At 31.8% G+C, this 71,082-nt stretch overlaps 7 protein-coding genes and 1 long non-coding RNA gene across 13 annotated transcripts; 6 read left to right on the top strand and 2 right to left on the bottom strand.

The window, feature by feature from the left end:
• The first annotated feature begins 1,324 nt into the window (after positions 1-1,324).
• LOC108327534 (alpha-L-arabinofuranosidase 1-like) lies at positions 1,325-5,780 on the top strand. The gene is made up of 17 exons (XM_017561226.1): positions 1,325-1,501; positions 1,968-2,022; positions 2,147-2,343; positions 2,543-2,658; positions 2,998-3,148; positions 3,309-3,378; positions 3,495-3,640; positions 3,728-3,773; positions 3,874-3,926; positions 4,018-4,162; positions 4,291-4,409; positions 4,539-4,610; positions 4,698-4,801; positions 4,892-4,948; positions 5,043-5,241; positions 5,382-5,522; positions 5,685-5,780. The coding sequence occupies exons 1-17, from the start codon at positions 1,325-1,327 to the stop codon at positions 5,778-5,780; spliced, it is 1,944 nt and encodes a 647-aa protein (XP_017416715.1).
• A 6,220-nt stretch (positions 5,781-12,000) lies between these two features.
• LOC108329557 (uncharacterized) lies at positions 12,001-17,051 on the top strand. The gene is made up of 6 exons (XR_001832238.2): positions 12,001-12,719; positions 14,271-14,392; positions 14,774-14,849; positions 14,956-15,015; positions 15,334-15,403; positions 16,386-17,051. It is a non-coding gene; the product is annotated as an uncharacterized LOC108329557 (long non-coding RNA).
• Positions 17,052-24,210: 7,159 nt separating this feature from the next.
• On the top strand, positions 24,211-30,648 carry LOC108329783 (alpha-L-arabinofuranosidase 1-like). Of its 3 annotated transcripts, none has more exons than XM_017564162.2 (18): positions 24,211-24,238; positions 25,678-25,834; positions 26,316-26,370; positions 26,471-26,676; positions 26,851-26,990; positions 27,075-27,225; positions 27,464-27,533; positions 27,861-28,006; positions 28,093-28,138; positions 28,245-28,297; positions 28,391-28,535; positions 28,662-28,780; positions 28,907-28,978; positions 29,088-29,191; positions 29,295-29,351; positions 29,509-29,707; positions 29,907-30,050; positions 30,153-30,648. In XM_017564162.2, exons 2-18 carry the CDS (start codon positions 25,694-25,696, stop codon positions 30,246-30,248), a joined length of 1,944 nt encoding a protein of 647 aa, XP_017419651.1. In that variant the 5' UTR covers positions 24,211-24,238; positions 25,678-25,693; the 3' UTR covers positions 30,249-30,648. The 3 variants fall into 3 exon arrangements, with proteins under 3 accessions (XP_017419651.1, XP_017419647.1, XP_017419650.1); XM_017564158.2 differs by lacking the exon at positions 24,211-24,238 and adding an exon at positions 24,472-25,089 and having other exon boundaries at positions 25,176-25,834; XM_017564161.2 differs by lacking the exon at positions 24,211-24,238 and adding an exon at positions 24,473-25,089 and having other exon boundaries at positions 25,176-25,834; positions 26,851-26,966; positions 30,153-30,647.
• An 802-nt stretch (positions 30,649-31,450) lies between these two features.
• Positions 31,451-39,087, top strand: LOC108328404 (alpha-L-arabinofuranosidase 1). The gene is made up of 17 exons (XM_017562270.2): positions 31,451-31,694; positions 31,839-31,893; positions 32,056-32,246; positions 32,423-32,544; positions 32,643-32,796; positions 33,131-33,200; positions 34,222-34,367; positions 34,497-34,542; positions 34,639-34,691; positions 34,814-34,958; positions 36,940-37,058; positions 37,174-37,248; positions 37,752-37,855; positions 38,140-38,196; positions 38,282-38,480; positions 38,693-38,833; positions 38,924-39,087. Exons 1-17 carry the CDS (start codon positions 31,527-31,529, stop codon positions 39,026-39,028), a joined length of 1,950 nt encoding a protein of 649 aa, XP_017417759.1. The 5' UTR covers positions 31,451-31,526; the 3' UTR covers positions 39,029-39,087.
• A 3,452-nt stretch (positions 39,088-42,539) lies between these two features.
• On the top strand, positions 42,540-47,073 carry LOC108329698 (E3 ubiquitin-protein ligase At4g11680). Of its 2 annotated transcripts, none has more exons than XM_017564042.2 (4): positions 42,540-43,169; positions 43,991-44,110; positions 45,663-45,957; positions 46,588-46,727. In XM_017564042.2, the coding sequence occupies exons 1-4, from the start codon at positions 42,778-42,780 to the stop codon at positions 46,603-46,605; spliced, it is 825 nt and encodes a 274-aa protein (XP_017419531.1). In that variant the 5' UTR covers positions 42,540-42,777; the 3' UTR covers positions 46,606-46,727. The 2 variants fall into 2 exon arrangements, with proteins under 2 accessions (XP_017419531.1, XP_017419530.1); XM_017564041.2 differs by having other exon boundaries at positions 42,543-43,169; positions 46,606-47,073.
• Positions 47,074-47,775: 702 nt separating this feature from the next.
• LOC108328365 (50S ribosomal protein 5, chloroplastic) lies at positions 47,776-48,589 on the bottom strand. Its single transcript, XM_017562224.2, has 2 exons — positions 48,361-48,589; positions 47,776-48,260 (listed from the first exon to the last, which is right to left on the bottom strand). Exons 1-2 carry the CDS (start codon positions 48,452-48,454, stop codon positions 47,923-47,925), a joined length of 432 nt encoding a protein of 143 aa, XP_017417713.1. The 5' UTR covers positions 48,455-48,589; the 3' UTR covers positions 47,776-47,922.
• A 582-nt stretch (positions 48,590-49,171) lies between these two features.
• LOC108329337 (aladin) lies at positions 49,172-54,903 on the bottom strand. Its single transcript, XM_052872838.1, has 15 exons — positions 54,768-54,903; positions 54,327-54,455; positions 54,190-54,245; positions 53,940-54,113; positions 53,729-53,843; positions 53,308-53,407; positions 53,030-53,212; positions 52,848-52,903; positions 52,033-52,120; positions 51,874-51,949; positions 50,853-50,952; positions 50,283-50,334; positions 49,854-49,991; positions 49,649-49,736; positions 49,172-49,409 (listed from the first exon to the last, which is right to left on the bottom strand). The coding sequence occupies exons 2-15, from the start codon at positions 54,382-54,384 to the stop codon at positions 49,347-49,349; spliced, it is 1,347 nt and encodes a 448-aa protein (XP_052728798.1). The 5' UTR covers positions 54,385-54,455; positions 54,768-54,903; the 3' UTR covers positions 49,172-49,346.
• On the top strand, positions 54,781-59,695 carry LOC108329338 (protein ROOT PRIMORDIUM DEFECTIVE 1). 3 transcript variants are annotated; one of them, XR_008246879.1, is made up of 7 exons: positions 54,781-55,702; positions 56,944-57,038; positions 57,291-57,384; positions 57,585-57,655; positions 57,758-57,830; positions 58,584-58,663; positions 59,263-59,695. XR_008246879.1 is itself a non-coding variant. In XM_052872839.1 (1 exon), exon 1 carries the CDS (start codon positions 54,781-54,783, stop codon positions 56,023-56,025), a length of 1,245 nt encoding a protein of 414 aa, XP_052728799.1. In that variant the 3' UTR covers positions 56,026-56,098. The 3 variants fall into 3 exon arrangements, 1 of the variants encoding a protein (XP_052728799.1); XR_008246878.1 differs by having other exon boundaries at positions 57,291-57,655; XM_052872839.1 differs by lacking the exons at positions 56,944-57,038; positions 57,291-57,384; positions 57,585-57,655; ... (1 more) ...; positions 58,584-58,663; positions 59,263-59,695 and having other exon boundaries at positions 54,781-56,098.
• The last annotated feature ends 11,387 nt before the right edge of the window (positions 59,696-71,082 follow it).

Raw genomic sequence — 71,082 nt, forward strand, 5'->3', positions numbered from 1 at the left:
CATTTACCCATTTAAAATTTCGAACTGAGTGTTTCTAGATTATCATATAAATAAACCTTTTTATACTGGAATTAAAAATTTTCGTAATGACACGTAATTAGACTTAGTAGTACTGGTGCAATAAAGTTATTAGCTCGATATGATACTATGAACGTCAAAACGGTAATCTGCTTGATCCGACCCACCACGGATTAGTAATTTAGTGAGTCAACCCACTCCGATTCATTTATTAGAGTCTCGAAAAAATCCGAATCTGATTCGATCCATCACGGATTGATGGGTTAAACGGGTTGACTCATTGACTCACTTAATTAACTTTTCTTTCATCTTTTTTTTCCTGAGATTCTTATAATATGTTACTTTGATCGACCAAATTAAAACAATAATAATTGGATCAATTAATATAAAAGAAAATGAAACAAAAGAAATATATTATTATATATATTCTAAGCTATTAAGTATAAAATTTTGCCAATTTAGTTTAATGAGACATATACAACCGTTTGACCAAGAAACTACATATATAACCGTTAACAAAAATATATAGCACAAGATAAAACTGTCATGCTTGTAAATAGGGCTAAAAACAAGATAAAACAAATGATATATTCTTGAATTATCCAATCTATAATATTATCCATCTATTAAATTGGAGTCCTGAATGGATAAATCCACATTATTATGCTCTCTTCAAACATCTTCTTCTTTATCTCCATCTATAATATTATCCAATCTATAATCTTACGGTTTTATTTGCAGAGAGAAACTTTTGGAAAGACAGCAACGCGAAAGGCTCTATTGCTAAGTAAAGGTTGTGCGTTTTGAATAATTAATTTAATTAATTTGATTTCAATAAAAAAATAGAATTTGAATAATTAATTTGATTAATTTGATTTAATTAAAACAAATAGGTGGGTTGGTGAGCCAATCCGACCCACCACGGGTTCAACCCATGTGAGCCGGGTTCTTAGTGAACCGAGTCAAAATTGACTCGCATCAAAACTTTTTACATTTTTTTTCAACCTAACCTGACTCAAACTCGTGGTAGCTGGGTTGGCTCACAGATTTCAATCCATTTTGACGACACTATCAACAATAAGAAGGATTCAATAAAATTTAATAATTAATAACAAGAGATTTGTAGCTGATAAATATATATTTTATTAAATTGTTAAAATATTAATGTTCCTACTAAAGTGTTTAAAGGATTTAAAGTTTTTCCTTTCTCATAATAGATAAACACGACGATTTATTTTTCCTTCCATAGATTTTGCTTGCTTATAAATATGGTATATTAGTTAGCCAAGAATATATCATCACAGAAATGGCGTTTTGTTCTTCAAAAGCGTCATTACATGTCCTCTTCTATTTCTTATTCGCCATTTATTTTCTTAGTTTTGAGCATTGCTGTGTTGATGCAAACTCAAACCTAATTGTGCATGATGCTACCAATGTTTCCCGTAAAGCAATTCCTGACACTTTCCTTGGAGTATTCGTTGAGGTACTTTTAAATATATATATATATATATATATATATATATATATATATATATATATATATATATATATATATATATATATATATATATATATATATATATATATATATATATATATATATATATATATATTCATATTTTAGTGAAAAGATGGACATGATTACATTATGCACCCCTATGTTTATTTTGTGAATTATGTCTACTACCTCTATTTGATTTTTATTTATATAACTACTTATATAAATGCATACGCACATTAAATTCTGCATAATTTAATTATTATGTTTATTAATTATATATAAACATGTACAATTTTTAGTTTTAAATAGAATTTTTAACTATCAAGAAATTTTTATTAAATAAAAAATAGTTATAAAAAATTTAATGCATATTCATATATATACAAGAAAAACCAATTTCATTTCAATTTCCTAAAAGTAACCAATTTCTTTGAAATTATTTTTGCAGGAGATTAATCATGCTTGTGCGGGAGGACTGTGGGCAGAACTTGTTCGCAATAGAGGTTATTTCCTTAATTCTAAGTTTTTCTTCGTCTTGTTTTTTCATTCCATAGATTGAAGTCTAGATTTCAATATACTTTAACTGATTTTTGATTTTTTCTACTAATATTATGAATTTAATTATAGGGTTTGAAGCTGGAGGCCCGAACGATATTTATCATTGGTCAACTATAGGAAATGAATCATTAATTTCTGTATCAATTAATCATAGCTCATGCTTTGAGCGTAATAAAGCTGCGTTACAAATGAACGTGTATTGTAATGATCACAATCCTTGTCCAAGTGGTGGCGTTGGTATTTCCAACACTGGTTATTGGGGCATGGTAAGTAAAATTAATATATACTTCATATTCACACATCAACATATCATTTTTTTTTCTATTTTTCTCTATATAACAAAAATAAAAAGGATATATATTTACAAACTCACATAATGTTATGCTTTTATTTTCATAAGAAATTGAGAAAATGTTAATATTCTATTAACTTTTCACGTTCTAAAACTGCTCCTTTCATTATCAGAATATTGAGCAAGGGAAAAGATACAAGGTGGTGTATCATATCAAATCAGAAGGAGACTTTAATATTCTACTTTCATTGACTGGTGTTGATGTCATAGAGATGTTACCAAATATTACGTAAGTTCATATTTTTTCATAATTGTCTTTCGAGACCTACATTAACTCCAAAAAAAAATGAATATCAAATATATAAAATAATTCAAATTTTATCTTATAAAAGATTAAATTAAATTTAAAGTTCTTTTTAAATACAGTATTACATTTATCCAAAATTTATTTGAATAAAATTTATTATTTATTAGAATTATCGACTATCCAATCATTATCGAATTAATATTAGATAATTTTATATATAAAATTTATTATTTATTAGATTTACTTTATTATCTCGGATAAACATACGTGTAGTTTGATCGAATAAACGTCAACTTAAAAATATTTGTTGTTATGGTTCAGGCAAATTTCTGAAGATGGAAAATGGAGAAGGGTGGAGACACTGGTAGAAGCAAACGCTACCAATCACTTTTCAAGTCTTCAAATAACCACAACCAAGGAAGGGACTTACCTGTTTGACCAAATCTCAGTCATGCCATTGGACACTTACATGGTTAGTAAAACAAACACATTAAATTTTAAGAAAATGTTTGGATCAATAATGATAGAGTAATCACACTTGGCACATTCCTTAATGACCTTTTGTTGATAATGTAATCTATTTTGTTATGTTCTTGTTCTTCACATCAATTCAATATCTTCTCTTTAAGCAGGGTCATGGCTTCCGAAAGGATCTTTTTCAAATGGTGGCAGATTTGAAACCAAAGTTTATGAGATTTCCTGGTATATATTTTCAAATTCTCTGTAATTAGATATATTGAGGTAGAAATATATAACACTCACTTCAAAATTCTGAAATCTAATTAACTTAATTTATCCTTGTCAATTGCATTAATTAGGTGGCACCTATGTTGAAGGTTATCATATACAAAACAGATATCAGTGGAAATACACAATTGGACCATGGGAAGAGAGACCTGGTCACTACAATGATATCTGGAACTATTGGAGTGATGATGGAATTGGTTATTTTGAATATCTCCAAGTTAGTATATATTATTCTCTTACAACTATGATTAAATTAGCCCTACTTTAGTTGAATAAATATAATGATTTAATATTTCTTGAGCAGCTAGCAGAGGACCTTGGTGCATTGCCCATATGGGTGTTCAACGCTGGTATATTGATGTTCTTCTTGCCTTAGCTCAAATTCATCCTCAACAACATATATATTTTGATTCTATCTTTCTTTTCTAACTAATCGTGTGTATGATTTAGGTTTTAGCCGTAATGAACAAATTAATATATCAGATCTAGCACCTTACATACAAGTATAATTTTCTTCTGATACTCATTTCCTTTTGGTATTCATGAAAGTCTATATACAATTTACTCTTTGTTTTGAAATCTCTATATTAAAAGGATGCCCTTGACGGCATCGAGTTCGCAAGAGGCTCTCCTGGATCAAAGTGGGGTTCTGTTAGAGCTGGATTGGGACATCCTAAACCATTTGATTTGAGATATGTTGCCATTGGAAATGAAGATTGTGACTTTTCTAATTATCAAGGTAGACGCACTTTTATCATTCTTTCAGCACATTTATGTTTGAAACCTTCGTATGTATGTTATGTTTTCACGATTCTAAATTTATTGATTTAACGACTAAAATTTTTTATACCTTTTTTCTTTTTGCAGGAAATTACCTTATAATTCATGATGCTATAAGATCTGCCTACCCAGATATTAAAATAATCTCAAATTGTGATGCTTCTGGCGCACTATTAAACCATCAAGCTGATTTGTTTGATTTTCATGTAATAATGCGTTCTGATATATATTAATTCTTGAACTTTTGTTTGTTGCTTTTTATATTTGGCGAGCATGCTTAATCTGTCTTTTCCTCATTTGTCAACTTATCCTTCTTAATGTTTTATTTTTGTTAGACTTACACAAACTCTAAAGACTTATTTTCTAAGTCTACTCAGTTCGATCGCACGTCACGATCTGGTCCAAAGGTATGAACTCTATCCAATTCACTTTTTATAGATTGTTCATATATGCATAGTGTGATACGTGAATAGTCAATGTGTATGATTGTATAGGCTTTTGTGAGTGAGTATGCTGTATGGCGAGAAGATGCTGGAAATGGAAGTCTTCTAGCTGCAGTAGCTGAAGCTGCATTTCTTATTGGCCTTGAAAAGAATAGGTTTAGTTATTTTCTCTTTTAATGTAATTTATGATTTTTGAAGATCTTTTTTTACATTAACCATTTCTAACATTTTTTTTCCTGACGCAGTGATATTGTGGACATGGTTGCTTATGCACCACTTTTCTCAAATATAAACGACAGGAAGTAATTTTCTACCATTTATCACATATTTTATGTACCCAGAATGAACACTGAAGATTTTATAAGATGAGGTTGATCAAATTGTGTTATTTTTCAGATGGATTCCCGATGCAATTGTGTTCGACTCTTATCAGCTGTATGGAACACCCAGCTATTGGGTGCAAAAGCTTTTTGTTGAGTCTAGTGGAGCAACATTTCTTCCCTCAACACTCAACACAAATTCATCTAATCAACTAATTGCATCTGCAATTACTTGGAAAAATTCTACAAATAACAAAAATTACATAAGAATAAAGGTAACATTCTGAGTGTTGCTAATGTGCTACAACCTCAAACAACATACAAGCATGTCTTTAATTAGACTAGATCTAGTTGTTTCTTTTTTACCTTTGATCAACAAATCTATGTTTGAGTTGTTGATTTTGATTTTGCACAGGTAGTTAACTTCGGAACAGCCACAGAGACAATCGACATAGGCATAGATGGGTTCCCAGAGACACAACGATTTGGTTGTATAACGACAGTGCTTACATCAACCAATGTAATGGATGAGAATTCATTCGCACAGCCTACGAAGGTACCATTTGGTTTATTGGTACTTCTGTCCTGAAAAGTGTGTTGAATACAAAAACTAACATTAATTACTGACATTTGTTAATGAAAAAACTTGTAAAGTTGGCCAAACATGTAAAAAAAGTCGTGTGATTTATACTTTATGTTCTATTCATTTTAAATGCAGGTGGTGCCACTAAGAAGTTCAGAAGAGAATGTTGGAAGCAAGATAGAAGCAATTCTCTCACCCTATTCAGTGACATCATTCGATTTAAGTTATTAGAAGAGAATTCAACACAGGGACAGTAATGTAAAACATTAAGTCCCTTCCAAAGGATTTGTGCCCTTTTTATATTACCAATAAATTGTAATATATGGCCTATTCCTTTCGTTTAAATTTTTAAGATGTCTAGTTTTATTCCTGTTTCGGTTTGTGAGATCTAGGACAACTCCTTTTCTTGATGCGTTTTTCTAACTCCAAATCCAGATCAAAGTTTCTCTTTTTGGTACTTGTTACTATTCAATTGAATTGGCAAGTTACCTACAAGTGACACTTCGATATTAAAATCAATAAGGATTCGATAATACTAGCAATAAATATGTATTAAATGAAACTAACATATCATAATACCTCAAATTTGTTTTGATAGACTTCAGAATAGGCTTCGAATTAACATTGATCTAATTACGACCCAACTGGTAATGATCATACTTAAGTTTAACATAATTGTCCTTAACATTAACCATCGCTTAAGGTCCTTCGCTCGATTTTCTAAATGCTCTAAACCGATTGTTTTGAGGTGACCCAATCAGTCATACTATACAATTCTCTTTCCTCCTCTTTTTTCTAGTTTCAGAATTTTAAATAAGAAAAATATTAGTTATTAAAGTACAATTGCATATTAACATTGGATTAAGTTAACTCTGGATCCATAACTTATATTCAAATTAAAGTTATTTTTTGAGTAGTTTATGTTTCTTACATATGTTTCTTACGTCTGTATCTTACCTTAGTTTACAATAAGAAATGCGCTGATTACCGAAGGATTATTACCGAAGGCCTTTTGACCGTCGGTAAAATTGATATACCGAAGGATTTCCCGACGGTCAATTAAGATGGTCATTACCGAAGGCTTTTGCCCTTCGGTATTGGGTAGCACATTTACCGAAGGCTTTTGGCTATCGGTATAGGCATTCACTTAATGAAATCAGAATTTGGGATTTCCCTCTTCCATTTTCCCAAATACTCTCCTCGCGAAAGCTTCCCCCAAACTTTCACTCCCAATTTATCAGGTCCCCGCTTTCCACTCTCCCATGCCCTAATCTTTGTCTCCCTCTGTTGTTCACAATCCGAAACCATCATTGCCATTGTTTCTCACTTTGTCGAGCTCCTCTTTCTTTACGACGGTGGTTTGGCGGCGTCAGGAGGTGTTGTCGTTGCGTCAGAGTTTGTGTCGCGGCGTGGGCAGAGCTTTTAGTTGTCGAGGGAGGCTAATCTAGGGGCTGTGTGACGAAGTGGCTTTCGCTGCGAGAGAGGGTATCGGAGGTGCTAATACACCTAGGGTTATCGCTACCGTCGAGGGAGGCTAATCTAGGGGTTGTGTGACGAAGTGGCTTTCGCTGCGAGAGAGGGTATCGGAGGTGCTAATACACCTAGGGTTATCGCTACCGTAGAGGTAAGTTATTGCTTCAAATTATGTACCTTTTGGTGGCTGCCCTCTTTGTGATGCATGTATGAGTTAACCTGTATATGTGTATTGCTTTTGGTTCGCATTGGAGATTTTGTTAACACTAAATATCACCGGAAAATGATTGCAGTTGTAGTGGCGCGTTGAAGGTCGAGTGAAGCACACTCTAGGGCAAAGGTGTGGTGTTAGGAGGTTGTCTTCGCCTAGGGAGGTTGTAGCATGGAGGTAAGCTCTTTGTCTCTGAACAAAGTGAGCATTAATGTAGAATTATGGTTAAATGTTGAATAAAAATGTGGTTGCATTAGTAAAAGAATGAAATTGTATTATTAGAGTGCTTTGAGTAAGTATTTTTATCATTTGGCCAGCCAGATTGGCAAAGCCAATTTTAGTAAGTATTTTTATTCATATTTGCCTTAATTACTTATGTATTTTTTTGTATTTGGATGCATATAATATTGGACTTATTTTGTGGTCAAATGTAAGACGTTTCTAAGAAGACGAACATTGTTACACCTCCACAACCACAATTGTCTCCTCTCCAACAACTTGGTGCAGCGGTAGTCACAATGGGGAATAAAACTATTGAGATAGATATGCCTCCTGAACTCACATGCAAGACTGCTACTACCACTTTATTTGTATGTCATAGAGATATTTTTGAAATTATCATTGGTAATTATCTCCTCTCTACAACAGTTCTACAACTTTGGAATTTGTAAGTAAACCTTCACAAACCATGAAAATATTATCATATTGCATTTGTGTATTTATTTTAACATTATTTGTTCATATTGAAGGTATTTGCATCACCTCTGCATTGAGAGAAGGAATGCTACTATCTATGAATTTCTTGGTCCTGTTATAATTCAAAGTGTAGGAAATAAATCAAAGGAGTTGCAAAAGTACTTGATAGAAATGTTTGAAAAAGCTGGTAAAGAGGTCTATTTAGCACCTTACTTGCATAAGTAAGTACATATTTTTTGAATTCTTCATGACTAGTTTAAAGGTTTCTTTTAATTAATATTATTCTAACTTGTAGGGGTCATTGACAATTGCTAGTTATTGTTCCTCACCGTTCTCTTGTAGTTCTCTTATGTTCCTTGCATAAGAAAGCTAACACATTGTCCATCAAAAATATATTAGAGGCGTAAGTTTTCCTTTCTATTTTGATTCCTTCCTATACTATTATTATGATGTAATGGATGTCTACCTTTTGTATAGATCTTTGGAAGCTCATTCAAGGTTGCGGGGTGTTCCATCTGTTTCTAGGAAGAAGATGCAAATAATCACACCTAATGTAAGAGAAGTTGACCTTTGTTTTGTCATTGCTACTTTTATGAGGAATTGATTGTGTTGCTCGTTTTGTGAAATTTGGTTTTGCAAAATTGATCAAAGCTACATGGTGCAAAGGCTAGCTAGAGTATAATCTGATATTTTGTGTCCTTGGTTTGAACCAGTCTTGATTATTTGTATTTAATTTGCAGTGTCGACGTCAATTGGGCAACTATAAGTGTGGGTATTATGTAATGAAACACATGCATACCATTATTTGTACAAACATTACTGAATCATGGAATAAGATATTAAAAAACTAACTAAATACTTATCCAACTATTCATTACAATATTGTTTAACTTTATTAATTTATTTGTATATCATTCATATTAAAAGGAATTGGGCTTCTTTTATTTTAAGTGTTAGTAGAAACTTGGCTACAATTCAATAGTCTATGTACATTAATATAATATTTGGATTTAATAATATAGTTTCATGTATAATTGATGTATTAAATATTATTAGACAATTTAATGTTTGAAATGAATTATATTTTGTTAGTTCCATTGAATTTGTTCATTTGAAGCTATATTGATTATAAATTGATTGGATGAGATAATAATACAGGAATATGATTACAATTTCATTGGATGCCAATTGTAATAATATTTTTTTAAAAAAAACATATATTATGACGTATTAAACAATGTACGTCATAATACGTTGAATATGAAAACCACATATCTTTCGCCATATTATAACGTACCAACAAATCTATATTATAATATCTTTCGCCATATTATAATGTACCAAAAAATCTACGTTATAATATCTTTCGTCATATTATGACTGATTTCAGAAACTACGTAATAATATGTTGAAGCTATTATGACATAAATTTCTGCTACGTCATAAAATGCGCAGACTTACTATTACGCCCAGAACTATGTCCCCTGTAACACCCAAATATTTTAAAGGGTATTACTGATAGTAGAGACTAAATTAATTTGATATCTCATATAAACAATCAAACTTTATTTCAATTACTCCAAAGTACAATACCAAACTTACAAACTTTAAACAATATAGTCTTCATCATTGAAATTTCAACTTATAAGTTTTACACAACATAATCTTCCCAATACAAATTTATTCTTTTTACAAAAATCCCTGAAAGTTTTTCCCCGCATCTCTCTCATCTCTAAGCTTTTTCAACCGCATCTGCAACATTATCTAATCACATATAACATGAGTTATATGATCATAGAACAAACAAATAAGGGTAAGCCAACCATATCATATCAATCATTAAACTTGTAATAAGAATAGTTCAAACATGTATTTCTACAATTACTAAAATATCATTACCCCGATGTCATTAATTCATCATTATCAAAATCAACTTCCTCAATTTCATAAACCTTACAATTTTACCATGCTTACTCACGAAGCCTTATGGTCAGACCGCTCTCTGCCTGCTTCCTTAAGCCTCACCTGTATACTATGTATTACTCTCTGAAGCCTTATGGTCAGACCTCTCTCTGCCTGCTTCTATAAAATTTATGAACCACATATTTATGTCAAAGCCTTATGGTCAGACCACTTGCTGCCTGCTTTCATAAACCTCAGGTGTTACTTTGCTCATATCAAGCTCCCATGGTCTAAACCGAACATACTACTTCCCGTAGGAAACATCATTTCATAAGCAATGATTTCTTATATCTACTCCAACATTTCATCAAATCAACATTTCATACCCTCTTATCCACTCCAATATTTCATCAAATCAACAATTCATAACCTCTTCTTCGCATAACTCAATCATGTTCATTCTCTAATCATAATTTGACAATAACCTATTTTGGTGTCAATAAATTAACCATATTGCCAGATATCATACTTCATATTATAAACTCATTTTGACCATACCGAGTATAACTCAACATATTTTCACCAAACAAAGATCATGGATCAACCAAAATATATCAACATATCTTAGGAACCACATATTAAAGTCTGGGCTCAATGTAATGATAAATAAAATATATATGAAATTTTTACCATGATAATATTATGCATCTACCATCAACTTGTTTTATTTTATTTTCATCCTAGTAGAGATTTTTCTTTACCCCAATTGGTCACCGGAGAGGACCCAGATGTCTGAACGCATCAAACTCACCTTCGACGCCAGCACATATGACTAGTCACAACTGACTGGACCAGGCCAGGGCTGCTCTATGATCAGGGATGTGCCAACTCAGGTTTTTAAGGTTCCTCTATCCTACCAACAAAGGGAGACCTTCAATAATTAACAATTTATTTAATTTATCTGCCTTGTTTTCTTATGCTCTAAATCTTAAAATGCCTAATTTTACTTCCTCTCACAACAACCTTAAACACTGTATATATATTTAATACCCATATACAAGCTATTACAGAACCCTTATTCCAAACCTTCCAACAAGATTAATTTCAGCCAACAAACTCATTCAATAAATTCATCACAATAAACATCCATAATAGAATTCAAACAAGATAATTATAAACAATTAACAATAATAAAACATTACTATAAATGATCATAGAAGAATACAATATTTGACAATCATAAAAATAATCTTAATATAAAAATTCATGGGGAAACAAGAAGTTGAATCTGGCAGAGCCGGTTAGACAACTTCTAATCCATCCATCAATACAATATAATTAAATAACAAGAACAATACATGTTTGGGGAAATAAGAAGTTGAATCTGGCAGAGCCGGTTAGACAACTTCTAATCCTTCCAAAATGCAATAAAATAAATAAGTAAAGAAATAAATAGTTTGGGAAAACAAGAAGTTGAATCTGGCAGAGCCGGTTAGACAACTTCTAATCCTTCCAAAAATGTAATAAAATAAATACGGAAGGAAATAAAAAGTTTGGGGAATCAAGAAATTGAATCTGGCAGAGCCGGTTAGACAATTTCTAATCCTTCCAAAATACAATAAAAATAAATAAGGAAAACAATAAAATGTTTGGGGAAACAAGAAATTGAATCTGGCAGAGCCGGTTAGACAATTTCTAATCCTTCCAAAATACAAAAATAAACCACTAATAATATACAATTGGCATAACATAATCGACATCACATTTTACAACTATCACACTTGGATATTAACACAGAACATACTCTCATTTAAAATTCAAAATCATACACACTACAAGAAAAAGAAAAATTATGTACTGATATTTATATACGGATTTTGATCCGTATGTAACACAGATATTACATACGGATCATAAAAAATAAGTTACATACGGATTTTATATACGGATTTTATCTACTGATATTTCCGTATATAAAATTTATATATAATATTGGCGCGTTTAGACGGGAATTTTATCTAAGGATATTATCCGTATATAACCATTTAAAATCCATATGTAATTTGGAAATACATTATCTACCGATATTATATACGGAATGTTAAAATAAATTATTAAAAATTAATAAAAAGTAAAACTTAAAATGAAGGTTTTGGTTGTTTTGTGCTTGGACATTTTCATTTGCCTCCATGGTTAAAAAACCCTAGGGTTTTAGGAAGGAGAGCGAGGAGTGTGACGAAGACACCATCTACCTCTACGACCTCTCCGCTGCCTCTTCCCTCGGTTCCCTCAACCAACACTCTAACTCTATCACCGTCCTCTCCTTTTACGCCCTTCTCAATCTCCCTTTTTCCTGCAACCTCATCTTCGCCGATCTTACCACGCTCTTCGTCCATCGGAATGCCGCTATCAATGACCTCGCTCTGTACCCGTTCGGTGAGTGCGCCCTCATCGTTGCTCGTGACAACTGCCTCACCATCTTTAACCTCATTCGCGACAGTCGTAACTACTACTTGCGCCTCGACAAGGAATTGTGCTTCTTCAAATTCTTCAAATTGGAATGCTCCAAGCCCGTTTTCTACGCTGCTCCTATAAGGATATGTGCTTCTTCAAATTCTTTCTCTGTTTTCTCGAATTATCATGAATATCATGTTGGTTATTTTTATTTTCTGTTTCTTTTGGTGTTGCTGATTTGTCTTGTATGTTTAAAAACTCTAGGGTTTAGGTAGCATTTGATTTGATGAAGAAAGTTTGGTATATTGTCACTTGTTAAGTTTTTCGGGCGCATAATACTTGTTAAGTTTTATGGGATTCTTGTGGTGCATTTTTAGGAGATCTCCATTGTGCTACCGATGTTGCGTTTAGGGAAGATTCAGAGGGCTTTTAAGGTATGTATTGTTTTATGCGTTTGTGATTGAGAATATTATTGAATGAATCACAAATGCAAGAATGTTTCTTGTTTTGTTCTATTATAATTTTTAAATGCAAATGCTATGTATAGAGTGATGATGAGAATGTATAAGATGTGGATATGTAAACTAATCCAATCTATAACAATACCTAAAATGTGAAGAGAAACAAACTCTACGAACATGTTTGATGAAATTCGTAGGAGAAGCTTAAATGCACTCTAGGTTTTTGATGAAATGATTGTATGAATGTTCATGGAATTATGTAATGGGGAGAGATTGGTTTGTATTAATTCCTCCCAATTTCTGTTTTGAAGGCTGCTGCTTCACCATGGCAGCCACCCATTTCTACTTATTAAGCTGATTTAAACCATTTTATGTTCCTGACCCTTGTCACAAGTTGTGTTTTTTTACACTTTGATCTATTGTGGTTCTCATCCACATCAGGGTCAGTGTAACTTATAAGCAAGGAATCAAGTTATACATAATCAGTTCAAGATTGAATTAGAAGCAAAGGTTGTGTCGAGATGCAGAAGTGAATTGGAAACATGTTTCAATAGTGGAAGGGAGGATTTTAATTGTTTAGAGTGTGACTATAGCAGGGCGGGGCATTCTGTCATGTTGCCTTATGCACATTCTGTCATGTAGCCTTATACTTTTAGTTTAGAGTGTGACCATAGCAGGGAGAGGCACTTTTTAATTTTGAACTTTGATTCAACTTTTTTGCTCTTTTATGATAGAAGCGGAAGCGGATACATCACTCAGTTCCAATGCTTTTTGAGGTACTCAAATTCTAGACTTTCTTGGTTCTCTAAGAAACTTGAGATACCTTGATCTGTCTTCATCTCTTTTTGGTGGAAAAATTCCAAGTCAGTTAGGTTCTCTTTCTCGTTTGAAATACTTGAATCTTGCTTTCAATCATTATTTGAAAGGTTCAATCCCTCCGCAACTTGGAAATCTTCCTCGATTGCAGTATCTTGATCTCAAAGGCAATCTTTAAGAAGGAAGTTTACCATCTCAGCTTGGAAATCTCTCCCAGTTGCAGTATCTTGATCTTGAAGACCATTTTTTTGAAGGAAGTGTGCCATCTCAGCTTGGAAATCTCTTCCAGTTATAGTATCTTGATCTCAGTCTCAACTCTTTTGAAGGATACATACCATCCCAACTTGGAAACCTTTCAAATCTGCATGAACTTTATCTTGGTGGTCTCACTGTTGTCAGTGGTGATCACTGGCTATCTAATCTTATTTCTTTAACCCATCTTTCCTTGAATTCCATATTTAACTTTAACAGTTCTCCTGGATCTCTTCGAATGATTGCCAAGGTACCAAAAATAAGAGAACTAAGTTTAAAAGTATTTGATAAATCGAAAGAATTTACGTAGCATTCAATTCACTTCAATTATTTGAGCTTTCTATTCCTTTGCCTTTTAATATTTGAGTGTTCTTTGCGTTTCTTCTTTTTTTTCCTTATCTTTTCTATTGGTTCTATTTTTCGGCAAATTAATATTATTTGTTTAATTTTTGGCAGAGGTAATCTGGATTATAGGTGTGAAATAGTGTATGTGGAAAGGACATCAAGAAGAGATAAAAGAGCTGGTTCCGAAGATGAAAAGCCAATTGAATTTGTTGAAAGATATATAATTGAGAAAGGTTTCTATATGTTTATTTTCTTTAAAATTTTCTTTTTTTTTCTATTTTTATATTTTGTATTGGTTGTTGAACTCCTTTGTTGTGATGTTCATTTGTCTTTTTCCTAATACTTTGTTATGTCAGCTTCTGTTTCAGCTTCCTGTATATAGGAAACTTTTTTGTATGTCATGAGTTAGTGAAATATATGTACTAATCCCTCCTTTTCTTGTTTGGACCACAGCTAGCTCTAATTCTTTTAGAAATGTACTAATCCCTCCTTTTGATAACTCCCAGTTAGTGATCATGATTAATTCCAATTACACTGATAGATAAGACTTTTACCATTCTGCAAGTTATTTTTCTGCAAATAATTTTGGTGAGTAATTTGTTTTACTTTTATAGGTCCTTAAGCCCTCTCTCTGTAGTTCACCTGGTTGCTCTGTCAGGCTTTGGGCTTTATGAGTTGGGCTTTCCTGTGGTACTGATATTTGCAGCAAGAACTATTTCTTATTTCTTTCCTTCATCTATGAATTATATAACTGGTATGATTTACACTTTCTTGATTATTTCTTCTTCAATTGTAGCTTGCAAAATGTGTGGAGATTGGGCTCCCAGAAATTGTAATCTTACTAGTATTTTCAAAGGTGATCTATAATTGTCATGATGTTAAATTACCTTGCATCATTTGGAACATATTTAAAAATAACCCTAAGTACTTAACACACCAAAGATGAAATTATGTTACTTCTTGCTCTATTTTATTTTCTCTAATTTAAATGCTATATTCTAAAGTAGTGGTGTTCCTTTGTCCAGTACATTCCTCATGTGATGAAAGGACAAAATCATTCATTCTTATGCTACTTTATTTTCATCTTTTTTATTTTAAGGGTTTTATGTGAAGTATGTTTTAAACTTATCACTTTAATATATAAAGACAAAATGATGTTTCTAATTATTTGCAGAAATTGAAGATGGACCCTATATGCTCAACTTTTTGTGCCCGTAAATGCCAATATGCTCCCAAATAGTGAGGTAATTCCTTGCTTGGAACTCATGTCCTGGCTGAGAATATTAAAAGAAATCTAATCAAAGCATTTGGTGATAAAATTTTCCATTATAAATCCGTAATAATTAATCTCCTCTAACATCTTAACTCAAACATAATGCATGGAATAATTCCACATATCTTAAAAATTACCTTTTAACCAATTGACAATTGTCTGTCCTCCCAATCTTAAAATCCACCTTTTTCACTATATAGGTTATAATTGCCAGAGTTAGAATTAAATTGTGAGAGTGTTGGATTATAAATATAGAAGTCCAAAGGAAAAATACATGTTGAATTCAAATAGTAAAAAAGACAATCTGTATAGCTTGAAACTAATTCGATAAAATGGTGTCCCCCCCCCCCCCACCACATCTCATAACCCATAAACTTTAACATAGCATTTAATCATTGTAATTTACTTTTCTAAAAGTCACTAGTAAATCCAAGTAAGTCATGACATCTCACGTTAATGAAGAGACAAGATAAAATGAGCACTACCTCATTTCTAAACTAGAAGCTATTTCAAATTTAGGATTCCCATATAATGTATACTATTAAACCCATAAAATATTATCACATACAAGATAAGGATATTTTTATCCTATGGCAAGCAAGGATTTTAAAATTATTGTCTACCTACAATATTGTACATATCATAAAAGGCTTAGAATATCCTAAATACTTTATTATAATTATAAATTTTACTTTTTTAGATAAAAAAGAAATCTACCATGAATAATAAGAATAGAAGGAAATAGAGTTGCTTAAATATTAAAAGTGAGTCAGGATTACTATTATGTTCGATTCGTAACTTTTCAAAATTTTGATATTTTATATTGGTGGTTTTAGAATCAATATGGTGGACTAATAAAAGTGAGATAAAGTGGATAACTCGTAAACTCTTTATTTTTTATTAAATTAAAAATAAAAAATCAAATTAGTAACTTTTTAATTTTTTTACTACAGGCATGTCAACCAGCAAATGGTGACAAAGTGATCTTCTGCAAGCTAATATGGGTCCAAGCCGCAACATACCAAGCTAAGTTGAACTATAAAGGCAATGATTTTAGTTTATAATCATTATTTGTCAATGGAATTTGAGATCACGTTTATAATCATTATTCATAAATGATATTGGATTGGTTTTAGGCTTGTTAGTTATCTTGTAAGTTCATAATGAACTGTCATCATTATATTATGATGGATGCAAATCCTTACCTTAAATATTTTTATGATGAAAACATGTTGGTTGGCGTGAGACACTATGATAAGAGTTGGAGAATGAGCAACATACAACCAGCATAGCAGAATGAAGAATAATGCCTTTTCTGAAGAATACCAAGGTTCTTTCCTTCATGACAAGCAAACAAATCTAGAAGATGAGTTGACAAAATATTCATAGTACATGGAGTCTCTATAAGCAAAAGAGAAGCAAGTGAAACTTTTGTAGTCTTAACTGATCTAATAAATCTACTAGTGTCTAGTATGGTATTTATCATTGTAAATGATTTTAACATAGTACCAACTTAGATTGATAAGTTTGTTTATTATTAGTATATATTAAAATTGTGGCTATTGAATAGTAACACATTATAATAGATTCATTAATTGTTTGAGTTTCTTAAAGAAAAAGAGTTGTATTTATTTATTTGAATTCTATTTATAAAAGATAATCAATTCTTACTATTTGAAATTTTGGATAGTGTTTTACTTTTATTTGTTATATAAAACTTTTAATTATTTAGTGTAGATGTGGAATCACCAATTTTTTTTTTAAAAAATCACACGTTATATACGGATTTTTTCGTATATAATTACATACGAATTTTAGATACAGATTTTTCCATATATAATTACATACGGATATTATGTACGGATTTTTCCTTATATAATTACATACGAATTTTATATACGGATTTTTCCATATATAATTACATACAGATTTTACATACAGATTTTTCCGTATATAAATTATATACGGATATATCCGTATATAACTTAGCTACGCCTTTTTTATATATGGATTTTTGACTGTATATAATCTGTATGTAACATCATGTTATATACGGATTTTGGACATTATATACGGATTTTGGCCGTATGTAATTGCAATTTTTCTTGTAGTGACAAAAACAAAATACTCCATATTCAAGATTTAAAATCAGACAAAAGAAAAATTATAGCATATTCAAGACTCAAGATAATACAAAAAGAAATACTCAAAGTTAGCTTCCCTTACCTCTATTCCAGACTTAGTTTCCTCTTCTCAAACCGTTCTCCGGAAACTTCCAGAATTTCCCCTCTTTAACTATAATTTCCTCCAACCCTCTTCTCTCACAATTTCTCTAGAATTTTGGTGCAAATTTTCAGCCTCCCCCCCTTGGCTATTTATAACCAAAAAATTTTACTATTCATTTTTTACTATTCATTTTTACTATTCATTTTTACTATTCATTTTTACTATTCAAAAATTATTTTTTATTCATCATTCTTATCTCTGAATGATTAATTCTACGTGGATTGTTCTCTTCCACAATTTATTTTAATATATATATATATTTTTTTAACTATTCACTATTCACTATTCACTATTTACTATTTACTATTTACTATTCACTATTCACTTTTTTTAAAAAAAATCCTAAATAAGTTATCAAAAATTTGAAGCTCTCCCTCTAGAATTACTATAACTTTATATCCAAAAATTTATATTTTTCTATCCATTAAAATTATTATTACTAATAAAATGTTAAAATTTACAATTATAAATATTTTTTTTTTTTTGGATCTTACATTTTAACTTACAAATATTTTCAAGGATCTTACATCCCCAGTAACTACGTCATAATACATCATTTTCGTACGTCATAAAATGTCATTTCTCCACTAGTGTTATTAACTTTTATAAAGAGTTTTAACAACAACTTACATTGAATAAGCTAGTAAGATAGATATATGTTATTATTACATGAACTTTGTAATACATGTCTTGTGTGAGCTATAGCCTATCATATCGTTAGCTCTATTAACTATTATATATTGAGGTTAAATATCTTTTTTAACCAAAATTCGTAATCATAAAGATATTTTAGAGATAAAAAGAATAAGCTAATAAATTTGTGTTAGTATTTTGAAGCTGTGAAAGAAATAGTTGATGGGGTAGAGAAAATGTGGATATAGTAGAATGTGAAAGTAGAAGTTAGAATAAGTGTATTTTGTAATTGTCTTAGTTCTGGTAAATGTTGTCTTACATCAAATAGTAGAGTACATGGATATTTATAGACCCATAGATTATTCTAAAACATGCTAGCCACAACTTATGTGAAATGTTCTAGATTTTTACGTATGTAGAATGTTTTTGATTTTTTATTTCTATCTTAGGCATTTCTACAATATTTTAGAACTTTTATTACATTTTAATACTTCTATCTTAAGATTTTCTATATTCTTTTAGAATTTGCATTGCAATTTAATAAACCTTCTTAATGCAAATTCGGTAACTCCAAGTATAGCACGCAGTAGTTCAAATCTTGGTCTTGGTGACACCTTCGTAAAAATATATGAAATTTGGCTTTCTATTGGGCAGTACTCGAGTCGAATTTTTTTAGTTGTCTCTTCATCTCGATTGAAGTGATATTTAATGGCTATGTGTTATGCTCTTTGATGATGGACTGGATTTTTTGCTATTGTTATTGTTGATTTGTTGTCGCAATAAATAATAGTCAATTCATCTTGTGGTTCACCCATTTCTTCAAGTATTCTATGTAGCCATATTGCTTGACTCGTGGTTTCAACAGTTGCTACATACTCTACTTCTACTGTTGATTGTGCCATGATTGCGTTCTTCTTCTGATGCCCAAGATAAAATACCTTGTCCTAGTGAGAAAGCGTATTTTGACGTACTCTTCATGTGATCCCTTGATCCTGCTCAATCACTATCTATCTAACCAATCATTCTTGATTTAGTCATGGTTTTGTACCATATACCAAACTCCTCTGTGCCTTGTAGATATCTTAAAATTATTTTTCCTACTTCATAATGAACCTGACTTGGTTTTTGCATTAATCTTGATAGAAGACTTATAGCATTCATAATGTTTGGTTGTGTGCCTGTGAGATACAGAAGACTTCCAATCAAACTCGTGTATCGTGATGCATTTGCCTCTTATGCTCCATCATCTTTTTCTAACTTCTTGTTTACCACCAACGGAATAGCGACAAGTTTACAATCTTTCATCTTGAAGTTCTTTAGTAGAGCTTCAATATATTTCTTTTGAGAGATAAATATACCTTCTTTTTGTTGTTTCACTTTTATACCTAGGAAATAGTTCATCAAGCCAAGGTCGGTCATTTTAAATGTCTTCATCATGTCTTCTTTAAATTCTTTCATCATCTCTATATTATTTCCTATATAGATAAGATCATCGACATATAAAGAGACAATGAGATGATATTGACCTTCTGTCTTAATATATAGTGTTGGCTCACCCTTGTTCCTCCTGAATCCTTGATCGATGAAGTATTGATCAATCTTGCTATACCATGCTCGAGGACCTTGCTTCAGGCCGTATAATGAATTTTTAAGTCTTAGTACTTTACCTTCATTGCCTTTGTTGATGAAGCCTTATGGTTGTTCAACATAAATCTCTTCTTCGAGCACTCCATTTAGAAAGGCTTATTTGACATCCAATTGATAGATAATCCATCCTTTTTGTGTTGCACGAACTATTAAAACTCTAATTGTATTTAAGCGAGCAACTGGAGAAAATGTCTCATTGTAGTCGATTCCTGATTTTAATTAGTAGCCTTTGACAACTAATCTTGCTTTGTGCTTTTGTATAATTTCATTGGGATTGAGCTTTGTTTTATATATCCATTTCACTCCAATGATGTCTTTTCCATGAGTGCAATTTACGAGTTCTCAAGTGTTATTCTTCTCAATCATTTTAATCTCTTCTTCCATAGTCTTGACCCATACTTCTATTTTGATGCTTCTTCATAATAATTAGGCTCAATCATGGCCATATTACAAGATCCATATATGTCTACCAAAGATCTTAGTCTTCTTGGAGTGGAGAAAGTGTACTTGAATTTTTTGCCTCTTTTTTTTTCTTCTTAAGATTGTTGCACTAGAACTAAAATGTTGCTTTTAACAACTTTTTCTTCTTTCAATTCTAAGAAGAATTTTCATCAACTTCAACATCTTGACTAATGATGAGCTTTTTCTTTTGTACTTTGTAGACTCGATAGCCTTTTGACTGGGTGTTATATCCCAAGAATATTTCTCGTATAGTCTTATCTTTAAATTTGTGTCTCCTTTGATTAGGAACATGTATGTAGCAGATAGATCCAAATACTCGTAGGTGTTTAGCTTATGGCTTTCTTCCACTACAAGCTTCAATAGGAGTCTTGTCATGAACTACATTAGTTGGACATCTATTTAGAATGTAAATTGTACTGTAGGCTGCTTCAGCCCAAAAAAGTTAGGCATACTTTTCTCTTCTACCATTGATCTTTCCATCTCCAGAGTTGTGCGATTCTTTCTCTCTGACATTCCATTTTGTTGTGGAGTATATGCGATTGTAAGTTGTCACTATATTTTTTCATCTTCACAGAATTTGTCAAACTCACGAAATGTGTACTCCTTGCCACGATCACTTCTAAGTACTTTTATCTATTTTTCACTTTGCTTCTCTACAAGGGTCTTGAATTTCTTGAATACTTCGAAGACTTTTGACTTTGCCTTTAAGAAATAGACCCATGTCATTCTAGAGAATTCACCAATGAAGAGGATGAAATACCTATTGTTGTGATGTGAATGCGTCTTCATTGGTCCACAAACATCAGTATGAATCAACTCTAATAAGTCTTTTATTCTCTATGCTTTGTCTATTGAGAATGGTAATCAATGTTGTTTGTCGAGGAGACATCCTTCGCATGATTCATTATTCTCCTTCGAGCATGGAAGATCCATCATCATGTTTTTTTTATAAGCTTTATGGCATGTGTGTTGAAGTGGTCAAATCTCCTATGTCAAAGCCATGAGTCATCAACTTCTACCTTCATGGCAATATTAGTTCCAGGTTTAAGCTTATAGGAAAGTTTCTACTTCTCTTCTCCATTTTTACTTGGCCAATTTTTATCATTTTATTGTCATAAATTTTTCATGTATCTTTCTCAAAATGAAGAGAATATTCATTCTCCATCATTTGGCCAATACTTAAAGGATTTCCTTTAAGATTTGTAACTAGGAAAACATCCTTGATGAATTTTGTACCTTTCTTTGTCTCCACCATGAAAGTTCCTTTTTGCCTCGAGACTTCACTATGGTGTCATTTCTTAGCCCAACTTTAACATTGACATTGACAAATTTATCAATGTCTATGAAGACGCTTTAATCTTTCGCCATGTGGTTGTTGCATCCATTAATATTTCGCTTTAGAAGATGTTTCTTCATTTGAAAGCTCTTCTATTTATAAGTTTTTTGGATAAATTCTTGTTAGACTAAGATTTTGGCCTTGATTCTTTTGCTTTCTCTTTCTTCGTGTACAACAACCATTGGATAAAGTCAATTTGTCAAAGCAGACATGTTTTTTCAGTCATTTGCTTGAAGTAGGTTGTACGTTCTTTTAGACATGGCTTCAAGTAAAGAACATTCTGTGAATATCTCTTTTGTCTTTAACGTTCACTTCTTCTATTTTGATTTGAAGTTTGTGGATGCGTGTAGAATAGATCATCTGCAAAGAATAGAGTAGATTATGCATACAACAAATATGCTTTTTTCTTAACACTTTTGTTGCTTTTGAATGTTGAGCATTTAATGTCATTTAATGTTTGCTCAGAATAACAAAGTGCTTTTTGATTTCCTATTGTTAAGGTAACATTTGACAATTAAGTTTTTCTTCTACAGATACCAAGCATTGATTAAAGATTTCATCGTCTGGTGAAGTAATGTTTTGGCTCATGGTATCGTTTAGATAGAGTAAACACTTATTGTGATTTTACCTTTTCAGACATACATCGTTTAACTTACTTTAAGTTTTCTCTTGGTGTTTTAAGTTTTAGTCCTTTGGTGTGTTTTGTCAATGACATCGTCTTGACATGTTTTTTTTTTCGAGAGCTAAATTGAATACCATTTAGGTATGATAAGTTTTATGCATGTAACTTCAACTCTCTTAGATACTTTTGACTTGATATTCGTTTAACATTATGTCTAGATGTTTTGTCTTGGTTGTTTTTCTGTTTCCTAACATCCTAAGTGTTTTTCTAAGGTTTTCTGTGTTGGGGATTTTGGTTCTAAGTCTTGTGTTTTCATCCTATGTTGTTTTTATATTTTTCATTTAATATTATTTGATTAAACTTCAAAACATGAGAGCGTTTAAGCGTATAAATGGTTTTGTCTTAACATACAACGCATTTATTACAACATTAATTGTTAATCCGTTCAGATAAGGAACTAAATTAACCATCATAATATCTTTAGCAAGTACAATCGATCAGTTGAAGCATATGAATAGCAAGGAAAAGAGTTGAGACGTGAGAGAAATTACTTGAAGTGTCGACCCATAAACTCGAAACATAAAGTAAATAGTAGTATGAGGTAATTTTAGGTTTAGAATTTGTTAAGTAGAAAAACGATGCTAGAGAAAAATGTAAAGGGTGCAAAAGGTATCATCATCGTCCTATTATAAACCAATAGATGCATCCATCATGATTGGGATTAAAACTTAGAAAGGAAAATAGTCAAAATGAAAGTTACCGATTGGATGGATGTGATGAACAAATGATGATTGAAAAAACAATTTTGTAGTAAAAGAGTATAACAAAATTCCAAATCTTATTTGTTCCTTTAAATGTATCATTTTGTTTGGTAGATGTCAATTTTCATTTACATAAAACTTTTGCTCAATTGTGTATGTAAGGTGGGTTCTCCCAAATGGCCATGCCTACAGTGAATAGACCAACTCACATGCATACAAGACCAGAATTTGTGAAAACGATGTCTGAGATTAGACAAAAACTATTGTTATCTTCTTCACGCTGGTTCAGACATGGAACCCTACACTTGTTGGTATATATAAAATTGTTACTCACTCAGAATCATATCATTGATGCTTAATTGGCAAGATGTACAATTTGTAAGTTTGGTCACAAGAATGAGTAGTCACAAGCATTTATCAAACACTTGGAAGTATATGTTGTCCACGGACTTGTCAGTTTATCAGCATCTTATTATTTTCCTGAGTTCATAAGAAAACACTCTGTTCACCTTTCTTAAACTACATGACAGTTTTAATCATGAGTTTTAATCCAACTGTTAATCATTTTTAGATATCGATGTCAAGTATTTAGATGCATCTCATTGTCCACTCTTGTAGTGCTAAAAAGACGTTATTGAACTGAAAAATTAACATTTTGATCTTCATTTTGGAGTGATTAAGAAAAAGAATCATTTGAAAATAAATGTCAAGTTAGTCGGCATAATGGGTACCTTGAAACTTTGTTCAAACAGATCTTGAAAAATTAAACAATTATATATATATATATATATATATATATATATATATATATATATATATATATATATATATATATATATATATATATATATATATATATATATATATATATATATATATATATATATATATATATATATATATATAAAAGGTAACATGTAGCATGTGACCTGTATTTGTTTTATACACTTTTGAGATTACATACAAAAGAAGTCACTTCATAACAGATACAAAAATTGAAAGGTGACCTGAAAAATTAAGAGGACAGAAGACAGAGCAAGAGATCAGAAAATGAAAAAGGTGACTATGAACTAAACAAAGTTCTGTGTAACTATTTCTTTATATTAAATAGACTAACCATTTAGTGCGAGTTTCCATTTCATTGCATGTTCATTCTAATTTATTAATAAGGAATATTTTTTAGGTTGTCGGTGTTAAACATACCCCTGAAATTTAAGCTTAATTCTAATTTGGTTGCAATATTATATAAAATTTGTAATTGTGATTCTAAGTTTTTTTAAACAGTTTAAATCTCTTATCTAATCATCTGTAACTTTGGATTTTTATTTCTTTAGACAATTTTTATTATTTAAGTTTTAATTATTCATAACTTTGTGAAAATTTCCAGCTTCATCATCCATTTCTTTTGGGTCTATCATATGAGAATGGAGAGAAACTTGATACTCAGTAACCTTACAGTACTAAAAAAGACAGTAATTGCAGTGAGAGAGACACCAATACAAGTAAAAACTTAAAAAAGTTAAAGATCAAAATTACAATTTAGTCTAAATTTTATTAGAAAACAATAGACATGCAATTTGAACTTAACTTAAAATGTGTTCTTTTCGTTCATGTATTTTTAAAAATGTATTTGGCTTTATGTAAACGTCGGAATGATTTACATCAGAGATGAGAATAGATGCAATTTGGTAAGGAGATTCTTCAACCCAATACATTTCATCTAATGAAAAGGTTAGGGTTGGTAAGCTATGTGCTGCAGAATTGCAAATTAACTCTGTTTGAGAGTTTGCATGGATTGAGAGAAAGATGCCATTATCAGTGACAGCTCCTTTCTATCTTTTATTTTATCAAGTCATATCAAATGTGGGTACTCCAACCAAATAACAATTAAGTTGGGAGATGTTGACCAGGTATTTGTATACAGTCCTCATATTACCTACATAATTGTATTTTGTGTAGATGCATGTTGATTTTTGGACAAAAAATTTAAATGTAGGTTGTTCATATTCGATCTGCACAACCTACACTCTGAGCTGGTCTTGTGGATTCTGCAGACTACCTACAACTTATGTCACCAAGTCTAATAATACAATTTTCATTATTTTCATTGGTTATATTTTATTTATAAATTGAGCAAATTATTGTTATGCAAATAGATGCCAAATATCATAGCTGTATCCTGGCCTGTTCGTATAACCCACAAATAGAGATGTTTTACTTGTAAAACTCTGGTATAAGACAAACAGTATGTCTCATGAAAATGTGATAGAGATGAACCAGAGGGGGACTCAACAAAATCAATCAAGAACATTACTAAAAGAATGAATAAAAGTAGTATTTTCTATTACATTTCATACCTTTTCCTTTTAGGTAGTTTGGAGGAGCACATTTGTTAGGAATGCTCCTTCCGTATATAATATGACTTGTTAGACAAACATCTTCACCACCACAGAATTTGTCATCCAAACCTTTTCAAAAATGGTGTTTTGTTCTCTCAGGCCTTGGTTTGGTGTTATGCTCTATTCCCTCCTTATTCATTTTCTTTCGTTTCAACAATGTTTTGCTGATGGGAACTCAACACTGGTTGTAAATGCTTCCTTTGATAAGGAGAATGCAAGGCGAATTCCTCAAAGTTTTCATGGAGTGTTCTTTGAGGTATGCAACCTTCCTTCTCCTCATAAGCCAATTATTCTTACTCCTAATAAAATGGATAGTGGTGTTTCTTTCTTCATAGTGTAGTTTAAGTAAGCTTCAACTATTTTCCAAGCATAAACACATGATATTTCCCTTCCTACCAAGATCTGGCAACGACCCTCTTAAAATTTGACAGAAATTTTATCTGAAAGACTTGTTTATGGCAAGACCTTTAATGCTAAATAGGTTTTTAAATAATGTGCAATAAACTGTATGATTTCAAGATATTGTATGATAAAGGCTACACGTTTACCTTCATTGCAGACATGCATGACAATTTTTGGCCCTCATCATGAAAAGCCGACTTTAAAATTGTTTGTGGATTGCAACAGACTAATCTCATTTATCATCCAAACAGAAGAATAAAAAAGTATCACAAAAAATAAACTAATCTCATTTCAATTTTTATAAATTCACCAGTTTCTTTGAATTAAATTTTCAGGAGATAAATCATGCTGGTGCTGGGGGACTATGGGCAGAACTTGTAAGCAATAGAGGTTATTTCCAAATCCATAAACTTTTCTTCATCTTGTCTTTTCAATCCACAGACTCTATTAGATTTCAGTATATATTTTAAGTATTTTATTATTTTATTAGGCTTTGAAGCTGGAGGACCAGACAACACCTTAAATATTTATCCTTGGTCAGTTATTGGAAATGAGTCATCCATTTCTGTATCAATAAACCAGACCTCTTGCTTTGAGCGTAATAAAGCTGCATTACAAATGAAGGTGTATTGTGGGGGTCTCAAACCTTGCCCATATGGTGGCGTTGGTATCTCTAATCCGGGCTATTGGGGCATGGTAAGAGAAATCATATGTACTTCCCATTCACACACACATTACAACTTTCTCTTCATATTTTTCTTGTATTTGTGTTATGTAAGTTTAAATCTTCAACATAAATAATAATGACAATAAAAAAGGCTCATTTAAATCACACTTTGTGTTTACATGGAGTAACTTTTTCATGTTCAGAATTTTGAGCAAGGAAAGAGGTACAAGGTGGTCTACCATGTTAAGTCAGAAACAAAGTTTGATTTTCAACTTTCATTCACAGGTATTGATGTTATAAAAGTGGCATCAAATACCAGGCAAGATCCTTCTTATTTAGAATTGTAGAGATTCTATAGCCTATACTCAATAAGCCATAAATCTACATTTTGTATTGATTAAAATGACTAATACATAGTCCTTAACAGGCATGTTTTTGGAGATAAAAAATGGAAGAGGGTGGAGACAGTAGTGGAAGCAAAACATACTAATCACTATTCAAGTCTTCAAATAACAACTACCAGTGAAGGGACATTCTTGTTAGACCAGGTGTCAGCTGTGCCATTGGACACTCATATGGTTAGTAGAATAAACAATCACAACTTATAAATCAATAAATGTAGCTATTTATTACTTTAAGTTTATAGATTTAATTTGATGTTTATGTCATCATTTTAGTGCTTTTTATTCAATAGAAGTTCACCCTAAATTCTGGTATTTCGTGTAGTAATGTATGAGTCACTAAGCATGGTACCTGACCATTTTGTTGCTAATGTATTCTATTTCTTTACCTTTAAATCATTATCTCTCGAAACAGGGCCATGGCTTCAGAAATGACCTTTTTCAAATGGTGGCAGATTTGAAACCAAAATTTCTCAGATTCCCTGGTATGTCCAATTTCCATGTTCAAAGAAAGGTCTGCTATTCAACTTCATATTGTTGGGTACCAAAAGCTGAATTCTTACCTCAGTAACTCAATTGAGAAAACTAATAAAACAATTTATTAATAACTATAAATAATAAAAAAAGTTGTAAATGGTGAAAGATCTACACAAGGTGAAGTTATTCCCTCCCAATATGGTTTATTTCATATTCAAAGTGATATCATTAGGATTCAAATCTTGAAACAACTAGTGTAAGACACATGTCGTTAAACTTTGTGTAAAATAAAATTTATTAAGACCTAACAATATTTGTCAATATTACTGCATTAGGTGGTACTTATGTTGAAGGTGATCATCTGCAAAACAGATATCAGTGGAAAGATACAATAGGACCATGGGAAGAGAGACCTGGACATTTCGATGATATTTGGAACTATTGGAGCGATGATGGAATTGGTTATTTTGAATATCTCCAAGTGAGTATATATTATTCTTTTACAACTATGTTAAATTTTCCCTACTTTAGCTGAATAAATGTAATGATTCAATATTTCTTTAACAGCTAGCAGAGGACCTTGGTGCATTGCCCATATGGGTGTTCAACGCTGGTATATTGATGTTCTTCTTGCCTTAGCTCAAATTCATTCCCAACAACCACAACTATTTGAATTAATTTGTCTTTGTTTTCTACTTATTTGAATGTCTTATTTATAGGTATCAGCGTTCATGAAGAAGTTAATGCATCAGCCCTAGCTCCTTATGTGCAAGTACAGCTTTTTCTCCCTGCCCTTTTCTTCTTAGCATTTATGAATTTATATACACACATATTTATTACTATGATGAAATTTTTTAATCAAAAGGATGCCCTGGATGGCATTGAATTTGCAAGAGGCTCTCCTGAATCAAAATGGGGTTCTGTTAGAGCTGCAATGGGACATCCTAAACCATTTGACTTGAGATATGTTGCTGTTGGAAATGAAGATTGTTGGCATTTTAATTATCAAGGTATGCAATTTAATTGTTTTTTATTATTCTTTGAGCACACACTTGTAAGCCATTAATGATAATATTTGTAGCAATCTAAAGATTGATGTATTAAACTATTAACACTTTTTTCTTGTTTCATTCTAGGAAACTACCTTAAGTTTTATGAGGCTATAAGATCTGCCAACCCAGATATTCAAATTATCTCAAATTGTGATGCTTCTAGTGCACCATTAAAGCATCCAGCTGACTTATTTGAGTTTCATGTAAAGATAACATTCTTACATAGTTTCTTGAACTTTCATTTTGTTGATTTTGCTTTAGCAAGTGTATTTATTTTCTTTTATTTGGTTTTCAACTTATCATCCTTCTTACGTTTTACTTTTTATTAGATTTATACAGACTCCAATGACATGTTTTCTAAGTCCACTCGGTTCGATCACACATCACGAGCTGGTCCAAAGGTTTGATTAATCTTGAGTTTCAATGAACACCATTCATAATTCATTCTTTATGTATTGTTAAGTTATGCATAGTCTGTTATGTGAGTGCTCAATCTATATGGTTTTACAGGCTTTTGTGAGTGAGTATGCTGTGTGGAAAGAAGATGCAGCAAATGGAAGTCTTTTGGCTGCCATAGCTGAAGCCGCATTTCTTATTGGACTAGAGAAGAACAGGTTTTCTATAGCCTTTATTTTATTGTATACTGTTTCCGTTTTATGAAGCTTTTTTAGCCTTAATCATACAAAGTTTTTCATTTATATTGTTTTTCTGATGCAGTGATATTGTCCAGATGGTTTCTTATGCGCCACTTTTCTCGAACATAAATGACAGGAGGTAATTTTCTCGTACTTTGTTGCTATGAAATCTTCTAAACTTTATCTTATTATTGCAACATAGAATTGGCACTTCGAAAATTTCTTGTGATAAACTATCTGTACACTCCAACATGATTCTCATAGTAACATGAGACTGTCTAAATGTGTCATTACAGATGGATTCCAGATTCAATTGTGTTTGACTCTTATAAGCTCTATGGAACTCCTAGCTATTGGGTGCAGAAACTTTTTATTGAGTCCAATGGAGCAACATTTCTTGACTCAACACTCTTTACAACTTCATCTAATAAACTTATTGCATCTGCAATTATTTGGGAAAATTCTACAGAGAAGAAAAATTACCTAAGAATAAAGGTAAGAGGTACCCTTTTCGACCAAATTGAAACTGATATTGCTATATCTAAATGTCCTTAGACGTGAAAGACTACAAGCATGTCTTTAACTAGATTAACACCAATTGATACTTTTATCTTTGATCAGAATTTCTATTTGCTGAAGCTGCTTTTCACTAGCACTGTATTCACTAGGAGTTACTGATTTTGATTTTGCACAGGTAGTAAACTTTGGAACAGCCACAGAGAGTCTTAAAATTCATATAAATGGGTTGAATTCAAATGTGCAACAATTTGGTTCTACCAAAACAGTTCTTGCATCAACTAACTTATTGGATGAGAATTCCTTCTTGGACCCCAAGAAGGTACTATTTGGCTTATTTGTACTTGCTATATTCATTACATACAGTTGGCCATGTAAACTAATCCATGCCATTTCTCATTCGTTACCTTCATCTTAAACACAGGTGGTGCCACAAACAAGTTCACTAGAGAATGCTGACAAGTACATGAATGTTATACTCTCTTCCTATTCAGTGACGTCACTAGATTTGCTAATATGATCAGAAGCTAGTCACAGCATAGGAATAGTTTCACTGAAACAAAATCAAGACAACATTTTTGTTAATGTTATCAAGAAATGTAATATATGTCAAAGAGTGGCAAATGTTATGTGTCCTTTCCTTGTCCCAAGTTGTGCTGCCTGAATTGGACCTGATCAACCCACATGCATAAAAGAACTGAACTAGTGGAAATTTATCTTGAATGTTAGACATAAACTAAACCTGGAAGGCTAAACTTGTTGGTATGAACTAAATATATACAGATAGCGATTGAAAGTTGAACTTCATCCTAAATTATGCTTAACTGCCAAATGATGTACTATATATAGTTCAAATCAATGTTCTGAGGTATTTGTTTAGTCATGAGAATTTATCAAATCTATGATATAGCATATTGGCTACTTGTTAGTATCTGCAACTTTTTATTTTTCTGTTGTGATAAAAAAATATTTCGTTCACCACCTTTAAACTACATGATAACCCTATGGCATTAAGTGAATTTTTTTTTTTGTTAATTTACATGTTCACCATAGTTTGAGGAAAAATTATTTGAACAAAAGAAAAGGAAATCCTTAAAAAGATGTTAGGCATGAAGATTTTTCCATAAATACTTTTAAGATAGAGAAATTAAAAAAAAAAGCATAATATGAACTTTATAATAAAGAAAAATTAATTTGTGTGTGTGTGTGTTTGAACAAAAGAAAAGGAAATCCTTAAAAAGATGTTGGGCATGAAGATTTTTTCATAAATACTTTTAAGATAGAGAAATTAAAAAAAAAAAATATAATATGAACTTTATAATAAAGAAAAATTAATGTGCGTGTGTGTGACTATTATGTTTAATTTTCGTTGTTCTTTAAATATATATATATATATGTATATATATATATATATATCATTCTTAAAATAAAATAATTCTGATTACGCATCAGCATAAAAGAATTTTAAGCTCTTATGTGAGCAAATGGAAACATGGATTCGTCACAACTATAAAGAAAAACATAGACCTAGTAAAAAGTCCACTGTCTGAATCAGTGTGCACAAAATAACTAATAAAGTAACATCTTCCACAACTTGTCCTACAATAACTCAATTTCACTCAAATACTCATGAGATTCGGATCTCCGGTGTGTTGATAAGAATAATATATTAGAATGTTCTTTATTTGATTTTCTGATAAATTAGGCAAAAAGAAAAAAATCAAGGAATCAGATTGTGTTGGCCTATATATATGTGTTATTATGATACTGAACATGTAAAAGACCAGAAGAAGAAGCTATGATTTTTCCAAAGGCTTGCTGCAGTTTTCTTTGGATATACCTTGTTACAGAGGCATGTTTTTCTGTTCTGACATGTTATGCTAACCAGGCTTCAACTCTGGTTGTAGATGCTTCTGAGTCATCTGGAAGGCCAATTCCCGACACTCTTTTCGGAATATTTTTTGAGGTTGGGGTGCTAATGACACAAACTAAAGGGCTATTCAAATTTCTAAATATTGAGTTTCCTTTCACAGTGCCTGTTATATAATACTGAAATGGGTATCTTTTTATGGTGAAATAGTTCTAAAGTATTTAAATTTTGATTCTGCAGGAAATCAATCATGCTGGTGCTGGCGGATTGTGGGCAGAGCTCGTGAACAACAGAGGTCATTACTTTCAATATCCTCCAAAATATGTTTTTATATGATTTCTCCAAAAATTCTAATGAAAAGTATACAGTTCTCTAACAAAATTACTAAGTTCAGCAGTACTTTTAACAGATAGTTGTGGTGATTGAATATATACATTCACATTAATTTGTGATTCAGGTTTTGAAGCTGGCGGCACAAAAGATTCATCAAATATTGCTCCCTGGACTAGAGTCGGGAAAGAACAAGCCATTTTCCTACAAACTGAACTTAGCTCTTGCTTTGAACAAAACAAGGTTGCATTGAAAATGGATGTGCTGTGTGACAATTGTGATGGTGTTGGTGTCTCTAACCCTGGTTTTTGGGGCATGGTGAGAATAATACATGATGTGTCTCATATGAACTTCTACTTCCATGTTCCTTTCCCTTCTTTATAAGATGGTTACTTCTGTTTCCAATAAACAAACAATTTTGTTATGTAGTTAACTTATCGTTTTAGCCAGAATTGAAAAAGATATGCATGTTTAACCATGAAGTCTTGTTTCAGAATATTGTGGAAGGGAAGAAATACAAAGTTGTGTTCTTTGTTAAATCAAATGGACCACTACAGATGACAGTATCATTCAGAGAAACTAAAGGTGGAAGGATATTGGCTTCTAGCAATATCATGTGAGAACTTTGTTTCATTATTCTAGGGAGTTCAATGCTCAAAATCCTATTAAAGTAGCTTTTGAATATGAACATGATACTGATACATTGATCTTTAGTGCTTCTGCATCAGAAGTTTCAAAATGGAAAAGAATGGAGACTATATTACAAGCTGATGCATCAAGTTCCTACTCAAGTTTGTATTTAACAACAACCAAAAAAGGGGTTATATGGTTGGATCAAGTGTCTGCTATGCCTGTCGACACATATAAGGTCTGTTTCCTTTCATGTATTTAATGTAACAACTTAAAGAAAGAGTTCAAATTTTCTACTAGTTTTTTTTTTTGTGTTTCTTCTGCTTAACATTAAAAATACATTGATGTTGGTATTTTAAAAGTATTTTCAATATATTTTAAAATATCAAAATCAATGTGGAAGGTACAACGTAGGAACAATATAGAAAAACTTAGCAGAGGATCCAAATTCACTTTTGTAACTACTTTATTTTAAGCTCTTCACTTGAATTCCAAACTCTCATTGCTGGCAATACTAATTTCATTGCTTTAACTTTTTAAAATAGTAAATGTTCAAACTTGTGTTGGCACAGGGACACGGTTTCCGAAGTGACTTGGTTAACATGCTATTAGACTTGAAACCAGCCTTTTTAAGATTTCCAGGTATGCACTGAAGTTAAGGACTCTCCAATATATTATTTTAGGTTAAATCATTTTATTTGTATCTATTTTCGTAACAAAATCACAAATCAATCTCTTTATTTATTTTTTTTTTCAATTTATTTTTTAGAAAATCTGATGCACTCAGGTCATTTCCATTAATAATATATTAACATAGTTAAAGAGAATGTCATCTCTCTCGGTTCATATTTTTTTTTTCAATTAGTATTATTTTTTCTTTTATTTTTTTAAATTGTTTTTAAAAAATAATAATTTTTTACTTGTCAAACTAACTTATGTGAGGTGACCATGAAAGTATGATCTGACTGTAGTGCCATTCATTGATTTAAACTATTATAAATTTGTTTAAATTTTTAAAAAAATTTACATTTAAATTTGTAAAATTGTTATTTTTAAACCAACTCAAACATATCTATAAAGTATTGAATTTTAAAATCGATAAATAAGTTTATTTTGAAATTAATTTTAATTTCTTTTTTATTAATATTGACAACTTTACAATGATTTTAAATAAAATGTAATGTAAAATATAAATATAAATAAATTTAATTTTGTGAAAAATATTTAATAAAAATATAATTTTAATCAAAATATTGTATAATAATTATATAAAAATTAAATTTCGTTTTAATTTAGAAAAAGATGAAGTTGTTTAATTTTTAGAAAAATTAGAATTGAATTAAAATAAAATAAAAGTACAATAATTAAATAGACTAAGACAGTGATATCACAGTCACACGTAATAATGTCACATCAAACTTTTAAACTTTTTAAAAAATAATTAAAAAAAATCACACACTTAACACATGATTACATCAAATTTCTGAAATAGGAATCAAGATTTACTATTTCACTACGAAAATAGAACCATTGCAATTATTTAACCTTTATTTATCATTTTGATTTACATTATATATGTCTTTTTTCCAAATTCTCCCTCTGACTTGTCTTCAACATTTTGACACAAATTCCCAAATTAATGCAAATTTTTGTCTTGCAAGAGGTGGCTGTTTTGTTGAAGGAGAAACATTAAAAAATGCATTTCGGTGGAAAGCTAGTGTTGGACCCTTGGAACAGAGACCTGGCCATTTTAACGATGTTTGGGGTTATTGGACAGACGATGGATTTGGTTATTTTGAGGGTCTTCAAGTAAGTCAATTTATTGGACAAACAAGAGAAGAATTCCTTTTAAGAGTGTTTTTTATAAGAAAGTTATTTTGACAATTTGTTGTTATTGTCAAATTAAATCACAATAAGCATTTTTTTTTTCTTGTGTAGCTAGCAGAGGACATTGGTGCAAAACCACTGTGGGTATTTAACAATGGTACTTTAACATGATAGCTATATACTATATTTTGATTTTTGGTTACTATGTAGCATTCTGAATGTCTTTTTGTGTATGTTCAATTCAATAATACAGGTATCAGCCATACTGATGAAATTGATACAAAGGACATCGCACCTTTTGTGCAAGTATATTTCCTATTCTTGTTTCTTCCCCATTCCATATTTTCTTTGTTGATTTTTTTTTCTTTTTGATACAATGGAATAAAATATTTTTACCAATGTTTTGTTTGCATAACCCTTGATTGTAGGAAGCCCTAGATGGTATTGAGTTTGCAATAGGTGCAGCTACTTCAAAATGGGGTTCCCTTAGGGCATCTATGGGGCACCGTGAGCCATTTGACCTAAACTATGTTGGTGTTGGAAATGAAGATTGTGCCAAGAAAAACTACCAAGGCATGCTCTCACTTCTCTTTTATTTTTATTTAGTCTTTTCGGTAAACATTTATACTTTGTTCACTTGAATGGAGGGGAGAGTGATTGAGAGAATTTTAGAGAATTTGAAGGTAAATTTTTTTGTTGTTAAGTAAATTCAGAGGTAAATGAAAGTGAATTTGGAAGTAAATTGTTTTAATCTGTCACGTCAATCAAATCCTACATTAATTCTCACAAACTTTACTTCCAAATCCACTCTCACTTACCTCCAAATCTACTTAAATAAACAACAAAAAAATTTACCTTCAAATCCCCTCAATCACTCTCTCCCAAATTCATTCAAGCTTAATCTCTATTTCTACTCAATACTTTTACAAAAAAAAATTTCTCTAATTGATTGGGGTTAATTATTTTTCCTTAAAAAAAATAATTGATTCTAAAATATTAAATGTTGGAAACTAGTGAGATAAATATATTTTTCTCTTTTTATATGATTGGGGAAACTGGGTAATTATTATATTTTTTTTTTCTCTAAAGTATTAATTAATCAAGTGAAAGTAATCAACTGAAAATAGAAAAATTATTGATTTAAAATATATTATTGATAGATGACCTTTTGTGTTTTACAAGTTTCATTAAATAAAACGAAGTTTTTCCATTAACTAATATAGTATATAGGTTAATCTAGGTCAATCAAAGAAATAAATATTGTTATGTGGGTTCATTGATTAAATGTGAAATATCATGTTTTGGGACGTTTTATTGAAAAAAAAAATACTAATAGATTAAACTACACTAAAATTGAGAAAATGAAAATATAATATTGGAATGTAAAGTGTAATACAAATTAAATGAAATGCATGATAAAATTAAAGAGTAAAATTATATATTAAAAGGAAAAAATCAACAAAACAGCAAGTGTTATATAATATGAAAATATGAAAAAGACAACTAATATCATAGCAAAATAGTGTATAAACGAGTTGCTAGAATAGTAGTTCTGAAAATCAGAGATTATCACTGAAATGTTTATTATTTTAAATATTATTAAATGTTTTCATTGATTTTCTTTATCAATATCATACATATGAAAGTGTAAATATAAATTTTATTTTGTGATATTCTTTAGTTTTTTTTTTCTCATCATGTTTGTTTATGTATTTCTAATAAATAATAAAATATTAGTCTTAAATTTTTTTATTGGTTATATTACATTAAAAACTTGCTTTTATAAAATATTCAAATTGAAATTAAAAAAGTTACAAAAGACTGTTTATATTTTTTTTTTAAATTTTCTTTTAATTTATGTGAACTAGCCCACAAATTCATAAACTAATATATTCTATAAAACTAAATATTCGAAGTTTCTATATATTGAATATAATGAATACGTATTCAGTAAACTTTTTAAAAATTATTTTTTGTGATTTCTAATTAATTAATGATGCTCTCTAAAAGTTATGTTAATTTAGTAAAAAATAAAAAAAATTTACTTACATAGTTTTCCCGTTACTAATAGTCCTCTCTACCACATAAAATATATGCCATTTTCCCGTTACATAGGTTTTTCTAGTTGCAGCCCAATTTAAGATTACCATCATGCAAAACATTGTGCGAACGATATAATCTTAATTTTTCAGCTTACCCTCATCACCTTTGTTATCCGAGTTATATCTTGCTTTCTCATGTATACATACCCAAAATTCCATTGTTGAAATAGGTATTAATGTAGAAAATATTCAATTTTTAAATTGATACTAAAATGATATCATTATATACACATTTGCCATCTTAATTTAAATTACTAAAACATATTTAATTTATTTAGTACTCATTTTAAAGTTAATATAATTATAATTATTTTTATATTATTTAAAAAGAAGAAAAATGATATCTTCTAACATTAAATTTTGTTATAATATTATATTATTTTTATTTTGCAATTATATATATATATATATATAAAGGGTTTGTGTAATTTCTTTTCTTTGTTTTTTTTTAGGAAACTACCTAGCTTTCTACAAGGCAATAAAAGCTGCTTATCCAAAGATGCAAATAATTTCAAATTGTGATGCTTCGTCCATACCGTTAAACCACCCAGCCGATATGTATGATTATCACGTAATGTTCTCTCTCTTGCAAATAACATATTCATTATTCCATAGTTCCATATATATATATACATTGAAAAATAATATCAATATTCTGGTTTTGTTTTCATCCTTTCTCATTCCAGACTTATCCTAAAGAATCTCAAACCATGTTTAGCAACGCAGGTGTGTTTGATAAGACACCACGAAATGGTCCAAAGGTTTTTGTAATTCTCACTTCACTCTTCTTTTCTATCGTACTATTTGTTTAATTAATATTAGGTTTAATATTTGATGGATTTATATTTTCTATCTGAAAGGATTATTAGGGTGATATTATAAATATGTGATACATAAAATATTTTATATTAATTTTAATCTAAAATCTTAAAATAATAAGTTTATGAGTTTTTATCTTATATAGTGTTTAATTTTATATTTTTTTACTCAATGTAAAATTTTGATTCATATTTAAATTATTTCCAATAAATATATGTTTTCATCCTAGTATTTATACTAATTTTTTAATATTTTTATTTCAATATTCAACATGGATTTAATATTTATTAAAAGAAATCAATATTATATTTTATATTAGAATAATGTTAAGGTTGTATGAGTGACAACATGAAAGAGTGATACATTTGTGTTTCTGGAAAAAAAAAATATTCATATTATGTATGCATTTGAAGCTTTGATGAATGATTTTGAATATACCATTCAGGCTTTTGTGAGTGAGTATGCTCTAACTGGAGAACAAGCTAAGTATGGAACCCTTTTGGGAGCTGTATCTGAAGCTGGATTCCTTATTGGATTAGAAAGAAACAGGTTAATGAACTCTAGCTTAATTTATTGTTAAGAAATTTTAATTATTTTTATGAAAAAGAAAGAAGAAGTTTGTACTGACAAGTTTCTGCCTAAGTTTTTCTAAAAGACAAAAAGTATTTTTACTTTTAGAAAAAAAAAAAAAACTTCTTCTCCTGTAAATTTTTATGATAAAGTTTGTTAAAACATATTCTTATTTTAATTATTTTGAATGATGGTTATATTTTTTATGATCCAATTACTTGGTTAAGTGTCACTAATTTCATTCATACCCTAATTTTATGCAGTGATCATGTGATGATGGCCAGCTATGCACCACTTTTTGTAAATGCAAATGACAGGCAGTATGTCCATAACCCCTTTTTTTCTGATAAATTTCCAATGCAAAATATATAAATCAAGTGAAATATGGCTTTATTTTTCATATAGGTGGAACCCAGATGCAATTGTTTTTAATTCCCATGAGGTTTATGGAACTCCCAGCTATTGGGTGCAGTTTATGTTTAGAGAGTCAAATGGAGCAACGCTTCTCAAATCACAATTTCAAACACCTCATCCTGATTCAGTTGCTGCATCTGCAATGCTTTGGAAAAATTCACAAGACCAAAAAACTTACTTCAAAATAAAGGTACTCTCCTACTTCTTCCCTTTAATAATTTATTTGTTTTCTTATATACACCATCATGATTTCTTTATGTAATTATTACAATGGTTAAACTGTAAAAAAATATAAAAGTACACGAGTTGTATAAAAGTAATTATTACGATAGAATATGAATGAAATTGAAATTCTATCTTATAAAATAATTTTCATGACCTTAATGGAATTGGCTTATTTAGGTTGCAAACGTGGGTAAGAGTCCAATAAATGTTAAGATTTCTCTGAAAGGAATTGAGAGTTCAAATGTAGCGAAGGCAACAAAGACAGTGCTCACATCTGCAAATGCATTTGATGAGAACAGCTTTGCATACCCAAAAAAGGTTCATTTTTATTTTTTATTTTTCTTTCTTTTGTTCCATATTATATTCTCACCTCTAATATCTATTATTTTGTTTTTGTTTTATACACAGATAGTACCAAAAAGAAATCCACTCAAGAGTGCTAGCACAGAGATAAATGACATACTTGCTCCAGTTTCATTGACAGTATTTGATTTATTGAAAATTAATGTTTAGAATGACACAACCATAGCTCTTAATTTTAGTAATTTTAGTATACACGTCCAATTATAGCATGCTACGTCTATCGCTAAAATTTACTATTTATATTCCTTTCACTTAAACTAGTCATTATTAGAATAGTATACTGACCCAACCATCAAATTACACTCAACTTATACTTTCTAAAAGATGGTATACTCAACTATTAACAAACATTTTCTATGAAGGTTAGAAAAACTCTTCTATAATAATTAGATCAGTTATACACATATAGGTTATATAAAAAGTTTTAATTTATATATATATGCCTTTCATGGTGTGATTTCTTGTAGGTGTGTTATTTTCTATGAGTGTGTGAAGGATATATGATATTATTTGGATCCAAAGGGTGAGATATTAAGCATAAAAGTGAAGAAAATGAGTTATTTTATCTTTCTCTAACTATTTAATCACGTAAATTAAGACATGTGGTAAGAAATTAAAAGGAGTTTATGCATCTAACTTGGATTGATAGATGTGTCAATTATCTTGTTGTAAGGTACCAAGGTAATTTGTTTCTTTTTTCAATGTGTTATGATAGGTTAGGTATTAGTTTCCAATTTCCAATAGGATATGATTAATACAAGTGTTTCAAAAGACATTAAATGACAGATTACTCTTTTTATGTGATTGAAGATTCTAATATCTTGATAACCATGCTTCAATTTATATTATTAAAATTATGGATGTTGTTAAGGATTTATATATCTTAATGACAATGTTTTTTATAACTTGTAATGTATGAGTTGTCGAGAATTCCATAAAATTGATGTATGTGTATAATACAATGTTTAAATTTAAATTAATTTACCTATACATATTTGTGATAAATTACTATAATTATAAATTAGGCCTTACAAATAGTATTGATAAAATTATATTTTCCACACTCTTGATTAAACATTTTAAATGTTTTTTTCCCTAGTTTTATTTGTATTAAATATTTTATTTTCATTGCCATACTAAAACTAGCTTAATATTTCAAAATTATTTTCTGTTTGTAATTAATTTACTATTTTGTCCTTTTTAATTTATTTCTATCTCTGAGCTATGTTTAAATTTTTTTAAATTATTAATAGTTAAAATTAATATTAGATTGTAATTCAACTTGTTAATTATAAATCCGAGGTACATTTATATATATTTAAATATATTTATTTAATATAAATTTTAATCGTTGAAAAATATTTATCCGGTGCTAGCTATCATGATACTAACATTTAATTTAATAAAAAACAAATTTAATTAAAGTTGGTTATCTGTCAATTGTTAATTTTTTTACCATTATTTCGATATAAGATAGAATTAAAGTGTCATTCCGATAATTTAACTTTCATTATATTAATTATCAAACAAAATTTAAATTTAATTAAAAAAGTATGACATACTATTCATGTTATATTTAGGTTATCAATCTTTCATGGTTGGAAATAGAACCAAATTGTATTTTAATAGAAAAAAAAATTCAGAAAGTTGTGGTGAAATAAATTAACAATGTAAAAGTATCACTAAAAACAATTTATAACGTCATGCGTTTAACGTCCAATCATGAATATTCAGCTTTAAAAATAACCAGTAACATTTTTGTAAATAAATATAATTATAAAACGTCGTTTAGAATTGTAAAATGTTGAAGCCCCATACAAATTGACGTTTTATGATGGTGATTATTTAAACCAGCGGGTCATTCTTTTTCTTTCTTTTAAACCACCAATAGTACGTCGAATCGATGTAATATTTGTCAGAAGCCAAAGAGTCACCCTTTTTTTTCTTTTTTCTTTTAAATCACTAATAGTACGTCGAATTCTGAAGGGCTTCGACGTATTATTTTTCAGCCAGAAGCCAAAGAGTTACCTTTTTTTAATTTTTTTTTCTTTTAAACAACAAATAATACGTCGAATTCCGTAGGGGCTTCGACGTATTATTTGTCAGCCATTTTCTTTTTTTTTTTAAACCACATATAATAATTTTGTAGGGCTTCGACGTACTATTTTTCAGCTAGAAGCCAAAGAGTTACTCTTTTCAATTCTTTTTTCTTTTAAACCACCAATAATACGTCGATTTTTGTAGGGGCTTCGACGTATTATTTGTCAGCCAAAAGTTTCCCCTTTTTATTTTTTTTTTCTTTTTTTCTTTTACAACATCAATAGAACGTCTAATCTGCATGGGGCTTCGACATGATGGGCATTGGAGTGGTTGGATGCATTAATTGAGTGTTGTTATCAAAATCCTAAGACATATATTACAAAATGATGAAATGCTCCAGTATTAGACGTCAAAAGGTTAGTGAATTCAATAAAAATTTGAGCGAAAGATTGAAAATTCATTCATTTTATCTTAGCGCGTCAGACCCTCTTCTCTTCTTAAACTTTTCTCGAACGAAGTTTGACGACCATTACATGTAATCTTTCTTTCATTTGATACAAATGCATGTTAATTAACTATTTTATGTATGATTTTCGTTTGTTTTGACCGATTATTTTCGTGTTATTGTCCTTCATAGGCGCATTTTGCTTTCTCTCTCACTGGTGACGACACTTTATTCCGACGAACCCACCTTTTGAAGGTTAGTTTTCGTTTTCATTTTGAAGAGCTTATTTGTTGAACTTGTTTGTTGTTTTTTTTGTTAAGCTTGTTTGTTGTTGTTGTTTGGTTGAACTTGTTTGTTGTTTGATTGAACTTGTTTGTTTTTTGTTATTCTTGTTTGTTGTTGATACTACACTACATGTTCATAGTTCATGCTTTATAAAATACCAAAAACTGAAGTTTGTTGTTTTTGTGCTTTCTAAGTCTGGTGGAATTGTAAAAGAGGATCACAATTAATTAAAAAAAAAAAATTATTAACATCGTATATTGACAAAATTAGACGTTAATTTAACGTTTTATATTGACAAAATGTCGTATATTGACAAAATGTCAAATTTTTTAAATTTGACGTCAATTTAACGTCTTCCAATATGACGTGGATCTCAAATTCGACATAAAATGCCCAAAATATTCGATGTTGTATGTTGTTTTTGTATTAGTGTATATTTAGTCTATCAAATTGAATTTTAAATCTAAAATTCTTTTTTTAGTGAATACAATTAGAAATAAAAAAAACTTATTTCAGTGTGTTTACACAAAACATTGTGCGTGAACATAGTTAGGACAAATATTTTAAAAGGGAAACAAATATTTGATGTGATAGAATCCATAAAATAAGAGCAGATTATTATACAAATAGTTGTAATTAAAATATGTTTTTTAATTTCAAGGACCAAAAAGAATGAATTTTAATTTTAGGATATTAAAAATTAGAACTAAAAGTGAATGAGTTTATTATTAAGATATGGAAAATACATTCTTCTACAAATTTTTAATAAATTGGTTCCTTTTTTTAAATTATTTAACTAACATTCTTAATTAAAAAATAAAATAAAAGTTGAATGATGATAGAAGGAGCTGTTAAGGTAAAAGTCAACAAGAGTGGCTAAGTAGCTGCTAATGCAGCACCACCACCACTCTCTTTCATTCAATTCTCTAACCCAATTATTAACATTAACTAGCCACGTTCCACTTTAAACAAACCAAACGCACCCCGTCCAAGTCCTCTTCTCGATGTGACGTCGTTTCACCTTCCCCAGAACCACCACCACCACTACCACCCCCACTCACTCACCCACACTATTTCTAATCCAACAAACCCGACCCAAAACCTCACTTTCTCTCTTTCTCTCTCTAACATGGACCAAGGCCAGCGCCATGTCAGCGCCACCAGCGCAACTAACAGTCCCGTGCTCCGCTGCACAACCGTCTGCACTCTCCCCTTCGCGCGCCTCGTCGCCGCCTCCCGCCGCCGCCTCTTCCTCTCTGACTGTGCAGACGGTCGATCCGACGACGACGACGGCGCTGAGTGCGGGTACTCACGAGCGGTGTTGGTCCTCGACATGGTCTGGAACCTCGCCTTTGTCGTCGTTGCCGCCGGCGTCCTCCTCTCCACGCTTAGCGAGCGGCCGTCCACGCCGCTCAGACTCTGGCTCTGCGGCTACGCGTTCGAGTGCGTTCTTCATATGACTTTCGTCTTCTTTGAGTTCCGCGTCGGAGTTCGCGATTCCTTTGCTCACACTACCTATTGGTAAATACTCTCTTCACTTCACTGCCACTAGTTTTTTCTTCAATTCCTGCCTCGACAAATGATTATTTTAATTTTAATTTTTTTTTAAATTATGAATATTTTTCTGTTGAATTATAATCTTTTTAATTGACATGTTCGTGTGTGTGTGTGTGTGTGTGTGTGTGTGTGTGTGTGTGTGTGTGTGAGAGAGAGAGAGAGAGAGAGAGAGAGAGAGAGAGAGAGAGAGAGAGAGAGAGAGAGAGAGAGAGAGAGAGAGGGAGAGAGGGAGGGAGCTATGACTAGTAGCTAACTGATGTTCGAAATTAGATATGTGATGATGTTGATTTGGCGTGCTGCGATGATGATTCCTTTCTAATGGTGAATGAAATTGAAGTTAGGGAGAGTTTTTCTGAGGGTACAATTGTTCTAAAACGTATTTCTTACTGTTATAAATTATTTGTGATTGGGAAATTATTGCTTTCTAAGATTGGTCATGGATTGTTATTGTGCATTGGAGAAGCTGACTGGCGATGGAGCTGACTTGATTTTCAATTATTGTTGAGAAATTGTGATGAATGCGTGGAAGGGGACGTTGCTTGCTTTTAGTCGAGGCTGTTTTTGTTTCAGATATTGAGACTTGATACCTCGTTGTGATGAACTAAATGTTGTAAGAAGAAGAGTTTGTCGATAGCTATTGCAGAGTGTCTGTTATTAGAATATTCTTTCTCCTTCACTGTCTTTAGAAGAATAATGGTCCTTAGTTGTTATGTGTGTTTTCCTTTCAATTTTATGCATTGGAAGATAGTTGAACTCTCATTTCACTCTATTCTTTTTGTTTTTAGCATTGTGAAGAAGCTAGAGCCCATAAACACTCTGGCATCTTCTGTTTGGTGGGTGTTTGGATTTTATTGGATTGTTGTTGGTGGCCAAGCACTTTTGGAAGATTCTCCGAGGCTCTACTGGTAAGTAAGAACCTTAATTTGGATTATGTTTTGCTTTTCTTGTTTTTTAGGGGGGACCAAGGGGTGTTTGATAACCAAAGTTATTATGTATACCAAGAAAGAATAAAAGAAGTGGTTACAATTTGTACAGCTGGGTAAACTTTGTATTTACTTTTCTTTGATGTAAAACAAAAGTTTAAAAAAAATCAGGAATTCTACTTCTCAAAAGTTCTTCCTTAAGTGAGTCCTGGAGAGAATTAGATGGAATCGAAGTTTATACTTAGAAATTTTGCTAAATGGATTATTGTAGAAAGTTCAACCTTGAATTGAATGTCATACAATTATATAAGCAAGGGGAATAAAATTAAGAGAATATTAATTCTTACATGTCTTCCCGCAATTAATTTGTCTTGATCTCACATATTTCAATTAGGATAAATTTGTAATTCAATATGTGATGGGCCTATGGCTCATGTATTGGAGAAGAAAGGGAGGGACAGATTAAACAATGACGATGCCCTGCAGGCATATGGCAGGTTGAAAAAGGATTGTGCACGGGCAGTGGAGATAGGAAAGTGATTAGTGAAAGGAGCAATGGAGTGGAGGAATTAATAGGAATATATAGGGAAGAAAATAATAGTATGAACTGGTGGCTATGATAAATGGGGCAGTAGGCTGTGGGATATCATAGAATTTGGCATAGGCTGTGGGAGACTGGGTAGCTTTTGAAGTTCTGCTCAATTCTGCTTCTTAGTGCTCTGTTCTTTTCTATAGTTCTTGTTTGTTGTTTCTACCCTATAGAGGACTTTCTTCCGATGTAAGGATCCTGAGTAGCCTTTGTTAGATAAATAATACCTGAATTTCTGTTTCTATTAGTATAATGTATGGTTTTGTTCAAAATTTCTTTGTTTCTTTCAAATATTGGGAGAATTGAAATGAAGTCAAGCACGATCCTCCTTCTCTTCTTTAAGAAATCTTTATTATTTCTCAATTCTATTGGCAAGATAATTTACATTTATCATGCTTTTCCAACCCTGAAATATGTTGATGAAATTTAATATTTAATAACTGTGAAATGATATGACCCATAGTTAGGACTGGAGACCAGCAAGCTTCATTATCTTGATATTTTACATATAATCCTTACACTTAAATTTGGAGTTACCTTTTCCATGACACGGCGGTATTGTTGCATAAGGAAGTCTTTTTTGATAAAGGTTCCCAATTTCTTGTTTATGATCATATATGCTCTTGAGGAGTTGTAGTTGCTGACTATTTCAAACTAGAACCGTATGTGTCGAGCATGTATGCTTGACTCTGTATTACTGGGAATAGACACCTCGATGAGCTTATTACTTCAGACTCTAAAAAAGGTCATCCCCGCCGGAAAAGTAATATAGTTAAATACAAGTATATGTAACTATTTTTTAAGCATATATATATATATATAACTATATATATAACTAATTCACGAACTGTTTACTTCATCATCTAATTTAGTTTAGTGTTATGTTTTCCGGTGGTGTATTGAGTGTTTGGGATGCTCAATAATATATTTATCACATTTGTGCAGGTTAACAGTGGTCTTTCTAGCCTTTGACATATTTTTTATTATCTTTTGCATTGGGATGGCATGTGTAGTTTTCTTTGCTCTCTTCTGTATCATCCCAATAATAGCACTAGCTTATGCTATGAAAATCAGAGAAGGCGCATCAGAAGAAGATATCAGGTCACTTCCTATGTATATGTTTAGTCAGTCAAATTCATTGGTGATGGTTGATGACAACAAGAAACAGCTTGTTAACACAAAAGTAGATTCATGCAATGGAAGCCATATGAGTGAACTTTCTCTCAATCCAGATGATTCTGTGAGTTCTGACTCTGTGTTCTCGTATCTTTCATCCAGTAATTATTTGGTGCTAATCTAATTTTGTTGTTTGTACTTAGTAACTGGTGCCTTTCTTGCATGTTAAATTTTATTCCCTTAAACTGCCTTGTCATTTTTTGATACTATTCTGATATTTGATCTGATTTATCTTTCTTTGATTACTTAATTGCATTACATTTTTATTTATTTCTGATGTACTAATGTCTAAACTTTTAGTGGAAACTGGAATTTTTCCTCTTGTTAATATATCAGCATGCCTGCATTCTTTAGTTTTACATTTTATATATAAATCAATACCGATGATAGATTTTTCAAATTACGGGACTTTCCAACCCTTCTCCCGATGTCTGATTTGGAGCAATTGTAATATATTTTTTCCAGTGAGAGAAAAGGCATTAGGGGTGTAACTGACGTCTGATCCCTTTCCCGTTGTCTCCACTAAAAAGCACCCAAATTGCAAACAAAGGCTCTGAATTGTGTAAAATGGATGTAGAAATTAAAGTTTCCTTTTTTGGGTGGTGAATATTGAAATAAAATTGTGACAACCTAAAATTGATTTGTATACAGTTGAAGTGCATCTTGAAACTACTTAACGATAATTAAGCTGCAGCTGCTGATTATATTGTAGGAATGCTGTATCTGCCTATGTCCATATGCTGATGGAGCAGAAGTGTACCGCCTTCCTTGTACCCACCATTTTCACTGTGAATGCATTGGCCGTTGGCTTCGATCAAAAGCAACCTGCCCGCTCTGCAAATTTAATATCCTTAGAGGTGATACGTTGGTTTGACCTTTCAGAGACAAAGATTGGACAATGGTAATCATCCCTCAAAACCAACATGACACTGGAGAGCCAACACACCCGAGACATTCTGCTGACCACTGTTGGTAAATAAAAAGTAGGAAAGGAAATGACCCCTTCTGCTTTTACTGGGTTCTAGTCTTAGGATTAGTTTCCATAAAGCACTTGCATCTTCAAGTGCAAAATGTTCTTAATTTTATGACGGAGTATGTAAATATTGTCCGACCATGGAGAACGTCTCCCCATAAGTTGTACTTACATTACAAGGGATGTTATAAAAACAATTTTTCTGTACAGAATTCATTTTTTGTTTGAGCACTTTAACCACCTCCTCCACCTTAAACCTATAAAATAGTAGGATGGGAATGGGAAAAGGGAGGCGAAGAATCGTAATGGATCTTGAATAAAGGGTGTTAGGATTGGCATTTGAATTCTCAATTCTCACCCTTTCTGATGGAGTAAACTTTCCCATCTCTGAAAATATTGTATCATCGAATTTAATGTCAGTTTCCACCGAAAAGAACTGTACTAAATACTCCATACAGGCCTTAGAACTTCTTCCTTTCCTCGACCTCCGAATGTATGAAGAGTTTGTACACTCATATTTTCATCACAAATCATCATGTATATATATATATATATATATATATATATATATATATATATATATATATATATATATATATATTAAGTTTTTAAAGTTTACAATAAGTACTTAAAAACTCGTATTTTAATTAGTTTGCATTGTAAATTGAACTCTTTTTTGTTTGCTTAACCTGCCAATATAGTAGAGAACAAATTCCCGAACAATCTAAACTGCATAATGGAATTCATAAAGGCAGCATATGTTCATCTAGCGTGTTCATATTGGGTTGAAAATATACCAAATATCAAATAGCAGAAAGACTCGTTAAGATTCATCCATTTTAATGGCATGACCAGTTATGTTAACATGGATTTCAAATAAAAACCCTAATTCACCAAATCATGGAAAGCTAAACAGACAAAACACGATTCATTGAAATTAATAAATTTGTCAAAATACACGGTGGATGGCAAAACAATTACAGTGAAAATAAAATGAGAACAAGCTTAAACCTGCATAAAGCAAATTGAAATTAAAGTAATAGTTTTCATAGATTATCATACATTCTTCAATTTCTTCATCTTAGAAGGTGGCCATCTACCCTTCTTCCTCAACTTGCGCTTCCGAAGAAGCCTTTTCCTTCGCAACCTTATCTTCTTCGCCAGCTTCATCCTCAGCTTCTGCTCCTCTCTCTCCTTTACCTTTGACTCCAAAGGAAGCTTCTCCACACTCACGCCACTTTCTTTCTCGCTCTCCGCCGGAGGAAGCGCTTCCGCCGGCAAACTAGAGCCGTCTGCGGCGGCAGAGACAATCAGCGCGCCTTTCTTCCCTCTGGGTGTCGTGATTCGAACTCCGTTCAAGGGCTTCGAGGGCTGAGCCACGTGTACTCTCAAAGCTGTCACAGTGGGAGGAAATTAAGAATGGAAAAAGATGAAAAAGTATTAGGAAGAAATTGAGGTAAGAAAGAGAGAGAATTGGGAGTGAGGAGTAGTTACCAGTGGGAATGGGAAGTGCGAGAAGGGAGGAAGAAGAGGGGAATGAAGTGTGGAGAGGGGAGAGTGTGAAGGAATTGAAAGAGAGGAGTGCCATGGTTTTTTACGTTTTGTTTGCAAAGTTATTTCGGGGAAACGAAGAAAAAGATAATTGGAAATGGGATTTTAGGATAAGCTACGCCATGGTGTGAGTCCTCTCCACCCACTGACGCTGCCTCTCTCTCTCTCTCTCTCTCTATATATATATATATATATATATATATCAGCAAATACCTGTAATAATAAATTAACCCATTAAGTTTTGTTTGGGAGGGCTTTAGAGTGGCTGAAAAGGAAGGATTTGATTTCGTGGTTATTTGAACAAGGAAAATGATTACATATTCCATATGTTATATCCTGAACAATGTTTACATGTTAAGTATAAAAAAAATCGTGATTAATTTTTTATGTATATTCAAATTTTTTGAAGTTAAAAAAAATTTAGTAATATATCCCACGAAATTGGTTGAGGACACGGATGGGAAAGTATTTGATATTATGAAATAATTTTTCGTGACTGATTCTAAGTAGTGGCCAATAAATGGAAAAGGATAAAATATACTTTTATTCATACGAAGCGTATATAACTTTATTAAAAAAAATTAATTCATAAAATTGTAATGCTATTGTCATTATTCTTCGTTATGGAATGGAAAAAAGAAAAAGGTTTTAATTATGAAAGATAATATATTTGCAAATATAGATGGAGTTTGATGGTAATAATCATCTATCAAAATTTGTAGATACACTAACTATACTCAGACCCAAAGCCATATGAAGAATAAATATCACGTCTAATATGGATAATTTTTATAGATGTTAGAATTCAATTAGCATCCCTGTAATTTGAAGGTAAAACAGTTCAAGTAATCCAAAAAATTGAATTAATGACATTAACTTGGAATTTCTCCAAATCGTGTACAAACAACAAAATTTCACAGAAATCCTCGTCATGGAAGCATATGGGGACGAAACAAGAGGGGGTAAGTGCAACAAAACCCACTGCTCCAACACTGCAGGAAAACAAATACAGAACTTATTAGATGTGTGCAGTAAAACCCCAATATGAAGACTCCAAATGATCATATTTTCTTTATTATTTTCTTTATTTTTTTCTTCTATTTTTAAGGGCAATGGAAAAATGTGATAGAGCATCTACAATAAATAATGATATCAGCTTATCTTATTACTATAGAAAAGTTACTTGAAAAGAAAATAGAAATAATAACAGTTAAATTCAACGTAAACTCACCACAGAAAGCAATGGTCCCTGCTTAAATTTTCCGTGAAATGAAAACGTGATTGGCTTTGGACTGTCTCCAGGCCCTCTTATAAATCCACTAGAACACATAATTGGAAGGGAAAACAATGTCAAATGACATATAATCCAGCATTAAAATAATCAATAATAACAGAGATCAGTAATTGAACCATTTTCAATTCAACCATGAACTCACATTAAAGATGTAGATATAAGAGGTGTCCTTCTTGTATCATATATGGCGATCAGTCCCCTGTACATGTCATCTCCACCTTTAAAAGAAATAGCCAATCGCTCCCCCGAATTATCCCATGCTATCTTTTCAATTCCCTGACTGAATGAAATTATATAAGATAACCAACGGCCACAGTTTCTAACAAACCAAACATGATAACCAAACATCACATAACATAACATAATTCACATCCTGTCAAATATGGTTTGGGAAGGGTAGATGTATGCCACCCTGCTTTAGTAAGCAAAGACTGTCACTAGAATTTGAGCCATGACATCCAGGTGACAGACACAGTCTTAAGAGTTTGTTCAGAAGGAATTTAATATAATGACGAGAGTTTAGGAGCACATAAAAGAATTATTCAACATAAAAACATGAATTCATCTTTACCTTCCTGTCAATGATAATATTTCCGGCAAATCAACAGGTAACAGATGAGCATCTGGAAAGTCACGGATGAGAAATTATCAATATATGACATTTCATAAAGAAAAAACAAAAACCAAAATAATTTGAAAAATTGCACATCATGAATGCTACAACAATCACATACATTAATATTAAAAATGAATTGAGGTTAAGACTACGACTTCAAAACAGAGGGCCGTAAGTCCTCAAAATTTGATAGCATGCTTCTATTGCTGCTATCAATCACTTCCCTTTTCCATCCAACTCACAAATTTTATTACGGGAAAAGATTGGTACTGTTTGTCATGGTCTTTGTTGTCAGCCTTTTTGTGGCAGTGTCTCACTATAAATAGACTTTATAGGTCAGAGACTGTATCACATTTATCCCATATATCTTTAATATATCCCATTTCCCTCTCTAACTTTTCCCTTTTCAATTTAGTTCCTATATTTCAATGCCACACTTTCATTTGTCCAGTATTAATATAGCAAAGATACAAAAAGTCAAAAACAACAAACTTAACATATCTTTAAACAAAAAAGGTCAGATACCTAGTGAGGGAGGCTTTGATGCAAAGTGAACAGATCCCAAAGTTGACGATTCAGAAAATGCAAGAAGTATCATGCGCCCATCTGGATCCCATGTTGCTCCCTGATAACATGTCATTGAAAGTAGAAACTAAATAAATGAGCATTAGCTATGAAAGAATAAAACTGTGCTGATCACTTCAATAGTACATAAATGCTAAGTTCTACCACTGAATCTTTTTTTCATAGATATTGTTGCACTCAAGATATAAGAACAGTAATAACTCCTAGTCTCAACCGAAGGTAAAGTATGAGTGATAATAGTACGTATTAGGTAAAATACAAAGCTTTTCTTCTACAAGAATATGAATGATGGAACATGTCTATTATATGTTCATCTCACTTGTAATTAAGGAGCTGTTTTAATGGCTCATTATAGACGTTTTGATAGAACAGAGGGAAAAATCGAGGTGCAAGTAAAATTTTCCCAAGTTTATGGGTGTGACTATGGCCCTAAACTTTCTTTTGGCATACAATTAGGTTTAAGGCTTCTTTTCAGTGTTCTACTGATGGTTTATTGAAGGGAGTCACTGGTATTTCTGATTTGTGGAGTTATCAAAAACAGTGAAAAATATGTTAATTCTTTTTTTGCTCCAAAGAAGGGTTAGATTGCAATTAGCAATTAAAGATTTTCTTTTTTGCCTCTATATTAATTCAGCTCCTTAAACACTTAATTAATCCTTGATCTCTTCTATGGTTTCTTCAAGATATTCCATCATCCTAGCATGGACATTCTTTCTTGATAATAAATTCATCTTTTATTACGAAAGCAACATTGCCCATCACCCTAAAATAAAAAGGTATGTTATAGCTCTTACATTTAAGCATAACTCAAATTTTACACTGAATACTATTGAAGATAATTCTATTTATACTATCAACATATTGTCAAACATATCAACACACTGGAGACGGTTAAGGACTAGATGCCACTTGCTATAAATAGGACTTTGAGCACCAAAACATGAATGTAAATTTCATATACCTTGACAAAACCACTTGCTGATGACCATTGTTCTGATGTCCACGTGTTTGTCTCCCAAAGATAAAATGTTCCATCACTGAACGAGAAAAATAATGATGAGGGTGTGAATCATAAACAGTGCATGTTCAATAAATAATCATGTTTCACATTTTGCATTACAATTTTGAAGCAAAGAAGTAATCTCCAGTAGGTGACCACTTCAGCATTGATATGCCTCCCAATCCCCGCCGAATGGGTGTCCCTACAGCTATATATAATATCAAAGTAACCAGAGATTCAGAAATTAGAGACAACCATTAGAGCTTAAGATATTTTATATGACAATATAAATTTTTGTGGTCTCATAGACAATCCAAAATTCAAGTAAAGGGTTGTTTTACGCCTTTGACAGCCAATGTAAAACATTTTGATATCCTGGACATAAATTACTCATGACAGATAGGAAATTGTTAAAAGAGATTTAATGGTAACTAATATATCTTAGATTTTGATTTCTAACTGAGCCCAACAACATCATTTGACATAAGTAATGGACCTCAACTAGTGAGATAAGAAAGTCATCGTCACTGTTGCTGATGAACAACAAAATGCCAATCTAGATATAAACACAGTCCTCACCCGCCATGCTCGAAACTATCAATCTAAGAATTCAGAATCAACATAGCATACATAAGTAGGGACACAGAACTTTGATTGATTCTTCTTTAGCACAAAAAAGTTGGGAAGGGAGTACATTCCAGGGTCAGTCACACCACAAGCCTCAATAGGGCTTACAGGGCCACTTAAACTTCCGTATGTTAATGTGTTTGTTCAGTTCATCAGTCTAGGCTGTAAACATATGCAATTTAGGGTACTTTTAGGGAGAACAACTCAAGCAGAAAAATCCAGAATGATTTTTAAACGTATTGGCATATCGCACGGATGTTTAAAAGTAAAGTGCAAAAGACTTAAGGAAGCAAAGATCTTGATCATACCTTGAGCAAAATCCCACACTGTGAATGAGGAGCTTTCATATGAACCAGATGCTAAGTATGTAAAAATAGGTTAAGAAAAGTATGGTTGAGTACATACAATTTTAAAAAAAAAATACATATCTTCTTGCACTGGGAAACACATAAAAGAGCCCAAAAATAAGGACTTTTAAAATTTATAAGGATATCTTCCATCCGGGCTCCAAGTGAGAGCACTGACATGCTCATCGTATGGACTACGAAGAAAATCAACCAGGATATACCGATTTCCCGAGCTTCTAGACAAACTTCCTAAAAAGGAAGCAGCACCAGATCTAACAGATGCAGCATTTCCAGGATAAGAAGCAGCCCAGATGCAAATTCCACCCCTGCAAAAGTAAACCCAATTCCAGTAAACAAGAAAGCATACTCCAGACTAATTGACGTTGCATTCACCATAACAACCACAGAGACAAAACCTCACTTGCAACCCACAGCAAGCATTTTCCCACCATTGGGCCTCCACTCCAGCACCCTAACGTCTCTCTGTGACTCATTCGCCAAAATGCTCGGATCCTTCCCCTCTATTCACAATGTCAGAGTATCAATCAGCAGTTACTAAACAAAAATTACAATAACTAAGACCTTGTTTGGATAAACTTTTCAATTAAACACTTATAGAAGAAAAAAAGAAGATAAAATGAAATAAGCTTCTCCCACATGTCAAATTACTAAAGATCCACGGTATAGATTATCAAAGCTTATTTTAATTTGTGAATAAGCTAATTTTAACTTGGAGGAATAACCTGTGCTTATTTTATCTTCTTATTTTCTTCTACTGATAATTTTATCCAAAAATACCTAAACAAGCAACCAATAACACGTCTCATGATCATAACAAGTACCAGATTCTTGGTAATCACGAACCAAAACTTGTGTAGGGGCAGAAATGAAAGCAATTATATGCTTATTAGGGTGCCAGCTTACTCCTTGGAGATCAACCTCCGGCAACAAATGCACCTGGCCCAACAATTAACATTCATATAGCACCACACTATCAACCCACGTTAAATCATTCCGTAATGCAAAGAGTGAGACGAATCAAGCACAGCATACATCGTTAGGGTAAAATAGGCGTCCGAGATAAGTGTTCACGAGCCCTTGCAAGAGTGCCACCGGACCTTTCCTCTGAACGTTTTCTCCAGCGGCGTTCGCCGTCGTCGTTGCTCCTTCGTGATCGGAAGCCTCGCTCTCCAGAGAGTGAAAGGGAACGGGACTGAAGACCGATCCCTAATATAGAAAAAGGAAATGGTGATAATGAAGAAAATCGAGGGAATTGGGAAACGTCTATGATGCGATTAGTTACCAGGATTTTTCCGTAGGTTTGGTTGGCTTGATCGTCGGACAGAGCGTTCACTGTGACTGCAGAAAAAAAATTCAGTTAGAGAAGCAAAGCAATAGGAAGTGAGAGAGTAAAAGTGAGTAAGAGAGAGAGAGAGTTACTCAGGTCACGATTGAGTTCGCAGAGAGTGAGTGAACCCGGAGGAGGAAAGGAAGCCATTTTTGGTTCCCGTCAGAGAGAAAGTAGGGTTTTAGCTTTGATTCACCCTTGTTTTCCCGCTTTCTTCTTCCCTTAAGATGATATACAATAGATTATTGTATTAATTTTCAATTAAGTATTAAAAACTTCATTTTTATTATTAATGATATTGTTAGCCTTTTTCCTCTATTAGGTAACATGATCTTCCATGACTGAAAGGAACGAAGGAAAATAACCAGCGTGAAGATGATGAGAAGCAGAAGGTTACAAAACATAAAAACCAGAAAGGTGTTGCCTCCGTGTGATTCTACCAAGAAAGAGTTCTAAGATCCTCTTTAGGAATAACAGTGATTTTTCTTTCAACTGTTCAAAAATACTGTAATTGGTTCTATCAGAATCGAAACCTGAGTTCAAGCAATGAATTTCTTGCATAGTCCTAAACACAGGTTCCTCTCACCCTTTACCCTCTTCATCCAACGCCGATGGAAGAAACCCACCGTTTCCGCCCAAACCCGTTTGGAGGACAGAGTACGAGACCCCCACTTCGACAAACTCATGGCTCACCTCAAAAGACTCTACCTTGTCCTCGAAATCCACCACCTCATGTCCACACGCAAGCGCGCTCCCTTCGTCTCCCTCACCCTCATGTCCCGCTGGAGAAACATCCTCGAACTCAATGTCCCTGTGGGCTCCTTCCTCCACAAATACCCTCATGTGTTCCACGTGTTCGTCCATCCTTTCAGGAGGAACACGTGCTGCAGGGTCACGAAAAAGATGAAAGAGTTGATCTTGCTTGAAGGGGTGGTGGTGAGGCTGCAGGAGATGGAGGCTGTGAAGAGGGTGAAGAAGCTGCTGATGATGTCTGTGAATGGCACTCTTCGTTTGCACGCTTTGAGGATGATCAGGAGGGAACTGGGTCTCCCTGAGGATTTCAGAGACTCCATCCTTGGGAAATTCAGTGGGGATTTTAAATTGGTTGGTTTGGAGGTTGTGGAATTGGTTGACTGGGATGCAGAATTGGGATTGGCTGAGGTTGAGAAATGGAGGGAGAGAGAGTACACAGAGAAGTGGTTGAGTGAGTTTGAGACCAAGTTTGCATTTCCCATTGGTTTCCCAACTGGGTTTAAGATTGAGAGAGGGTTTAGAGAGAGGTTGAAGAATTGGCAGAGGCTTTCATACACTAAGCCTTATGAACGGAAGGAGGTTGTTAGGGTGAGGACATGTGGTGGGATTGAACGGTATGAGAAGAGGGTTGTGGCTGTTCTTCATGAGCTATTGAGCTTGACTGTGGAGAAAATGGTTGAGGTTGATCAACTGGTTCATTTTCGTAGAGACTTAGGTATTGAAGTTAATGTGCGTGAATTGCTGCTAAGGCACCCTGGTATATTTTACATATCAACTAAAGGGAAGACTCTAATTGTTTTTCTTAGGGAAGCATATCGTAAAGGGGTTTTGATTGAACCGAATCCCGTGTATGAGGCACGTAGGAATATGTTGGATCTTGTTCTGTTAGGTTGTAGGAAAACCAGAAAATTGTTGGTTGGTGATGAGGCTAAGGAAGAGAGTAATGTTGTAGTATGTGAAAGGAATGAGGAAGGTGAAAGACAAGGAGATTGGGTGATTCCTTTCTTGGAGAACTGTGAGGAGAGTAGATCCCCTTGATGCTGTGTGTAAAGGTAGCAGATGTAGGATATTTGAAGAGATTATGAAAATGGTTTCAGGATTTTGGAGTTCATTGCCTTCGGCTTCTATTTCCTTGAGCAGTGTTTCATTTGCATTCTACTGATCTCGATCGATTTTTCATGTGGTAGCTAGATGAAACATACTACAATGGTTGACAAATAAGCACCTTTATGTTAAATACGTGCAATATCTTTACTCCATGTGTTGTCTTTGGTTGCTATACTAACTCAAACTTGTAGAATTAAAGGATTATAAATTAATGTTCAGTTGTCTTTCCTGTTGTATTTGTTATAGGAAATTACTTCTATTTACTTAATATTTATTAAGTCATTGCTTTCGACTCCAAATGGAAAATGAAGACTGAGAAGATTATTAGGAGGTGGGGTGGAAGAGATGTAGGCATCGAGAAATCTGAAGTCTAAGTAGTGCAATGTTACTGCTATTTACCTTCAAATTAAAAGCAAACATGGTTAGACCGGCTATGTCATTTGCTCAAGACTGGTATAAATTTATTAACAGAGCCGACAGACTGCTACACTACTGTCACACAGACTGATAGAGTCCTTAAGATGATATATGCTTGCAAGTTGCAATATGTTATGCTCTGAAATCAACAAGAACTGGTCTGGTTGACGCCATACTTTCTGCCCCTGTCTTAGAAGTAAATTGATTTTTTTTTTTTAATTTTGTTTCTGAAATTTATCTCTTGCCTTTGGCATTTTGGGTCTATCCTCATTGCTAATGTTATCAAGCTTTATTTGTCATTACTTTTTATATGGATTCTAAAAGGATTACTTTTTTGGTCAATCCTTAATTTACTTCTTGTAGCATTGCGTGCCTATGCTTTTCATTCATATATGTTAATTTTGTTAATAAATTTAATCTTATTTTCTACAGCATGCAATAGATCAAGTGCAGTCACTGGACTTGAAGAGGACATTAGTCTTTACTTTTCTCGGTTTTGCTTTAATGGGTCCAACATTATATTTTTGGTAATTCCCTAAAACCTATGTTGGTATCTCTGAAAGTAAACTCTTTGTATAGCCTAATAAGTATGAATTTGTGACCGTATTTTACATAATATAATGACACAACCCAACAACAGTAGCAATAAGAGCAATATGTTGTTAGGTCCTTGGTTTAGGTTTTTTTAATAATGTTGATAATATTTATTCATTACCTAATGAATATTATTAGAAGAATCATGAAGATTGATTTCTAATATTTGTGGGCTCTATCTTTAGGAAATTTTCTGCCATGGTCACATGAGTTTGGATGAAGGCTGAACGATTTGTCAAGTCTGTCTCATTCCATTGCTCTTCCTGACATTTTTTTTAGGTATTTGTATCTTGAGTAAATTGGTGAGCATCAGGTACATTTTTCCGGCTTGTACTAGGATATTTCTATTGGTCCTCCAATACACTCCCTGTCGCCACATTGTGTCATTATTAATTAATTTTGTGCTTCTGTGTGATAGTTTAGTTTTGAATGTTATGAAATATTTTCATAGTTCTTATTTTCTCCCATATTCATTGGAGATTTTTTTACCTACATTGGTGACACTTGAGGGAAATCCATCACAAGCTGTAATGTACCCAAGCTAAAACAGGTGTGTTTAAGTTACTCGCTTTTTTTAAAACGTATTCAAAGAGTGGTTATCAATGTTGTCATGTTTATTAGTGTATATTCATCTACCAATTTCATTTTGTAGGAGTGGTTCTCTACAGTTCAAGCAAACTGGAAGTTGTGGATACCTTTTCAATTTCTCAACACAACAATTTCAGGTTAGACTGGTAGACTCATGCACACACTGGGGATTTTACTTCAACATAAATCTATTCACCACTCTGATACATGTTGGCATTTTAATATTGAAGATCAATGTCTAATTTGACTTCACCAATGCTTAATTTTCTTTCTTGAAATTCATTTAAACGAACTAGGATTTTATTCAGTCGATTGCTCCTCGTGGAAATTCATAGTTCTTGAAAAAAGAATTTTCTATTGATCTTTCAATAGATACTCTCTCATACTACCTTTTAATCCTTTTTTAGCTGAACAGCAACGGAAAAATGAACATAGTAAAGGAACTTTTTATTAACATTTCCATCTTCATCTTGCAACATGTTTGGATCTCTGGGATGCATCTTTTTGGTCCCTTGTTTTCAAGTATTATATCATACGAAAATCGGGTGCCGTTTGGCTTTCTTAGTCGGTTGACAAGGCTACCCAGTTGTTTGCAGTTCATTGTTCCATCTTTTTTATGTAAAGCAAACATTTACATTCACACGCATATACTCTTTACTCACAGTTGATCTTTAATTACATTGAGAAGTTCTCAAATGCCTAAAATCAGTAGAATGGAACTATCTTTGGTTATGCTTGCTGACATTTCAGATGGATATTTTTCAACTTACCCTACCAGATTGTATTTGATGTTGATAGTACTCCTAATGTTTTCTTCAATGTTCTTATATTTGTTTCTCCATTTTATTTAATGTTATTGTTGAGTTTAAAGTAAATGGACATAATTTCAGGTCCTTGCTGCTAATGTTATTGCTTTGGCTTGGATGTCATTCTCTCATTTAAGGCACACAAAGAGGTTCTTCCAAAATAGGTAAGCTTTATGTTCCTTGAATGCACAAGACCTCATTTTTAGTAACTAGCCTTTTGACCTTAGGAATTGAAATATACACCAACCTGAGGCAAGAAGAAATTCCTAGGATCTTTCCTATGAATAGCTTCATCATTAAGTACTTGTAAAGGTGGTCTTTCTGTGATTAAAAGTGAAAATACAATATTCTTCAAATGACCATTGGCAATTATAAAGTTACTCGTTACTATAATATCTAACAGTTCACCTTCAACAAAGAATTATTAGGACACTTGGAAGAAAAATAGAATAGTTATGCTGAGTGATTCAATATGTATTGCCTAACAAAAACCATCTTGTAATAGGGTGATGTACAAAATCCTATTATTATAGATTAGAGCTGGAAAAAAAACTAATCTGTACTAAACTATAGTTAATTGTACTGTATGATACTAAAAAAAACTAATCCATTTTTATTAGAAAGTTAAATATACTGTTTTTTAGTTTAGTTTTTAAAACTGAACTTATCACATTTTAGTTCAGTTAACTATAGGAGAACTGTACTGTGCTTTTCTATCCCCTCTCTCATTTTCAATTATTTCTGAAACGTGATCCTCCCCTAGCTGATGCGGCGTTGCCCACCATGATCTTGTTGGCGAAGGAGAGCTCCAACGAAAACTCACTCACAGTGATCCTGCCGTGATGCAATCGCTGCCCACCGTTGTCGTCGAAAGAGCTCCAACGAAAACCCACGGTGACTCTGCCCTAGCCCTACCGTGACGCGCGACTGCTGCCACCGTGACTCTGTTGACAAAGGAGAGTTCCAACGACCCTTGTCGTTGTTGCTGTATACTGTCGAGGGGCTTGTCTTGTTCACTGTCATACCGACCGTCGAGGTAAGTAGTGATTCGATTATTATGTTCGAGCTTTCTCTCTTTGCCTCTCCCTCTCTGTGTTGTCTCTACCTCTCTGTCATGTCTCTGCCTCTATGTGCTGCTGCCTTACTCTGTACTTTCCTTAAACTTATGTTTTATGAAATTTTAATGTTGTGGGGTTTCTTCTTTTTGCCATTTTTATTGTCCCTTTTCATCCTTTGTGCTTATTTTTCTGTTGATTGATGAATTTAAGGTGTTTATGGTGCAATCTAATGTTTGTACTTCTTACTTCATGGATTGTGTCTTGTAATCCTAAGAAAAATAGTAAGAGTTCTTTGAATTCTGAACTAGTTATGTGAGACCCTTTTGTGCAAATGTTGTCATCAATTCGACTATGATCCTATTAGTTAATATTTTTCTTTTTCGTAATTCAACAAACTGGATCAACATCATTAACTATGATCCTATTAGTTAATATTCTTTTTTTGTAATTCAACAAACTGGATCAACATCGTTAAAAGCTAACACGATAATATTCTTGGACATATTCCAGTTTCTTTTAAATTATAAAAGTTAATAATAACAGGATTATCATTATGTAATCAAACAAAACCAGATACACATGGACCACAACCATTACATGTATATGGTTTTGTTTGATCTCTGCATAATCATAATCCTGTGATTATTAACTTTTATAATTTAAAAAAAAACTGGAATATGTTCAAGAATATTATCATGTTAGCTCTTAATGACGTTGATCCAAAGTTTTAGCAAAAGCTCTCTTATGTTGAATAAAAAGTTTCACAAGAAAAAGAATATTAACTAATAGATCATAGTCGAATTCATGACAACATTTGCACAAAAGGGTCTCAATTCAAAAAAACTCTTACTATTTTCCTTAGGATTACAAGACACAATGTATGAAGTAAGAAGTACCAACATTAGATTGCACCATAAACACCTTAAATTCTTCGTCCACAGTTATGATAATTATAGGGCTATTTCTTCGTGTATCTCCATTTTTTTACTGCACTCCCATAAAACTAACTTGAAATTAGTTTTTATTAAAATTATAATAAAAAGATAAAAGTTACATTTGACTTTCTATTTTTAATGTATTTTACAATATATTTTCGGACTGAGAAATATTTTGGAATATATATTTTTATGGAATATATGTACACCTATCAAATTAGAGTTTTTAATACATTTCAATAAAGAGAAAAATTGGAATTTTAGGATTTATGAGGGTGAGGATGAAAAAAAAAGGAGGTGCAAGTAGAAACTTTCTGATTACTAATTGCACCATAGTGAAAAGATTAAAATTCCCTCGTCTGCGTCGCACAATGTTTGTTACATTGCTGTCATTGCCATCATTATTTCCTCGGCATTTTCATCTTAACACTGGATTTAAGTAACTAATATTTTTAATGGGATGGGATTTCTTACAATGATTACGAGCTATTCTGAAAATTTTAGTTTCTATATAAGTGGAATTTACATCAATTGTATAATGTTCAAAATAATTTATATAAATAAATCTCTTTCGTACTAGGGTTATTTAAAAATAAAATAAAATTTTGGAATAATCAAACTTGGTTAACTATTAGATGAAGGATTATCTTGGGATGTTGGGGTTGACCTACTGGTTCCCAGATCGATTTCTACATTATTAAAATAATGTTTGACTGATGAAACCCACTTCCCGAACACAAACTAGTCTTTGATTATTATTATTAGCTTTGAAATATTGTGTGGACTATGTCTATGAAAAAAATTAAAATCTTTTAAAATTAGTAAGTTATTTTTATTTGTGACCATTTCTAAAATAGTAAATATAACGATCTATATTATGAAACTACGTAAAATAAATACTATTCAGAATTCTTAATTAATATTTCAGAATATGAATGATAATTTTATTATTATAGATATATTGCTATAAAAAGAATTGGACTGGATTAGAATGAGCATACTCCTTTTCTCCCTAATCGTAGTCGAGAGTTACTTCCTTCACCATCACACACAACTTTTTGCACCTTCCAATTCCTAGTTTACCCTTTAGTATATGCGTTCGATTTGGATTCTTAAACATTCGTGCATGAATATCAACGAGCAATCGGATGTCGACATCCGTTTACTAATGAAGGATGCACCGGGAAAATCAAAGTACATGAAGATACACCACCAACTACCTGGGAAACACCACCAATTCCATCCATCCATGAAACCCCATCAGAGCTTTATATGCATCTTCCGCAGCCAACATCAAAATGAAAACTTTGTAAAAGAATTGTGCATACCTTGCCAGTCTCAGCTTCATCAGGAACCTTTAGCAATCAACACTAACCTCCAACAACCACTGACCAGGAAAAAGGGTATCCTCCTCAAATTCATGAAATCCTCCTCAATCTCCTTCTTCATCAGCATCAAAGAAAATTTCAGTGGTCGCTCCTCTTTCTCCGATGACCCTCTTAATTTCGGAGACTTTTCGGTGCTAGGGACACTCCTCAACGGCAAAAACAACGTCCCGACCCCGACCTTCCTCTCGTCAATCCTGACCATCACGGGAGCGATTGGGTTTTGGGTTTGCTCTGGTTTCTTCTTGCAGGTCTCGCGAGTCGCAGCGGCGACATTGGGTTTTTAGGGTTCTATTTTGGGTTTGATTTGGGGTTCTTGGGCTGGTTTTTCTGAGTGCAAGGTTGAAGATGAAGATGCGAGGGAGGAGATGATGGAGAAGAAGACAATCGCGCAGCGGAGCGATTTAGGTTGGTGAAGGTTTCACAATGGAGGTTTCTGGTGAAGAATATGATCTTGCCGCTGTAGATGGTGCGACGGCGATGCAAAGTGGTTCTCGTGGTGCGGCCTGGTGCAAGTAGCTCATGGAGAGGCGCTGGTGCGTTAATGGCGGAGGCGGCTCGTTGAGGACTGGCGGTGAGGATGGTGGCGATGCTTGGGTTTACCGACGTCAATGGAGGATTCACGGTGATGGTTGAAGATGACAACGATTTGCGGTTCTGATGGTGGTGGCCATGGAGGCTCGCGACTGACAGCAAGGTTGATGATGGTGGAGATAGGGTTTGGCGGCGACAAGGTTGGTCGCAACGGAGGCAAGGTTGGTGGTGATGGAATTATGACTTCTATGTAGAAGAAAAAGCTGACGTGATAAGTGAGGGGGTGTAGAAAGATTTAGGATTTTAAAAAAGATAAATAAAATTAAATTAATGTAGGATATTTTTGAAATAATAAAAATAGTATGAAAGTGTAGGAAGTACTAGTGGTGGTGGAGAGAACAACTCCCATCATAGTCCATACTTCATATGTGAACCCATACTTTCTATGTAATTGGGCTTGATTGGTGCATTTGGGCCCACGTTTTGGACATTACCTTGTCATTGCCACTTCCTTGTTATTATTGTCTCTTGCCTTGTTATTATCCTAATTTATATATATGGATTAAGAAAAAAATATGTTTTTTATTGAACAATTTAAAAATTATTTTTTCATAAGATGTTGGATGGTACAATTTAGAAGAAAATTTTCAAATATATGACTCAAAAATTAAAAAAAAATGACTTTTGAATTTGAAAGACACTTCTTGACAAGTTTTCTCATACAAAAAATATTTTTTAAACGGCATAATCTAAAAGTAAAAAAAAAACACTTCAAAAGTTAAAAAGGATTTTTAAATTGTATAATTTATTTATTTTTATAAAAAATAAACTTTCAAATTTTATTAGAGTTGTTAAATAGGGTCATTTTGTCAAGCCAGTTTGGTCTACCATAGGTTGTTCACTTAATCAGTCAACCTAATCTGACTCACTTATTAGTGAGTTTAAAAGTTTCGAATATGGTCCAACCCATTACTAGTTGGTAAGTTAAATAGGTTGACCCACTTAATTACATTTTTATACCTTCAATCCAAAAAAAAATTACAAATTTTTCTAATTGAAATCTAAATAAAATTCAATCCAAATAGAATATAAAATGATGTTAAATTTTAAATACAATCCAAAATATAAAAAAATACAATACAATCCAAATACATTTAAAGATAGTAGAGCATTTAGAGCTTTCTTTTTTTAATATAATTTTATATTTAGAATTTATGGGTGAGTTGGTGAGCCAGATTTTTAGTGGATTGGGTTCATTTTTGGTTTGTGTCAAAATTTGTAAATTTTTGTTTATTTCAATCCGGCTCTACCCATGTTGGATCGAGTTGGATCATAGATTTTAATCCATTTTAATAACTTTAAATTTTATAATCCAAAAATAAAAAGAAAAACTTTTGGACTCCACATATTTTCAATTCACATAATTTAAAAGTTAATTTTTAAGATATTTTCATAAATTTCCACCTACTTACCAAAGCACCACAATTGTTGTTGATCCGCCTGCTTACCAAAGTAGCCCAAGCCAACAAAGATACAGATCACAACACATCAATCACTCTCAACTTAATATAGTTGTTCAATTTTCACAATTCATCTCAACCAACAATCATAATTTGATCATGCTATATTATATTATCATATTGTCAGATCACTCATATCTCAAATTTCTCATGTATAGTGGAACTCAAAGTTTGATCATGCTCAATCATGATTTCAATAAAGCATAATCACACACATCTCATTCCTATATCACTTTGTGTTCCCAAACAAACCACACAACATTTCCATAATCAACAAATGCATAAAAATAAACTTAAGCCATCAAAAACTTGCTTTTAGCGTCGCGTCACTTGCCTAGCCAAATGACTTCACTTGCCTAGCGAGTGAGTTTGACTCTTCCGATGAATGAGTCTGTTTTCCTAACGAATTGGTTTCTTCAGATTTAGACAGAATCATATTCAAGCCTATTCAAGCCTATTCTGCCAATTCTACCAACATTCCAACCTTTTCAGAGGTCCAAAATTTATAAACAACAATCACAGATGCCAAAATACTCATATATATATATATATATATATATATATATATATATATATATATATATATATATATATATATATATATATATATATATATATATATATATATATATATATATATATATATATATATATATATATATATATATATATATATATATATATATATATATATATATATATATATATATATATATATATATATAACAAGCAATTAGATTGTAAATCCCCCCTAAAGTTATTTTTGAAGTATTTACCATGGGAATAATCAATTTCATCATATTATCAGCCAAATTCAAGGTCTAAAATCATGCACAAATTTTATCTAAGGCATACACATTGCCTGTACTCAAACAGAATCGGAAAACGCCTAAATTTAGAATCAATGACAACATACATCTGAAAAAAAGTGGATAAATGGTATATACAGATTTTGCGCTACACATTCTCATGGTATACTTTGGATAATCACGATTATCATTACGACATTAGCAATCCCAAAATCGCAGTTCACACATAATGTCATCAAATAAGAACTTTTAACTTTCTCAAATCATCAATATGCATAAACATGAATTTGAACGTGAAATACAATTGAAATAAAGGCATAAACTCGTTCTAAAACCATACAAAGATTCAAAACATAATCATCTTCAAGAATTAAGAACATGCAGAATCAAAAGACCAAAGGTTAGCTCTCCTTACGATTTTCTCCTAGCATGCTTGACGAAACTCGCTTCCAGCAATGTTTTTCACGGACTCAGACCCTTCTTTCGCACCAATATCAAACCTCAAGACCTCTCTGGCTTAAGGATTTCAAGTTTTAGACCCCTCCTCAGATCTGAAACACGCCTTAAAATAGGCTAAGACGCATCATAACATGTTCAAAACAAAGCTAATTCACCCAAGCGAATGGTTTTCTCGCCTAAGCGACTAGGCTTATTCGCCCAACAAATTGTCTTGTTTGCTCAAGCGAGCCAAAATTGTCTCGACAACTTTTTCTGTTGTTTGCGACTTTCCAAAAGGAATCATACTTTTTCCGGACTCGAGGCAACTCACCCAACGAGTCATCTGGCTCGCCCAAGCGAACCGAAAGCATCATAAGTGTCATATTCCCTTCTAGAAGCGCGATAACTCACTTAAACAGTATATTTTGGTCGTCCAATGAGTCAAAACTATCCTTATCTTAGAAACTCAAGGGTCTTACAACTGTTGCAATGACAAGCTTAAACATCTTCAATGTAAAGCTTTTTTTCGCTGAAGTGTTGTTGTTGAGAAGGAGAAACACAAAAGGACAAGGAAGAAACTGATTTTGAATTGGCATTGTAATGCTAAAGTAAACAAATGCACTTAAGATATAAAAGAGACTTGTTTACGTTTGATCTATGTACGTCAGACATAAATTTATGTTTGTCAAACGTAAATTTTCTCTTGACGTGCACAAGTTAGACATAAAAAATCTCTTTTAAGTTTGATATGAATATATTGGATGTAAATTTTGTTCAATTAATAATAAAAATGTCACCACATATTTTTCTACGTCCGTTACCTTAATGTCTGACATAAATTTTTTATGTATGTCATAAATTCGATGTCGCCTGAGATAATTTGAGTTAGTGAATTTCTACCGATGAGAAAAAGATTAACAATGTTAAATATTATATTTCATTGATTTTTTTTTCAATTAGTCTTTAAGACAACTATATATTACTATAATATATCATATGGTAGTGAGACAAGTAATCATTTAGATATCAAAACATGTTTTATGAATTTCCTTCGATTGAAAATCATCTATTACATGTTATGCTAATTCGTATTAAGTTTTTTAAACGTCTTTAATCGAAATAAAACAATAAAAACGAAAAGAATAATTTAGTACACGTTAGCCATTTGACTGTTTAAGGTACCACTGTAGGTAACAACAATGGTGTGCTATGTTATGATACAGTGAGATCATGATTTTGTTGTATCTGATTCAAATGATTATTGAGTTCAAACACGATTTATAATGTAACTCAGCAAAGTGATTGCCATGACGTAGAAAGTTCTCCTAATTCAACTTCATTCTTATAACTTTTTGATTTTGTGGTACATGAACTATATTTGTCCACCGGAACCGTGGGACATTGCAAAGCATTATTAATGTATACAAAAAAAAATATCAGTCAACGTTTGAATTTATTACTTGTTAGGCAACTTATGTCGGAAGACTTTGAACAATGTCCTATGTAATGCTTCGAACCAAAGCAACCCTAATTCTGCTCAAAATGAATTCTTCTAAAAAAATGGATTCGCACAATTATTTATGTTTATTCAAGAACAAGGTATAAGAGTCTAAACTATATTTAAACATGACTCCATAATTGATGCAATCTGATAACAATATTTTCTAGAAAATTTGCTTCATTGAATTCATGATCTTGATTTCAATATTAATTATTTGATTTAAGGTTTTCTATTCAGGTACAAAACCATATAGAAATTATTAGTTAAAGTTTAATTTTTTTTAAAATAGTATAGTTAATATTTAAAGTATATTTTCTATGACTTTTTTATCAACAAACGAAAAATACATTAAAATAAACATTCGAAATGTTTCAATCCGTATATAAAATGAAAAAAAAAATTATACAAAATTTACAAACTATATGTATTCAACCATAGGTCTTAATATAAAAGAATCACCCTTTCAACTCCTATGGGAATAAACCAATACCTCTAAACCAAAAAACATGTTACATCTTTAAAATCAACTATAAGCTTTATACTTTATAACTCGATGATGACTTATTAACTTATCTGTGTTCATAATATAGCTTACATTAATAATTACATTCTATTTGGTGAAAAAATCTATTTTTTATTATTTTAGTGTAAAATCTTGACAAATCAAGAAAATTTTAAGTTAATAAATAAGCTTAATTTCTCATTTAATAAGCAAGATAATACTCAAGATAAAAAAAATCTATATTTGAATGATATTTGAATTTAAAAAATTGAAGATTTTATATCTATATAAAAAAAAATTTTTGAAGCTGGTTAATATTTTCCTTGTTTGTTTCTGAGGAATTTTTCATAATTGGAAGTTAGACGTTTATCTTGTTGCTATCTATAGCATACATAAGTTCAAAATAAAATTTGAGAACTTGAGGTAATGCAACTCATGTAAGTAACTACTGAAGAATAAAGATAATAAAGTTTTTCCACCTTTAAGTAAACGAGAAGAATTAAATATTGTAAAAAGGTTTTTGTTTTGTATCATTTTTTGTGTTATTTAAATAAGTGTCAATTATTGTAACAAGTACAACAATTTTCTTAGGGGCTTTAAGCAATTGAAAAGTAATCCATCACGATAGTTACGTACAAAAATTTTCCTGGGACACGACCTAAAACTAACTCTTTTCAAAGTAATTATGTAACCATTTTTCTTGAAAAGTTTTCGTCATATTAATCATTCACCTTATTTTATTGAATACTTTTAACTTTAGAATGTGTCGATCAAAATTCATATTGTTTCTCATAAACAAATTCTAGTTAAAGACACACATTACTAAAAAGTAGGGATATCATAAAATAAGTTATATGACACGTTATTTATATATTATTTACTTTATTTTTATTTATGACGGGTTAACATTTTATAATTAATAGTAAAATTTAAATTGAGATTTATTAGAACTCTAAAAATCTTAAAATCTAATTAAACGTAAAAGGATTAATATCTTCGATTCGATTCGGTGCATATATATATATATATATATATATATATATATATATATATATATATATATATATATATATATATATATATATATATATATATATATATATATATATATATATATATATATATATATTCAAAAGTTCAAACTTAGATTTAAATTAACTTGAGTTGAATAATGGTATTTGAAGGGAACTAAATAAAAATAAGAAAAAAAGTAATGTGCAATAAAACACTACATGGGCAAGAAGAAACTAAACGTGTTCTTAATTTGAGATAGAGTACTCATATACTCAATGTTTTTGTGGTCATAACTTAAAACAAGTGCTAACAAGGTCTTAAAGAAAAATATATATCCACTGGGATTTCAATGCTTTTATATGACTTATCATATGATTACCAAACTTTGGTAAAGTAAGATATGAAGTAAAAATAGGATAAATATGTAATTAGAAAAAGTAAGATGAACATGGACTTTATCTAACATTTGCTGAACTATAACAAGAATTTGATAATAATATTTATGATAATATTAATAATAACAGCAATAATAATTATGATAACAATAAAAATAATAAAAAATTAGAACAAAAATTATAGGGGTGACAATCATAATAATAAATGTTATGATAAAATAATAAGAAAATTATATACGTGGCCCAATAAAGATAATAGAAGTGATAACGATGGTACTAACAATGATAATAAAAATAATATAATAGTAAATAATAATAAAAATAATAGAAATATTATGATTATAATAAGGAAGATAGAGTAATTTGAGATAATGGAAGACAATTATCTGATCTTGCTTCTTTCAACTTTTCTCTCATCTATATCATATACTAATAAAATAAAGAAAAGTGATATCATATGAATACAACAAATAATTTATTAAAGCAAATTAAAATAATTAACCAATCCTATTCCATTATTTTCTAGTAACGAAACAAACCTTTAGACATGGAAAAAATAATCATTAAGTCATGTTTTCAGGTATCTATTATTACATTAATTAACAACCATGCACCTAATTAATTTATTATTATCTAATGTTACCGAGTCAATTCAGTAAATAATGAAAGATCGATGATGAAAAAAGAAAGTGCCGAACAGTCAGAATATATTCTCCCATTTAAAAATTTAAAAATTTATCGTTATAAATATTAGGAATTAAAATTAAAATTAAACCAGAATTGTACTAAGAAAATTTAACGACACAATATTGACTTACCTTATTCTATACTTATTTATATTTTGTACGTAATAAATAAATCTTTAGTAACAACTAAATACTTTATGTATTTAATAGCAATAAAATATGAAATAAATGTTTATTGTTATATTAATATTTCACATTCATATGAGTACGTTATTTGATTGTACTATCGAGCATTAAAGGGTTGGGAAAACATAAAATTTAGTTATAGTATTGGGAGTGAGAAGATAAAAGAAAAAAAAGTTAATGAAGAGAGTGGGAGAAGTTTCCTAAAGTTGATTGATTTGTGTTGATACGTAATGGTGATAGAAGGATGAGGTAAGACGATGAAGGCACACCTGTCACACACCATTTATGAAGAGACAAAACAAAAGATGTGTTCAACTTACTCAGACACATACATTTGACAATGACCCTTAAAAGTCATAACACATCAAACATTGCAACCTTACATTTCTACAACTACTTTGGTCAACAAGGAACACTCTCTTCCTCTTTCTCTCTCCTTATTAATCTATGCCAACATTATTCTCTCTCTCTCTCTCTCTCTCTTTCTCTCTCTACCCATTCTTCTTTTGCAAGTTTTTTGCTTCTTCATTCATCTAAATTCATACTTTATGAAACACATTTTGTCATTAACTATGCTACTTTTTCTTTATCTTAATTTTATTAGCTTTTCATTAAATTTCTTTAACCTGCTTTTACACATTTAATTAAAGTATGTCATTGATGTTGAAATGAATACAAATTAATTATGTAGTTAGGTTCATTCTCTCTCTCACACACATATTTTTTTGTTTGCTTTTGGAATTGTCAAATTCAACTTTAAAGAATCTAGAAGTGTAATAAAAAAAGAAAAAAGATAAAACCTTCCAGAAGCTGTGTCCATCGACGGAGTTTTTAATTCGTAGTCTTGTATAAAAAAAATTGAGAATATGATTTAGGAAAATTCCCTATACTCCTAAGTCTTGTTTTATACATAAACAATTCTCTCCCGTTAGATAATTCTATTAAGGATTTTTTTTTTGGTTTTTTAAATTTAAATTTAATTTATTTTGAAAAATCATAAAAGGGGTGTTTGATTAAAGAGAGGTAATTAATGAGAGAAATGGGAGTTTGATTAAACGTAAGGCAGTGTTTGATGAAACCGTGGGCTGTTTTGTTTTGTGTGGCCCATGGTGTGTACGAATTTGGGGAGGAAACAAACAACATCACATTGTGGGTCAGTGTTTGTAATGAATGAAGCAGCACCGTCCATTGACCCGTTGATCGATGAGAAGGAAGTTGGACGGTGTGAGATGCATGACGCATGGCATGGAGATGTGTATGGGCGTGGCACAGTGTGAATGGTGCGTGAGGGTGAGTCACCGTTGGGGGAGTCAAGGAGAAAAGACAACACCACTGTACCATCAAGTACAGCCCACCTTATATTACTTTCAACAACCAATGTTGCTTTGATTGATTAATAGTCAATGTTTTCGTGTTTGAAAAAACTTCATCCTTTCAACAATCTAGTTGTTTGGTTGGTTAATATATATATTTTATTTGTGTATGTATGGGTATGATTTTTTAGTTTCTAACTGATTTAGAATATTTAAGATCTAATTAAATAATGTAATTAATGTTAAAGATTATGACACATGTTTTGAACATAGTGTGACATTTATTTTTAGGATGTCACGAGTATAT

The sequence above is a fragment of the Vigna angularis genome, chromosome 2 (assembly GCF_016808095.1).
Source record: "Vigna angularis cultivar LongXiaoDou No.4 chromosome 2, ASM1680809v1, whole genome shotgun sequence".
NCBI lineage: Eukaryota > Viridiplantae > Streptophyta > Magnoliopsida > Fabales > Fabaceae > Vigna > Vigna angularis.

Bases quoted from the DNA above. Each gene is read 5' to 3' on its own strand.
- LOC108327534 (XM_017561226.1), top strand. From the start codon at position 1,325: ATGGCGTTTTGTTCTTCAAAAGCGTCATTACATGTCCTCTTCTATTTC. The intron at 4,163-4,290 runs GTAGACGCACTT...TTCTTTTTGCAG, and splicing joins TGACTTTTCTAATTATCAAG to GAAATTACCTTATAATTCAT. The intron at 5,523-5,684 runs GTACCATTTGGT...TTTTAAATGCAG, and splicing joins CATTCGCACAGCCTACGAAG to GTGGTGCCACTAAGAAGTTC.
- LOC108329783 (XM_017564158.2), top strand. From the start codon at position 25,658: ATGGTGTTTTGTTCTCTCAGGCCTTGGTTTGGTGTTATGCTCTATTCC. The intron at 27,226-27,463 runs GTTAGTAGAATA...CTCTCGAAACAG, and splicing joins TGCCATTGGACACTCATATG to GGCCATGGCTTCAGAAATGA. The intron at 28,536-28,661 runs GTATGCAATTTA...GTTTCATTCTAG, and splicing joins TTGGCATTTTAATTATCAAG to GAAACTACCTTAAGTTTTAT.
- LOC108328404 (XM_017562270.2), top strand. From the start codon at position 31,527: ATGATTTTTCCAAAGGCTTGCTGCAGTTTTCTTTGGATATACCTTGTT. The intron at 33,201-34,221 runs GTATGCACTGAA...GTCTTGCAAGAG, and splicing joins AGCCTTTTTAAGATTTCCAG to GTGGCTGTTTTGTTGAAGGA. The intron at 37,249-37,751 runs GTTTTTGTAATT...TATACCATTCAG, and splicing joins CACCACGAAATGGTCCAAAG to GCTTTTGTGAGTGAGTATGC.
- LOC108329698 (XM_017564041.2), top strand. From the start codon at position 42,778: ATGGACCAAGGCCAGCGCCATGTCAGCGCCACCAGCGCAACTAACAGT. The intron at 43,170-43,990 runs GTAAATACTCTC...TTTTGTTTTTAG, and splicing joins TTTGCTCACACTACCTATTG to CATTGTGAAGAAGCTAGAGC. The intron at 45,958-46,605 runs GTGAGTTCTGAC...ATTATATTGTAG, and splicing joins CTCTCAATCCAGATGATTCT to GAATGCTGTATCTGCCTATG.
- LOC108328365 (XM_017562224.2), bottom strand. From the start codon at position 48,454: ATGGCACTCCTCTCTTTCAATTCCTTCACACTCTCCCCTCTCCACACT. The intron at 48,261-48,360 runs GTAACTACTCCT...CCACTGTGACAG, and splicing joins CGCACTTCCCATTCCCACTG to CTTTGAGAGTACACGTGGCT.
- LOC108329337 (XM_052872838.1), bottom strand. From the start codon at position 54,384: ATGGCTTCCTTTCCTCCTCCGGGTTCACTCACTCTCTGCGAACTCAAT. The intron at 54,114-54,189 runs GTAACTAATCGC...TTTCTATATTAG, and splicing joins AAACCTACGGAAAAATCCTG to GGATCGGTCTTCAGTCCCGT. The intron at 53,408-53,728 runs GTACTTGTTATG...CATTGTGAATAG, and splicing joins TCGTGATTACCAAGAATCTG to AGGGGAAGGATCCGAGCATT.
- LOC108329338 (XM_052872839.1), top strand. From the start codon at position 54,781: ATGAATTTCTTGCATAGTCCTAAACACAGGTTCCTCTCACCCTTTACC.